Genomic DNA, 62,500 nt, shown 5'->3' with positions numbered 1-62,500 from the left:
TATGTGGGGGGGGGGGGTTGATATTAATGTATTGATCAGCTATTTGAAATATTTCCTGTCATACATCATGAAACCTTTCAAAACCTTACATTTACAAGATTACCTTTAAGGTATGGAGGAACTCAATATGCCAAATACACAACTTTAACTGCTGGGTCCATTTGTTTGGACTGTATGTGTTTGGAGGTGGGGGGGGGAGGGGGTTAACAATATGATGTTGATAGATATTGGATACATGTTTTTTGTGTATGATGCCGCGATGTACTTTATACATCAATATTGGGACCCCCTTCAGATTCTTGTACCGTGCATCTATAATAGTATAATGTACATACTTGGCCAGTCCAAAAACCAATATATATTTTTTTATAACAACATCTGGTATCCAGACTGCAAATATTAAAATGGCAACAGCAAAATTTTCCAAAAAAAATCATAAATCTTAATCATGTTATAGAAATACAAGAATGTTTGATTTTGCTTCATGGAAGTTTTCATTTTGCTTTTTCAAAATGCTTGCACCTTATGTGTTTACATGGTACTACGCTTCTTGCATTTTACATATTTTATGTAAATTTGTATACGTAGCTATACCCACAACCCTTTGCGGAAGTTAGAGTGTCCAAGATGTCTGTCGTGTGGTAGGAATCCGCCGAGCGCTTTATTATCTAGCGGAATTCGCCTAAAATTCAACTTCAAAACAACTGGAAAAGCCATTTTCTGGTACAACTTTAACCCCATCGACTTGTCGAGGTGGAAAAATGAGAGAAATCTTGATCAAAATAAACGTAAATACACCGGGAAGTTTTACCTTTATTGTGGCGGGTGGGTCGTCGTACGAAGCCAACATGTAGCGGTCCCCTCTGCTTGCCGGATCGCGAGCTCGGAGCTAAAAAATCACAGAAAATCGTTTTAACGAAAGATGGAAAATGGTTGACAGCTGGTAAAACATTCAAACGTATCAAAACAGTGGAAGATTAAGGTCAACAAAAGACACAACGCACTTTATTATGCATGTGACGTACCTTCATAAAGGTCTCTACGGCCCCCTTCGCTACGTCGAGTAATGTAGTCCCAACATAAGTCCGTTGATTCATCGACGCACTGGTATCGACGAGAAAAACTAAGATCGGCATGTTGTAGATAGAATGTTTAACTACCGATCTGTATAATTTTGTGAGGTTATGTGCGGTTTTAGGCCTGATTTCCAGGCCACAAATCCTTTCCCTTCTATTTAGGCAACTGAGCGCAAAGCTGCCGTTCACAGCAGCTAAGAAATCCGCACGCCAATAACTGCTCCATGTCACGTGATGCAATGCAGCCATTTGCACGCTTGGATACAGCGCCATCAACGTAAATTCATGAGTAGTGGATCATTGATCGGTGAAGCGGGATCACACGAGTACTGCAATTGCAATGTACATAGTGTCACTCGCCATCGCTTTCAGTTCTTCAAAAACAGCAACTACGTACGAGCAAATACTGTGCGTAAATACGGCGTAGTATTTCTCTATCCTTTGTTTTGATATAAGAATACAAACAACTTGCAGGTCAACACGAAGGGAGGCTTTGCATCAGCCGATCGACTGATCAGCTGATTGATTGATCACTGATCAACTAATTGAGTGATTAATTAATAATTGTTCGAGCGATTAAGATTGTTTGATATCATTCTACTGTTATCACTCTCTGTAATTGTTAAAGTTCAAATTTGTAAGTTGTTTTGTTTAAATTGATTGATTGATCGATTCATTGATTGGTTTATTTATTTAATGGTTGGTTGGTTGGTTGGTTGATTGATCGAAAGATTGATTGGTTGACTATTGATTAACTGGATTAGTTTGGACATTAATTAGTAGTTTGGACATTAATTAGTAGTTGATACGGCAAAATCAAAAGAGATGAGAGTGGGGGAGATGACGATGAGAGAAAGAGATGGGAGAGGGCGATGAGAGGGAGAGAGATGATGAGAGAGAGGGAGATGATGATGATGAGAGAGAAAGAGATGAGAGAGGGTGATGATGATGATGATGATGATGATGATGATGATGATGATGATGATGATGAGAAAGAGATGAGAGAGGGAGATGACGAGAGAGAAAGATGAGAGAGGGAGAGAGAGAGAGAGAGAGAGAGAGAGAGAGAGAGAGAGAGAGAGAGAGAGAGAGAGAGAGAGAGAGAGAGAGAGAGAGAGAGAGGGGGGTTATGAATGTGCTGCTCAAAAAACGAAGAAAACAACCTATACAGTTCCAGTTACGACCTGGAATTCGATCGATCGTGAGTGGGTGGGTGGGTGGATTGCATTGACATCGTCACGTTTTCTTTCCCACCAGACTTCTCGGAGATTAATTCGTTTAATTTCTAGACATTTCACCTTCACGCAGACCTTCACGTGTACATATTTCAAGTGAGATTCTCAATTGATTGGTTCTCATCATAGTTAACGGAAGCATGCGCAAATATTTTAAAATAATTTGGAATATTTTTTAAATGCCAAATGTGAAATAATCGCATGCATGACCGAATGTGTGTTACCTGGGGATTACTCGAAGACAATGCGCGAAAGGGAAATACCAAAGGCTAAGAAAAGAACAAATGTCCACTTGATGTTTTTTTCTCTCAAATATGGTATAAACTTAAGATATATATATATATATATATATACTATTACGCTCTGCCACTGCGGTATAGAGCACTGTCTTAGCAGATTGATACTCACCAAGTTATATATATATATATATATATATATATATATATATATATATATATATATATATATATATATATATATATATATAATGTGTGTGTGTGTGTGTGTGTGTGTGTGTGTGTGTGTGTGTGTGTGTGTATTCCTTGAGTCTGAGCCAAACAATAATAAGTATATGTACATCAGTATTTGCTCCAAGATGCGAGACGTGATTAAAGGTCGAATTTTACCGTAATGGCTACTATAAATATCAATGACGTAACTTCGAAATAAATCTAATTTGTTCAATTAATTGAATCTTTAATTTTGCAAGATATGTAGATTTTGGTATGTTACCTCTTTATTGTAAGGCCTAAAAAAATTATGTGATTCCGATTACGTTCGATTTTAGAATATTGGGTATATATATATATATATATATATATATATATATATATATATATATATATATATATATATATATATATAACTACTAGTAGTTATAGTTATATTAGTTATATAGTTATACCGCCCTACATGTATATACTGAGTATATATATATATATATATATATATATATATATATATATATATATATATACTGCGGTATAGAGCACTGTCTTAGCAGATTGATACTCACCGAGTTATATATATATATATATATATATATATATATATATATATATATATATATATATATATATTGCATATTTGAGTGTCTAGTTCAGGTAGTTATGTTTTCCGTTCGTTGTTTTATATGGTCTCTGTGTTATTGGTTTCTTCTCATCAGATGTACAGCCATTACAGATTGGAAGAACTCTAGTTTTTATATTGTCTTTTTAAGTTGATGTCATCACTGCACCACTTTCGCGATTTTATTATTTTTTTCTCGAATTCGAACATTGCTCTGTAAATCGACGCTACAATCTTAGAAATTTGATTGATTGATTGCTTGCTTGCTTGCTTGCTTGCTTGATTGATTGATTGATTGATTGATTGATTGATTGATTGATTGATTGATTGGTTGATTATTGATTGAATACGTAAAAAAGTGTAGGATCGGCGTGAAAAACTAGTTGGGGGTCGGGTAACCGGAACCAAACAATTTTTTTTGTTAGGCCTAATAAATTTAAAAACAAAACAAAAACATTATTAGTGTTCTTTGGTGTGTTAATAATGACCTTACTGAGTGGTTGCGAACAGTAGGGGAAAACTAAGTCCTTCGGAAACTACTAGTGTTGAAAGTTACTGTGAAAAATGAAGATAAAAAGATAAAAAAATCAAAAAAAAAATTGACCACATTTTCCTTCACAGAATTTGAAATGAATATTAAATTCAAAACATTTGAAAATTATGACCAAAATAAATATCCCGAAAAGAGACTGGTGGTACCAGTTTAACCTGGCTTGGTCCAATCGGTTGGGACCGGGGTGCCCCCATATATTTTGTAGTGTCACAATTCCCGATCTCAGTGGTACTGTCACTGCCTCGTTTTGATATGCATGAGGCGTAAAAAATTGACGAACCATATCAAGAAAACATGAACTGAACACAGCAAAAATAAATAAAACGGGCTGCGTACTACTGGAGCGTAGCTAGAGCTGATGACTCGATTCATTTATATCACTAGTCGCCGTTTTTAACCAAAATTTAGTAAACACTGTCATCGGATATAAACTATATCCACAGTCGCCTGTGGGATAATATTTTATTCAGGGATGGTCGTAATACACATATACACAAAAAAAATAAACTGCGTTAAAAATATTGAATTATAATAATACTACTAATAATTATAGTAAATACCTATATTTATAAATACACATATTTTTTGTAATACGATCATCATTGAATACAATATTTGTCTACAAGCGATTGTGTTCAAAAGCTCTCTAGTATATTAGCGAATACAGGTGTGAAAGATATATTACTAGTCATGTCATACGACTGTCCAACATGGTAAATTGGTAAATCGCCACCCACGAGCTTTTTAGGTTGTATGATTGATGCCGTGCCGTAGTTCAGAATATAACCGTGTCCTCCGTTTTACTTCGAAGTTCGTGTATGTCTAACATGACCTTCCCCACCACTTTTCATACGTGCGTTTTTTTCCAGCCATATTGGCACCTCAGTCAGAATGAAAATCACGCCCTCTTCCAGTATTCAAGTAGTTCAAGATTACAATCTGTGCTTCGCGGAAAAGTTTGTTGCCCTTGGACTCACATTGGTGAAGTAAAGTGTACCCAAACAAACCCACGAACCAATATGGCGGCGCGCAGTGAAAGGTAATGAAAGTGTTTGCTTTGTTTTGATCACAAATATTTGACAAATTTTAGAGGTCAGTCTGGTCATCTCTGTCGCAGTCTTGTGTATTTGAGACCTTTTTCTGCCCTGTGAGTGAAATGTGTACTTTGCCCCAGTGATGCAATGTCGCGCTTGTAAAGCGGCGCACGAACCTCCGTACTGCGTTAGTGCGTACGTCGCGGCATACGTCGAGTGGTATCAAGTGGTTCGTGACGTTCGTATGTTTTCTCTCAGAGGTTTTCTTCGCCGTGAAGTTTACAAGAATACTGTCCCTATATTGAAATTAAGTCAGATATTTCTCACTGCGCGCCCTATGTAAGCACACCATCTGCTATCGTAACGGACACGGGAACGCGCTTCTTCTCAACGAAAACTCGCACCAACGTACATAAAGTTTTCCCCATTACATTACATATAACGAGAGTCCTACGTGCATGGAGGTAACTAATAATATACGTTAAAACCATAGACCTTCCGGTGGAGGGTCTATGTTAAAACTAAGGACTTTTACTAAGGCATTTAGGGGTCGATATTTTATTTACTTAATGGTTTGTTGAAAGAAAACTTGTTTGATATAATTGAGTTTTGTACATATGCTATACAATTTACCACGACACATGGCATGAATGCCCTTGAGGTCATACTCAAAGAACAAAGGTCACTTTGTCCACAACTCAGTCGACTTTTTAGTCACCAATACATACATATTAACACAAAGCACTGTACCTTGATCCGTCTCATTACATGTATTCATTACATGTATGTATGTATAAACCTGAAACGATTTAACTAAAAATGAATTTAGAATCTTTGTAATGATAAATACCTATACATTAGCCTACAATCCAAATGTGTGGATATTTTGGCTCAATTCCGCTCCCTACAATGCCTAGCATTTGTCTATTGAAATTGGAAGACATGAAACACCAAAAATAGATTTAAAAAAAACAACAGATTCTGAGATTATGCAATACCTGCAATATGATAGAAGATGAAATACACTTCGTCACAATATGCAACAACTATAGCATTGAGAGACAACACATGTATACCAGACTAAGTGCAATCAGTGGTCTAGGCAATTTCAAAGAACTAGACAATGAAACAAAATTTATTACTTAGCACTTATTGCAGAAAATCCAATGAAGAAATGTAGTTTTCTTGACGGCTGCAATTCCCCATATTTGAGTATATGTATGTGCCGCCCTTTGGGGTGTGTTCTCTAGCCCTTTGGTCTAAAATGGGGTCTGCTTTTTTTTGAGCTGAAGAGTCTAAAACCGGGTCCACTTTGCATTATTTTCGATTTTGCTTGGTCTAATGTGGTCCATTGTCCTTTACCAAATCATAACTGCCATCAATTGCCCTGAAATGTTGCCTCCTAAGGAAAATGTATTTTTGTCTAAACTTTTAGCTTTTGAAAACCTGTAATGGTCTAAAATTGGGTATTGATTTTTGGTCAAAATGGGTCTTAAATGGGGCCAGGTGTTTCCTAGCACTGGCTACACACCCCTACCAGAACTGGCCACTGGTACCACCCCGGAGTAATACATGTACATCGCTACCGAAATGCCAAGCATGGTTGGGGAAAGGCCAGAGTCAAAATCCCCACACAACTAGATTCTAGGCTATATCTACAGCCAAAATTATAACTGTGTTCAGTTTCAATAATCAATCATGTCCGATTAGAGCTACATTCAACCAAGCAACATCAACAAAAACTTAACGATAAGTATCATATGCCCAAATATTAACAAAAACAGATACTTAGATAAATAACATCAGTTCAATTAGTGTAAGTGATAAACTACTGTAACAGTGGGTGAATGCAACCAGCTCTATACTATAAACTTGACCTTGGTTGTTTGGGTTTGACCTTGCTGTTTATAGTATCAATCTGTTTGCACCCACCCACTGTAGCTAAGTATCTGTTGATATTACTTGTTAATTGTGGATCTTATCAAACTGTTGAAACATGTTTGATAATTGAAACTGAACGCAATTATAATTTCTGCTGTAAAAGGAAAGGGGAAGTACATGTACATATATACCAATGAAAAATAGAGATATTTGTAAATAATGTTACCTTTTCAACTTGTGAAGTAAATAGTTGTACATTTTAGTGATGTAGGGTCATCATATCATTTGTTTCAGTCTTGCCATATTACAGATAACATTCAAATGACATTTCTTCATTATTTTCCAAATTGTTGAATCCGCTGACTTTTGCTTTCTGTATTTCAAGTCAGGGAAATCTTGAAATTTTTGAAAAAAAGAAAAAGGAGAACATTCTTTGATAAATACCTTAGTTTCTTTTCAGATTGTACAGAAATGAACTACATCTTTCACCAGGAAAAGTGTGGAAAAAAATTGAGGAACTTTCATTATTATGAAAATCAAACCCCATGGGTGTATATTTCAAATGAAAAATTATGGGATATATATCACCATGATAAATCACTCATCTGCAAATTTTTGATAATCTTTATAGAGCGTTCTTGATGCCTGGTAGCATTGATGTGTAGAGTTCGGATTCAAAGATCAAATGTCAAAGGTCAAGAGAGGGTCAGGCAATCATCATGTCCTCCACAACAGTTGTTACCATAGAGTATAGCAACTCCAAGACGTCATTTATCACTCTTCCAGCAAGTATCGCCTCAGAATACCAGAATCTGCAGGTAAGTCTCCTTTTTTAAGGAAATTTTGGAGAATGCCTCAAACTTAGAAAATGTGAACTTTTCTCTTGTATTTTAAATAGAGTATTTATTGTTTTCTATTTGTGTGGTACAACAAAATTGAAATCTCTGCTTACAATATTCAAAAATTGACACAAAAAGGAACGACAAGATTATGCTTTCAATGGATCATGAAATTTTGATCACTTGATGAAATGTTTGTGTAATTTATATATATTTTATAATTACTACATGTACTCAGTACTTGCACTTCACATATTGTAAGAAGTTGATGGAGTTTGTATCATTTTATATTCATGCACATTATCAGCGTCTGTATTTTGTTTTTGAAATTTGTTACACAAAAGCATATAATAATAATAATAATAATAATACATTCTTATCAGCACATTACGCAACAGCCTCGATGCACTTTACAGAACTAAAAAAAAAGAATAAGCATGACAGGTTAAACAGTAAAAATGTCCGACATAAAACAGAGAGACCTTAAAAACTGTTAAAACCTAATATGCAAGATGAAATGTAAACAAAGAAGGACCTTAACAACATATGAGATGTGAAAAACATTGAACTGCCTATTTAAAACTCAATGCTCTCTTAATTTTGGTAGTAACCTTGAAAAGTTTGAAAAAAAAATTCAATTCACAACTGCTGCTTAGTCTTTCAAGGGGATGCCATTCCAGGAAATAGAGATATCTTCATAAGTTATGAGTTTTGGAGAGCCATATCATGATTTTACATCACCAAAGGCACAAGATCAACTTGATGTTTCTCTGATATTGCAAGTACAGGTAATTGTATGTGATGTAAAATTCATGAAATGACTCTCCAGAACCCATAGTTCTGAAAATTTTTTTGGAGTGGTGTTCCCCTTTAATGTGTAAAATGTGATTTTGATTTGTAGAATGCAGCATTTGAACTGGTATGGGGTGATGATAATAAAGCCTATGTCAGTTGGTCAGGAGAAGTGACTCGCAAAGATCAGAATGATACGGTCATTGAGTTGAACGGACTGTATGCAAATAAGCTGGGCTTACAAAATGGAGAACAGGTAGGAGGAAATGATAGTTGATGTTACGGTGAAAAGGAAAAAAAATAGTTCAACTTTAAGTTAGCTTCGTTTTTTTGTGTTTCTTGTAAGATTGACTCTATAAAGTGGGGTTCAAATTTATAGAGTCTCGTGTAGTATGCTTTGAACATTAACGCTTTTCAATGTTTCATTTCAAATGTCAATAATATTCATGTGTAGTTCATTTTTCTGCTTCTTCAATTTTGATTGAAGTTTTAGAAACTTATGAAGTTCATATAGACCATTGACTGTGTTTTGTAGTGCCATACATGTACATGATCACCACATATAGTAAGAGATAGGAGAATACCAAAGTTTGGTGTATCACAAGAAATTTCTGTGTGTCAATGGTGCATCAAATTGGCCTTAGAGAGCGCACTGGTCACCACAAAGTAGGGGAACACCAAATGTGTCAATTTGCTTAGAGGGCTCATTGATACATGTGTAATCAAAAGTTCAAGCCTCAGTTTCACTCATGTTGGGTACTCAGGTGCAAAATCTGATACCTTGAATGTTTGCTGGATTAATATTCAGCAGTTATTGATCCCCATAACCTTTTTTTGTTGACATTCATGTAATCTCTATTTGAACTATGACCTGACCCAAGCTCTGACCACCATATTGAATTTGGCTTATTCCATGACTCCATTTTTGTGGGAAATCTTTGAAAATCTTGTAAATTTCTGATCAGGAACAAAAGTTTTGTTTGAGTTACTGGCTGGGTTTCTGTAGTGTGGAACCTCAAGGCATGAGTGTGGGAATTGGATGACTGCTGCAGTGCTGGCTTTAAGGATAAAAAAACGTTCTGTTTTCCTATTGATATCCAGGTCTTATTGAAACCAATATCTTCCATGCCGTCTTGTTCAAGAACTCATCTTGAGCCTGTAACAGTTGATGACTGGGAGATACTGGTAAGTATGCAGCACATAAAAACATATATCAATCTGATTAAATAGCCTTCCACTACATCGGATTTTAATCAGATTGAATGTAAAGACGCTTAAAGATTTGTCAGTATAAATGTTCTTATAGATGTGTAGGAAGTGATTTGTATAACACCCACACCAATAAATGTTTTAGTCTAAGCCACTTTCCTAGTGTGTATAATAGAATATTGATAATTACTACAAATTAATCATTCATTGGTGTATGCAGTAAAGAGATATCTAATGAATGAACAATGAGTATGAATAGTCTGAATAAGGTACACTGTGACAGGGCGCCCTCACACATCGGTCAATGATGATCCGGATTGCACAATTCCAAATATGGTAATCTAGATTGCACAATTCCATATATGGGCATTCAAATTAATATACAACTCCAAATATGGTCATATCTTTATAGGAAATACATGCTGGTTATGTGGAATCTCAGTTGCTCAGCCAACTACGCATTGTATGGACAGGACAGGTGTTCCCTCTCTGGATAAATAAAAGTCTGTGTATATTTATGAAAACAGGTACTGAATTTGATATTGTATGTATTCATATTTGCTGTGCCTTTTCATAAATTCAAATATTGACAAAGGCAATATCCCTCCATGAATAATATTGTGTGTATATTGTGAATAATACCAATAATGAAATTGTAGAACCATTCCGTAAGATGAAAATCTTCTCTGTATATTTTGGAATATACTGTGGCAGGTGGATTGAACGATGCCTTGGTCTAGAAATAACCTTGATGTAATTATTTGCTGTCCACAATCAAGACAATACATGTATGCTGTGTTTGTCAGTGCAGGAATTTCAAAATTTCTGTTCTTTTTTTATTGGCATGTATTTTTCATGAATGCTATGTGTAGCCCAGTTACTGTATACAACAATAGTGTGACCATATTGGCTCAGAGAAAGGAGGGGTTATAATGCTGAGATAAGTCACCGTTCATGCTTAATTTTAGGCTGTGTGATTCCATTTTAGCAAATCTCGATAATGATATGTGTACTGTTATTCTCATCCCCAGGATCTGTGGAACCAAGTATAGCGTGTTATGCCAGACTAGAACAATACACTGAAGTCATCGTAGCCCCGAAGTCGAGAACTACTAAACCTGATCCAAAACCAACAACCAACCAGCCACGAAAACTAGAAGACTCGAAGCGACGAAAAAGTAAAGCTGATCTTGAGAGTGTGGGAACGGCTGTCAAAAACAATGAATCACCAAAAATTGCTGGGATTAGAGAACACTGTGATGATCCTGCCCAACAGACAGAAGTGGCAAACAATGAAGGTTTGTTTGACAAGTATTTGAAAACTGAGTCACTTGAATGGTCGCTGTATCCGATGTGGTACGCTTCCAAAGTTTACAACTATGTCAGAGGTCATGATCAAGTTCAAGATGTTGATCCAAAACAAGACAAATCTGTGAGAGATAGCGAAGAAGAGTCTGACACCTATGATGACAATGGCGTCAATTTGAACGGTATTAATATGCTCCTCAGGGTACACCCTATGTGTGATAGTGTCGCTGTTACAGAATCACTCAGTAGATCTTCATCATATGCTCATCACATGACCCAGCAGGCCGTGTCACATGGTGGTCACATGCCAAGAGTTGCATCTCAATTGATTGAGCCTACTGCGACAGATCCGAAAGATAAATATTCGCATCTGATGCAGCCGACAACGGTTTACATAAAGCGACAGACTCTTATTGACAGTATAGAAGATATTGAAAAACAAAGCAGAGTGGAGTCCATGACAACCGCTGAATACTCAAGTTTTTTAGCCGTCTTGTCAAAAGCCCCATCACCTAAAGACAAGTTAGAAGAATATAGAAAGAAAATACTTGAGAATGAAGACAAAAACAAGAAGCGTCCTCAAGAAAAGAAAATCGAGAGCAAAAATAGAAAAGGAGAGAAAATAACAACTAAGGAGGAAAGGGCGCCCTCTTTCACAGTTAGAGTGGTAGTATGCAACGATGATGTCAATGCTCTGTCAACCAATCAGTATCCTACAATCTCCATGGCAACAGAATATTCAACAGGAAATGAAGTTCAACTTCAGGACTTGTTTCGTCGTCAATTAAATCTTGAAATTACGAGTAAAGTTCAGTTACAAGGTTTACAACATTTACCATCCCCAGTGACGGCTTTGACACTACATCCTGTCATAGCGTTGGTAAGTGTAAACGTCAACAACAACAACAAAAGTTATGGAAATAATCAAAATAGTATTCACTGTTTACCAGTGTGTGTACAAATCACTTCCTGTACGTACTATTACAAACCCTTTCACACATTTGTAGAAGAGGGAGGGAGACTCCAAACACCATCAATGTTAAATATGTGTATGACATTGCGTTTACCATATAACCAACTGTGGGTTGTTAATTCAAGTTTGTTAATAAGTGGAAGCAGTTTTCCAAGCTTGTTCAAACTTGATTATTTTATTTGGTAACAATAAATTGGTTTGAAGGTCAGTTTAGCCAAGTGATCGGTTTGTCAATGTTATTGACCCTGGTGTAAGAGTAGATTAGCGGGAAGACATTGGCGATACGTCTCCGGGTCGATACTTAGTTGACCCTTCTTTTAAGACGTTTACTGTCAGGTTTGCAAATTATTTAATTACCAACATGAACTTGGGCTGTATTGTCAAATTTCACATTATTTTTTTAAGTGGAAATTATTGCAAAGTTGTTTTATCAATTAAAAAAAAAAAAATACTCATTTTTTATTCAGTCAAAGACTTTTTCTCGAATAACTAATTTACAAAGTCTTGGGTTGTTTTGAATCTTCTTTCCACAGCCTGATGCTATCGGAAAGCCTCAAATCATAGGAGCATTTCATATCTGGCTGACCTGTGTATCTTGTATGATGTATCCATTACCTATCAACCAAGGTGCTCTTGTTCGCTTTCCTATCACCAAAGCTGAAGGTAATGTAAATCAGTAATTTTTTGCATACAAATCTATACCTTGTCTACATCGGGGATCAGTGATTCCGCTTCACTCTTCACTATCCACTTAGTGTCCACCCATTAGCCACACCCCTAGTGGCTGTTATCAGAATGTCTGTTTGTTAATAATAAATTTAACAGAGTGAAGAGGAATCACATATCCATGATATAGACAGGTTAACAAATATATGATGCTAGATAACGAAAATGTAAATAGATAAATGCGTGACTTCATGGAAGATCACATGTAATCTAGATTTAGCAAAGTTGTTTGTAGTTCTTTCACATCCATAACAGATTTGCTACTCAGCTTTCAAGGGCATATGCCCTGGCTTCATGTTGACAGCTGTAGTAAAACCAAGACAAGTTGCTGGGCTAATTTGCATATAGAAGGCACTAGGGTAAAGTCCATGCCACGTGCTGTTAGTGTTTGACATGCCCAGCAGTGCTACTTTTTTCATACCTCATTGCCCAATTTCATGAAGAGTGCACAGTTCATAATCTCCTCTCTATCTCCTTCTTTTTATCACAGATGTGTATGGTGAATTTCTGATCACTGTGCCTTCCACAACTGACAGTCCACAGACTGAATATTTTCTACTACATCCATTTATCGCAAGGAAGGTCACAGTGAAAGTAGCTGATAAACTTTCATCTCAGAACAAGCCACCCACAGTACCCAGCATTCCTTGCATCAATGTCTCTGTAATAGACCCTCCAGTCATTGGTCCAAGATTAAGAGATCTAGGGTAAGTGCAGATAATGCTGTGAACTTTGACCCAAGAACGCATGTAAGCCATGACAATTCCAATGTTCTGAAAGCTAAACTACCACCGCTACCACTATCACTATCTCTTTACTTTCCGTCTCTTCGTACCATGTACAGGGGTGTAGGTGAGATAGGACAGCAAGCACTAGACCATCTCAAAGTCAGTCTCAGTCTCCGTCCACTGGTTAGTTATCTCTGTAAATCTACAAATGGATTATTGAACGGTGCTTTGTTAATCCATGGACCTAAAGGTATTGGCAAATCTAACCTGGCTAAAGCACTGGCTAGAGAAGTCAGTGAATGGCCCTACCTCTGCTATACTACTGTGATTGGCTGTAAACAACTCAAAGGTAAGCTGATTGGTTATTTGATAACCCTGCTTCGCTATGATTGGTGGAGAAATAGAACAAATAGTATAGTTCAAGCTTTTCAATGTGATTAGTCAATAAATTGTCATTTGCATATTAACTTGAAATGTGCTGCTCCAATTGGCTGAATCAATAAATTAACATTGTATAAATTTATGTGTTGTAACAGTAACCAATGAAAAAATGCTGACAAGGAAGAAAGGCAGAAATCATTACCATTTGTGACTAAAATAAACCAAATTGAACTGTAGTGGATTTTTTGCAGCATTTATAGAAAAACTGTTACTAATTTTTCACTCTAAACTTTGTTCTATTTTTATTGCACATTATACATATTTGCTTCTTAGTTCTTCTTGTTCTGTTTAAGAAATTAAAAAAATAAAACTGAAAAATCCTGAATTGAGATTTTATTGAAAACTGTTACTCCTTTTAGAGTGGCCATATGGATGAAAATTTGGTATTTATTTTGGATTTTTATTTGATAAAACAGTTTCACTATGTTTTTCTACTTGAAAAATTAATGCAAAATAACATATACCAAATCCATGTTCATAACTCAATACATTGCAAAAAGATGCACAAAGTGTAAACAGTTTGTTATTGTACGTACAATAACAAACATTTTACACATTGTTTAATGTTTTGCCGTTTATTGAGATGTGAACATGGACTTGGTATATATTAATAAAAATCCAAAATAAATACCAAATTCTCATCCATATGGCCATTTTAATCCTCACTTACTGTTAGGTAAAAGAGTTGAAAATATTCGTAAAGTTTGGGAAGAAGCCTTCCAGGAAGCTTTCTGGAGACAACCGTCTGTGATCATATTGGATGATTTAGATCATGTGACCAGTGCACCATTAGGTCCTGAACAGGAAGTAGGTCCAGAAGCTGTGTACAACACTAGAGTTGCTCAAAGTAAGTCAACATGATTGGTCTGTATTTAATTTGTTCAAATGTGATTGGTCAGTATTTAATTTATTCAAATTATATGCATATGGAAATGACAAAGTAAGATCATATGATTGCATTTGGTCCTGAAAAGAAAATAGAACCAGATACTATAGGGCAGCATATGACACTGTTGCCTAGGTTACTTGAATCAGAATCCACATGAAACAAGCGAGATATATAAGAATATACATGAAAATAATGGCAAATGCAAAATTGTTATTTTAAATTACGAAAACATTGTTAGAATAATCAAAGCCCACATGTTTTTTTGACCCTGTCAAAACTAGAGTATAACGTAAACAGTGTTCTCCTCAGGAATTTACCCAAGCAGCATGGCTAATTTGCATATGAATTAAATGTGTTGGTATGCAAATGAGTATATTTTGTTTTCGTTCATTTCAAGCACGTTGTTTTACATGCTAAAAATGGCCCTGGCCGGGGAGAACACTGACGTGTAAGGCTTTATACTAGGTTCATTTTGATTGGTTAGAAAACAATGGAAAAATGACATCCATTGCCTGTATTGTTAATGGTCATGATAAGAAAATATAATTACCTACACTTTCCAATCAGTTGGATTCTTCTGAGGGCTTCAAAAACCCCTTATGATGAAACCTTTTGTTTCAACTTCTCCATGCCATGACTTTAAAAGTGAGTTTGGTGACCTTTGACCTGAGTAACATCTTTCAGTATTGTCTTTATAACTTATATTTTCCCACCTGTCTTAATTTACAGCTTTTAAAGATATTATCATGTCATCGCTGTCGTCCAATCACAAAATAGTTGTCATAGCAACCAGTAAATCACAGAAGACTATCCACTCATCGCTAGTGGCAACAAGAGGAACACACATCTTTCAGAGTATAATAGAGATGACACCCCCTGATCTAGTAAGTGATGTGATTGGTTGATGATTAAATCCAGTGTGTGATATGTGTATAGACGTTTAGTACTGAGTTTGCAACAACTTTAATCTAAGGTATTATGAATCTTTGGTTTCCAGGTAGACTTTGAGGTATGTTTTTCAGCCCATGGTCTGAAATAAAGTTGCATGTTTCAGGTGAAAGAGTCTAAAATATGGTCCACATGTGCCCTCTAAGCCAATTTGACATGCTAGTAACATGATGCAGACAATTTCTAGTGACGCACCAAAATTTGGTGTTCTCCTATCTCTTACTATGTGGTTACTCACAAGAAATGTCCGGTTTATCATTTTGACTCAATAACAAAATTTTACTATCATTAGAGGGTACACTGACTCCACAATACAATATTCTCAATATTTTGGTCTATAATGGGGTCTGATCCCCTGAAACACAATTTATAATCAACACTTCTTCGCCCCAATAAGGCTGGTGTCCTACAAGGCAAGTGTATAAACAGTTTTGCCTTTCCCCTGATGGTGCTTTGTGTTATTGATTGCGCATGATACTGTTCCAGACAAGCTTTCCTTAAATACATTGTCTACAGTGGTATAGTGCCAGACCAGAAAATGCACTAGTTTGAGTGATGCAGTACAAATTTATTCAAAAAATTGACTTTTGACCATGAAATACTACAGTATGAGTGGTGCAGTGCTAATTTATTAATCATTTATTTACAGACTGCTAGAAAGGAAATCTTGATGTCTGTCATCGAAGCAAAGACTGAGGTAGACCTGAGAAGTATTGATGTGATCAACATTAACAGTGTCGGGTCAAGAACAGAGGGTTATGTCGCCAGGGATATGGTCACATTGGTAGAGAGGGCAATACATTCTGCCAGCAGAAGAAAACTGGTGGAGAAACAAAGTGGTGAACTAGGGGAGCCAGAAGGTAATGTATTCTTGCATTTTTGTTGTAATACAGGTAGTCTACTTTCATGACCTTTTTGTGACCTTGAACTAGTATATCAGGAGTTATTTTTCAATAAATTTACATTGAATTGCAAGCATGGTGTTCATCTCCTGTGTTCGTAATTCTCGGTAAATGCAATATCATTTTACCTCATGCTAAAGTTTAAAATAGAACAAAAAGTCCTCTAATTCTCACATGCACCTATAATATGCATGTGAAGCACATGGAGCGGAAGTTATGGTGTCAACCAAGAAATCGAATGTTCGTTATGTTTATGATGTGCCTATGTAGTAAATCTATTTCAGGTACCGTACAGGAAATGTTCTTGCCCAGCAGTTCATTTAACGTGTTCCGGGCAACCGCTCAGTTCGAGCCCTGTCTCTACAATCTTGCCGTGTGCATTTTGAGGACTTCCAGTGTTTACACTATCTTGATTATTATCCACATATTACCAAGGCACTGCTATCATCCACTTGTATAATCTATCACATCAAACAGTAGATTTAGTTTTTGGTTACTTTTGTAAGCTGAAAGCTTTGTTTCCTTGATAGTAACGTTGAAGTATGCTTACAGTATTCCTCATCCTTGAATTGGACATTGGTCTGATGTATAACCCCCAAATTGTCAGTTTAGGTTTGGGGATGTGTCATCATCGTTGAAGATTTATTGCTTGTGAAAGAAGTTGTCTTCTCCTACACAATACAAGGGTTGTCAATGGCTGAGTGGTTAGCTCGTACACCTTTTACCTCTACAGCTTGGGTTTGATGAAAAATTAAGCAGTATGTAAGATGGGTGATGCTCAGTTTGACCTTGCCAAACAATGCAGGTTTTCCCAGGGTACACCAGTTTACTCCTGCTTCTCAACACTAGGGCTACTAAGTGCATCATGGGAATCACCGTTAATGTCTTTGTTACTGTATGCTTGTTAAATTATAGTACAGATCTTGGACTCTGTTTCATATAGAGTATGTGGTGACCCTTTAATATGCCTACCACGTAATCCAACTGCCAAGTTATGATGATATGGTTGTGCACCCCGGATTGTAACTCTATGAGTGGCTGTACAGTTTGATCTTTGTTTTCTGCCTTGTATTGGTTGTATTTTTAATGTTTGTAAAGTAGTACCTTCATTATCTTGCAATAAAGCTTTCAGCCCCTCACAGTCATATACATTATTCCCATCAAAATTCCTTGCACAGATTTCAAACGTGAATTCTCCATGCTTCAGTGGGTTAGGCATTGCTTTACGTATTTGCGTCACATGTGAACATGGTGGAAGGGCTGGAAAGTAGAGATCAGGCTTTTTATTTGAGAGTTTAAGCTCAGCAACAATGTCAAACCAGGAATCAAATGTCTCTTTCAACATACAATAATCAACTTCAATACTCCGAAACGAATTGACATAAAGTTCATGTCCAAATATTTGTTCGCAGTGTCCATCAATCAAATCACACTCTGCCATTACTTTGGCATTGTTTTCAAGAGAATAAACTGTTTCGAAATATCTCAGTGATTTGTGAATCCTGTAGACATTTTTGGATAATTCCGTCGCATCATTACATATGACTTTGCTTAATTTGTCATACTGGCATTTTAGTTTCTCAGTGAGTTCTCTCTGTATGTCCTCTTCGATTGTTAGCAATCCTATCATTTCTTGTTTGGTTTCATAATCATTTGTTAAAAGCATTAGAGTTTTCTTTGCAGAATATAAGCTGTTGTGTATCTTAATCAACTTTTGCTCTACTTTTGAGATAACTTCTTTTAATTCACGCTGCCAGGACTTTGCTGCATATTCTATGCCAGATGATTTATGTTGTTTGTGTTCGATACATGCGCAAACAGCACAGATAGCTTTCCTACAATACCAACAGAACATGCTCAGATGATCATTTCTGTGTGCGTCACAATAAATCTTATCACCATCTCTAGAATCTATTATCTTCAGGATAGATTGCACCAGATCTTCAGCTTCCTCTTCTTGACACTTCCAAACACTAACATCTTCAATATACTGTCTTTCTAGCTCACTGTCCATGGCGCTTGTTTTCAGTTTATCTATGTCATCTTGTTTGGCACCAAGTCGTTCCAGTGCATCAGCAATGTCTTTCCAGTAGCCATGGAAATGGAACTCACTGACAGAAGTGGTTTCACCGTGACAAAGTTTATTACGATAAAACTTAATGCGTGCAATGTCAGCTTCTTTACTTCTATCAGATATTGGTGGCAAGTTGTCCCATCCAGTCTTTGGTTTCTGTAGATTACAGATATTTCTCAGTAGAACAGTGAGTAAGCTGATGTCAAAGTTCATGGAATTGACTGGTATTCCAGGCATTGGATACAGCATATTCCACTGTTTTTGGTTGATGACTTTAGGTTTCAGTTTGCTTAGACTCATTTTGTTGTTATACTGAGTAAGTACATTTGTCAGAGTACTTGGTGGATGAATTCCATCTAAGACTTCTCTTAAAGCTTTGGTACCACCATCAATCAGAAGTCTACATAACCTGGCATAGTTGGTATTTTCTGGTGTTGTCGTAAGTTCCCCAGACAGGTCAAAGTTGGCTGCCATCTTATTTGTAATTACATCAATACAGTCGATTGTATAAAACCAGTCTGTTGAATTGAACAAAAAAAATTTTTTTTAAAAATAATTTCAGATTCATTCCCCATTGTCGTGGATCATTTATCAGTAAAAATCCTTCAAAAGTCAAAAGAATTTATTGTACAATCTTTTACTCGCAGCTCTCTCTGTTTTGTGTGTTTGCTTGGGGCTTCCTTAGTTTATAGCTTCCTGTATCAGCTATATTTGTTAACATTTTAATCATAAACATTACAGTCGAATAATATGTACCAAAAGTATGATTACAGTACCTGTGGAAAAAATGATAGTTAGCCATTTTGCATGAGAATATGCAAACAACTATAGAACTCGAAATACTGGCCTTATACGTTTAACTCTTGGGCAAGTACTTTTAAAAATGACCTGTCCACTGGGGAAGTAGAATTTCACAGGGTTATCGACTTTAAAACCCCTGATTGCTCTAATATTAATAAAAGTATAAAAAAAATTGCACCAGCAGAATTTTTTTAAGTAATCTTTTTGATAAGAAACAAATCGGAAAAAAGATTGTATGCTTAATTTCAAAGCAAAATAGATATACTTTCTTGGTGGGCAAGCACTTTCAGACTCGGACATGAACTTTTTATTTTCTATTTGCCCAGGTGGCAAATGTATATTTTGCATTATTTTGACCCCAGATTACTAAATGAAATATGTGCTTTAAATTAAGAATACTTGTCAATGTCAAGTAATCCCCAACTTGTTATACCCATTCAGAGGAATCAATATCTTTGGTGTAGTTATAATAGGTGCATATATTTTACTTACTTTTCAAGCAAATATTCTGCATATCTTTCAAGAAAGTCTGTTTAAAATTCTTATAAGTTAGCATGTCTTCCAATAAAAAATCATAGATATCTGAACTGATGAAAATGGGTATGTATATGTAGAAACAGTGGCAGTCCTGTTATAGTTGTTGTGAAAGGTGTCAACAACAGTTGTATTGAATACTACAGGTAAAACAGTTGAGGTATTTTACATGTAGTGTTTACTTTATCATTTGATTGGAAACCTAAATAAAGTGTGTCTGACGTGTCCTAAAATGCTATTCCGTCTGCCAAAGTTTCATGTACCCAAATAAATACACCTACAGCATTTGCACTGAATACAGAAACTGGATAGAAACAACATTATCATCTTTATAGAACATGAAACAATGCTGCAAGAATAAAGCCGGCTCACCTGTAAATTGTTTACCAGATGATAAATACAGCCTATAATAGTTGAACTAGAGTTAGTGAAGAAGTGACTCAAGAATGAGACGCCACAACGTTTTGTTGTCAGTTAGTCAGAGTTGCTATGGATCATTTTCAGTCCGTTTATAACTTTCTTTGGAAAGCCCCTACTGGCTATTTTTAGAAGTATTAACTCACCCAACCCTTAAGATAGGAGTGAAGGCATTAACATATTTAATCCATAGACACCCTGAAATCAACTGTTTTATACCTTCATTACAATGGTATTGTTCTGATAATGTTGTTTAGTTGTTTTGTCACATGTTATGGTGTCACTCACAATAGAGGTTGCAATGGTAATGTGAAGAGGTGTCATGGCCAAAAATAGATTGACCTTAGATGTGAGGTCACCGCAACTGGAATCTATGAATTCCTTGACTCATTTGCATAACAATAGTGATCACTTTCACAATAGAATGTGCTTACACACAAAATGTATGTGAGTGAATTGCACTGTGGACATTACTTAGTACAAAGACACCGTTTCACAATTTTAAAAACAGATTGACCCAATTGATTTAGGTGCTCATTTTGGTAACTTATTTTCATTTAAAAAACCTAAATTAAACACCCTGCCATTGTCGATTAATTGTACTTTAAACATGCACTATCTGTAACTTGATTATCATAGTTTTTGATCAGATAACCAACAATATAATCACTGAAAATTATTAAAATATCAATAATTAGATATTGTACATGTAAATTTGGGGGTTTGTTGCATCCAACTGTAGTACAGCAATATGTTGAATTGTGATCACATTGGGGGTGCTGATTTTAGGGTGCAGACCCAAAAATCAATTTGATTGGATTTATTGTACCATATTATGTGTACAATGACACAATGTATGTTTACCCACTGGTGGTTCAATACTGTACAGGGTGTGCAATATTATGAGTACGTCATTATTTGTAACAAATCAGCTAGAAAACATTGCAGCTACTACATACTTATTCAGAATTTACCTGTGAAAGTGATTACTGTTTGAAACTGATTAAAGATTTGAAGAAAATGTTGTCACTAATTGATTGTGCTAATAAATATCAGATTAATGCCAGAATATATACATTTTTCTATATTCACAGGACAACATCATGATTGGTACATATGCCAGAATAAATTGTAACTATTGATGGCTTCATTGTACGCCAATATGTACACTGCTGCACCACCATATATATATTAAAAATGTACCTTTTTTATCCACTTCAGGATTTAATTTCCCTAGAAATCAGTATTTCATATGACAACGTTTTCTTCTTTTTCTATAGGAAAGAGATCTGAACCCCCCTCCCCCTTCCTTGGTGCTAAAAATAAACAGCAAAAACAACAACAACAACAACAATGACGACGACAATGATGATGACTACAACAACAACAACAACAACAACAACATCAATAACAATAACTCAAAAACCATGAATCTACGTACATGTGGTCATGAGCTAAATTCTATAGCAGATCTCATTCAGGCTAATTTGTTGAATTGTTAAATTCAACATGGCCATTGGACTTGACGTGTATCCAGACCATACTTCTGCCATTTACTTTGTACACTTACCTCAAATCTGAGTTCTTACATAAGACTACTCCTTCCAGCACTCCTCCTAATATATCCTATTCTGTGTTCTACCACTAGAGGGCAGTGAAATCCTACTGACTGATACAGACTTTGAAGTGGCATTAGATGACTACACACCACTGTCATTGTTGAATGTACCCCTTCACAGTGCTGGTACACTGGGATGGCAAGATGTAGGTGGACTGACGGATGTCAAAACAGCATTGACAGAAACTCTACAACTACCAGCCAAGGTAAGGTGACAGTTGACCTGTCATTTGCAGTAATTTAGTTTCAGTATGTCATAACTTTGTTATCTTTTACATTCACCACAATTCAAAAGGAGTGAAGTTCATATTCGCAGTCTTGAACTTCATTTTTATTTTTTGGTAGAATGTATACTGTACAGTTAGTTAAGTAAAAGTGCATGGCCAAGTCAAAGAAATACTGGATCAGTTTGGTCAAGTGAAACATAAAATTAAAATGGCTGCTCTTATCAACATTGCCCTCAAACTTCAGATACTAAATACATTGTCTGTCAAATACTTTGTTGAAAGGGTTGATTAACTGTTTCAATACACAGTTTTAATTGTATGATTGATGTAACAAACATCTCAATTCTGTCTTAGTAATCTTGTCCTGTCCCCTGTATTATATTATGATATTTATGTCTGTTTTGATAATTTTGTCATCTTGCAGTACCCAGGGTTGTTTGCCAATTGTCCTCTACGACTACGATCTGGTCTTCTTCTCTATGGTGCACCAGGGACTGGTAAAACACTACTGGCTGGTGTGGTGGCCAAAGAATGTGGACTCCACTTCATTAGTATTAAGGTATAGTATACAGGTTGAAGACCCAATGAACAGAGCTCTTGAGGGGGAGGGGAGGAAGGGGAGGGGGAGAGGTAGGTGGGGAGAGTATAAAATCAGTTCTGTGTTTGTATACATCCATTCATCCATGTTGCAGTTTGCCCGTGTTCAACCATATCTACATAACATACATGGGCTGATATCTTTCAAACCTGGCACAAAGGTGATATACTATAGTGGGCATGTGAAAGTCACCTACAATTGCAACCTCATTGAATTTGACCCAAAAAAATTAGCATATTTGGCATGAAAATTCACAATTATTTTATATTCATGTGTACAAGGAACAATTGCACTCTCCTTGAATACAGGTATGCAATAATGTTTCCAGTATTACACTGTACTGTACTGCACTGCAAATACCAATAGTATGTATGCATACCAATTCAAGTAATCAATGGTACAGCTGTAATGATGCATAATTTTTTTGTCTTTTTGTCTAATTTGCTATTTTTGTTATTTTTGTGTATTTTGTAGGGTCCTGAATTACTCAGTAAGTACATTGGTGCCAGTGAACAAGCTGTAAGAGATATGTTCACCAGGGCACAGAGTGCTAAACCTTGTATTCTCTTCTTTGATGAATTTGATTCACTTGCTCCAAGGTAAGTCACTTTGGCTTGATATAGCTAAAATGAGGTAGGCTTGGTGTTTCACTCATGTGACATGGCATTTAATACACACACCCTCAGACAACTTCTAATGCAAAAGAAACGATATTATTACATAGGTGCCGTACACAGTGGGGATGTAGAAATACAGGTAGTGAAGTTGAAATGTTGATTATCAGTTAGAAAATATTGCAGCCATTAAACCTGTTTTTCAGTCTGCACTGTGAAAGAATAGCAATGCTGATCACTGTTCAATGTGATTGGGTAAAGGATCCTGCTGAGTTTGTTGTGTCTCTGTTATTGTTAGTCTAGGGTCAAAATATGTCGTATCTTTGTATCAAAAATGTAATGTCCCATGAGTAAAACACCAAGCCTACATCATTTTAGCTATAATTCATATTTCACCAATGTAGTCAGCAAAATTGTCTTCTCACAAACAAAGAATGAATGTCCTTCAGGAAAGAAAGGGCTGATTCATGGTGCTTCCAAAACGCTGTTTCCTTGCTCTGGAATCATATTCTATCAGTTGTTGTGAACTCAGAGGGCTTGTCATACAAGTCGACATCAATGAACTGTTCTTTGGACAAGTCTACTTCATTGAACTGTGAACGTCATCAGTTGATGAAGGCCAATTAATTTGGCCAAAATATAAGAGGAAAAGTCAATGCTCTGAGTTCAGAAGTACTAAATAGAATTCAATGTGTCACTTACATGTATATCACAGAAATAATTTTGTGTTGATTTTTGTTACAACTGTACTACAAGTAAGGATGATAGAAATACACTTTTCAATCTCAGCTTCAGTAAATTTCATATTCCTCATTTTATAGGCGTGGCCATGATAGTACAGGAGTGACTGACAGAGTGGTCAATCAGTTACTGACACAGTTGGATGGAGTAGAGTCACTTGATGGTAAGTGCAAGACTGTCCTCACAGGCAAAGTAGAGAAGATTGTCTTCACAGGCTGAGTAGAGAGAAAGGCTGCCCTCACCAACATAGTAAATATGGCAATGGTGTCAATATAATTGAAACAAGTTGCTCAGAAATGACAATGTGTATATAAAACTTCAGACAGCATGAATTTCAAATTTTGTGTTTTATCAGTCATTAACAGTTATAAAAACAATTTATAATCTTGTGACTACTTTTGCAACTCAGCAGGCTTTTTCAATAAATGTTGTGTTCTTTAAACTCTATAGGTGTTTATGTGTTAGCAGCAACAAGTCGACCTGATCTTATTGACCCTGCTCTCCTTAGGCCAGGCAGGTTGGATAAATGTCTATATTGCCCTCTACCAAATAAGGTAATTAGTATACATATAATTGACAATATTACCTCCATTAACAGAGGTCACGGTTACCTTTTTTTTGTCATGCGTCCTCGATGACACATAGCTGCCAAAATTGATGTTACCTTCCCTTTATGATGTGTCCATCCTTGGTTTGCATGCAAATTATTTCAGATGTATGCTAAGGGATTTAGACGACAGTTACAATGCAGAACTGTTAATAACTCTTTCATTTTACAACGTAATGATAACCGTACATTTGCTAACTGAAAGCCTCATTTGTCCTCTGTATATGACGTGTCCCCCACTGACACATACATCCAAAAATTTGCGTTCTCAGTGTCAAATAAGACGTCAAATATGCACAAATAATGATGTGACCTTTAAAGTTTTCTGTATTTCTTTCAGGTAGTTTTAGCCTGTTTATAGATAAGGATTGTCTTAAGCAATGTTGATCTACTTGATAAAACTGTGCAGCAGGAGAACAGCTAATAATATGAGACACCATTTTTTTTAGACACTACTCTGCTTCCAGCAAAAAGGTCACCTTTTTGCTGGAAGCAGAGTAGTGTCTAAACATACACACAGCTCGACTTTAGTATATATAAACATGTCAAACTATGATGTAACAACTTCTCTTCTACCAAAACTTTCTAACCGACAGATGTCAAAATATCTCACAAAAAATATATATTTATCATTACAGGATGACAGACTAGAAATTCTTGAGGCCTTGGCCAGAAACATGGAGTTGGATGATGATGTAGAGCTCCCTCTATTGGCAGAGCAGTGTGAGGGGTATACAGGTGCTGATTTCAAAGCATTGCTGTATAACGCACAGCTGGAAGCTATCCATAATTTGATTGGTCATGGGAATGGCGGTGATCACGAAACTGAAATAGACCTGGAAATGATAGAAATAAATCGTAAGATTGAAGCCAACGATTGGCAGTTGACATTTGTAGAGGGCCAAAGCCCAGAGAGCGAAAACGGAGTCGAGCGGGCGGCCGAAGAACGACAGCAGTTTCTAAAACAGATGCGAGAATCCATGGCGACGGATGTACCAGGTAGTAAAGTTGTGAAAAATGGAGCTGGGCAGTTCATTACGATACATGTCGATGACCAGGGAAATGTGACAGTGAACGGAAAGCAAGGGGATGGAATAGCTGGCGGAGATGAATCAGATGGAAAACAAGAATTGATGGAATTTGGGGATCATCAGAGAATTGTCTACATGCCAACAATACGAGACGGTGTTATTGATGAGACGCATGATGTACCAAACAAAGTCATCGAAGAAGTTAACATCATTAGAGAAAATTATTATCAACAACAAAACAGATTTCTTGAGGTAAGAAATCAAACACTGAAATTTAAAAGAGAGCAAATGTGAGTGACTTTAGCTTTAAGCTGCATTTTTGTTTGTACTTACGAGACCCAGACTAGTCATCTCAACCAGTCCTGTATCATGTGGCCTGGCTAATATAGAGTTATGGAAATTGGCAAATCTAGCTTAGAAGAGGTCTGTTCTACCCTAGCTCCCAACTTTGTGTACTTGTGATAATGTCGCCAGTCTAGCTGCTAGACCCCTCAGGTTATTCTACTTACTCTAAAAGTGACCAAAGGTCACCACTGAGGGCGCAAGCCAAAAGAGCTGCACCCAGCCCAGACAGAGCTACTCATTACCTGTGAGCTGTACATTCAGCAAACCCCAAAGCACAGATCCAATGTCTTACTATAAGAATATAATGTCATATCCCAGTGGAGAACATGTCTCTTCTGAGCCAGAGTGGTTGATTTCCATAGCTCTATTTAATTTCTGTACAATGGTAGAAATTATTTTTCTATATTTTCCTGAGTATAAGAATTGCAGCAAAGATGAAATCAACCTCACTTTAACTTCCCTCTATTGTATTGTCAATCTTTTTTTTCTTTTTTTCTTCTTTTTCTTTTTATAGATTTGTTGATATTTTCAGGGTGCACATCAAATTTATCATTTATGTTGTAGGATGGTATTACAGGTACCAGGAATTGTATCACTCATGGTACCCCATCAAATTAATGTGTCGCTTTCCAGATATTTTTTTTCCAGTAAAAATATATGTATGTTGTAGATATGTTCATATAAAGTCATGTTTTTTGTTTTGTTTTGTTTTGTTTTCAGATCGACCATGATAAGGAGAATATAAATAACAAACCAACAATCAAAATTACACAGGACTATCTAATGAAAGCAATGGCAGCCTTGAGGCCATCAGTATCTCCAAGAGAACAACTCAAATATCAAAAAATGTAGGTTTTTCATTTTTGGGTTACAGATTGTGGTTTAAAATTTCCTTGTTGGTATTTACTAAGTATGAGTTTGGAGTTTGTTATAATTAACATAGCATGTGTCTCAGTCATACAAATCTTACTTTTTCTGTTACTTGGTTTAAGAACAGTCAAGCCCATTCTCAGTTCAAATCAAGCAAAACAAAATCAGTGTTCTCAGCGGCCATACTTTCATAAGCATGAGTGAAAGTGCAGCCAAAATACCTCCAAGTACAAATACCTCCCTCCCCACCCCCAAACCCACCCCACCCCCACCCCACCTCACTCTGGTACTCACTTGTCATGGAGCTCTGTTATCATTGTATTTGTTTATCCACAACAGCATATTTCTTTAAATATACCTCAAAGTGATCACTTCATTTCATGTACAAAAAATGCTCATTTGCATTACAGGTATGCAATAATGTTTTTGGTATTGCATTGCAGCATGTAAAGTACAAATACCACTAGTATACATGCATGCCAGTACAAGAAGTCCAGTGTTTTTGTTCAGGGTGGTAAGCAGGTAAAATACACTTGAGATGCCCTGTCATTTTACCAGGGTTCCCCACCAAAAATATTGCCATATTGCCCCCTTTCTGTTACCAGGGTTACCCAACCTTAGCAAAAACACTGAAACCACTGCTACATTATATTAATCATCAAGTTTCTATTTTCATCTTTCTTTATTTTCAGTTATGAGAACTTTGTCAAATCCAGGGGAGGAGATTTTGGACAATCACAACCCAGTGGAGAAAAGAGAGCAACTCTTGCCTAACAAACAGCTATGGGTCATGTGATCTTTCCAATTAGAAGATTGGCATTAGAATTGATCACTGTTTAGTGACACTTTCATTTGATGTTGTTATGATGGATGCTAAAAGGTCCTGATGTATGACAGAAACATACATAATTAATGAAATCAAAATCAACTACTGGTACTTGAAGATAGTCAACAATTGATGACATTTTCAGGAAGTAAATCCAGCTAAAATCAGACCAGGAGTGCTTATGGTGTATACCAGTAGTTGAACATATTGTAGTGAGAGTTTATTCAAGTTGATAAACAAAAATTGTGTGCAACAAATAATCAGTTCCTTTAAAATTTTATTTTCAATAATGAAATACTGAAAAACCTTGTAAATGTTGAATTTAATGAGTTATTGTATAGTATGGCATGGCTCAGTGTTTTTATTGCATCGTACAACAAGGCTCTAAAGGGGCAAACATCTCACATTTTGTATGAGGTGAAATAAAACTAGTTTGTCAACAGTACTTGTAAGTTCACAAATTTGAAATTATTAGAAACCGTCCCCATTAACTGGAATATGTAAGATTAGCACTAGTAATGTCGGGTTGGCACTAGTAATATTGGGTAGCACTAACAATTCCTTGTTATAACTGATAGATTAGCAGTAATGATGGTAGGTTAGCACTAATAATGCCAATTTAGCACTGGCAATGTTTTGTTAGCATTAGTCATTATATTTTTTTTTATAAAATTAGTCATGTTGAAACAAAACCAGCATGAGATTTGAATCATTTTATACTTTTATACTTTCACGAATAATCAAATTTACATGACACTCCAATGACAATGGTGCAATATTTTGTAAAGATTTTAAGATTTATTATATTAGAATTACATAAAATTAAAACTAGACACATACAAATTCCTATGGAGCAGCTTTTCTCAAATCCTTAGAGATTCTGCCAATCCTGAATTAAAATTATAACGACTTTTGCATTCTGGTACTATAGAATTTCACCAGACAGTTTTATAGTCTGCAAGATAAGCTGTGATGGGGCGCCCTCACACATCGGTCATGATCCAGGTCTTTAGTATTCATTTATGCAAATAATATATTAGCATATGTAAACGTTATGATAATGAGCATATACAAATATGGTGAATTATCATTGCTGAATGTAATTATTTCTAGACCTCTGATTGTGCACTGTCTACATATAACCATGGCTGTCTAAGGGTTACCAACAGTCTTCGAATCAGTTCTTGGTTTATGTTCTTTATGAAAAACATCACCAATTTTGATTTGACATAATTATATGTACACATTAATCTTGAGTTCACATCATATGTAAATTTTATGGTAATTGTTTGACAGTTGGTTACTTCATTTTGTATGCTTCACTACCATATATGGTAAATAAATTATCATAATTCTATGCATGCCACCTTGTTTGTATGAATCATTTTTGAGGCCATGGTTATTTTTATGATTTTCAAATGTGGAATTTTGAAGAAATGAAAGCTGCAGAAGTTTGGCCATGTATCAATCCGTAGTTTTTTGTCCAATAATGTTACCAAAGTTTTGGAAAATGAAAATAAAAGTGAATTATAAAATATCTGTTAAAGTCACAAAAGTGTCATTTTTGTTTTGCAGCTTTTCGTTTCTTTTTACGTTTCTGTCTCTTCTCATTAGGTATGTTTTTCATTTGTTTGACTTTTAGTTGTTGGTATTCAGTTCGATGTTTTTTCTCCTTCTTTTGTTTCTTTTTCTTTTTTGTCACTTCTTTTAGCCGTGGTCTTTTAGACGGTGGTTCCTCAATTTCTTCTTTATTTGTATCGTCTGCAACTTTCTGCAATGCAGCATTGTTAAAACTGGTTTTATCCAGTTCAGTCTGACTCAAACCAGTTGTGTCCGGTTCAGACTGGTTTTTGCTTGTATCAGTCTCAGTAGCAACACCATCCTGTGTTTTTGACAAGGTTTCTTTTGAGGAGGGGTCATTCTCTTGTGATTGTCTTTGTTTTAGTAAATCAGTCTTGACAAGTTCAATTTTACGTTGTAGTACGTCCTTGTGTTGTAACCATGGTAGTTCCAATGGTGGTGCTTTTGAAACAACAAATTTCACGAGTTCATCGAATACATCATCTTCTCCACTACCAGTCTAAAAAAGTGAAAGATCATCTTAAAATATCTTCACTGCAACATGCCACATCACAGTACATCATATTACATCCCATCGTATATATATCACATTATATCACATCATATCACACTGCATCACATCACAATACATATCACATCACACTACATCGCATTTCATCACACCACAACACAACACACCCTCATATCGTATCATACCACACATCACATCATATCACATTGCAGCACACCACATCACACCACACTACACTACACTATCACATCACACTCCATAATGATATGACATTCCATACCACACTATGCTCTAGAAACCATTCCCTATAATCAGTAAAACTTAAACCCCTATCCTCACCTTGAATCCAATAGCTAGTAATGACATTAACCCAAGTATGGGTGCCAACGTCTTACTGAGTGCTGATACACATAATGCCGGTGTTTCTCTTGATACACATAACGGTATAAGGTGAGTTGTCAGTAGGGCTGGTTTTGCTGATTTACAAACTATTACTAGTCGTAGCTGGCTTCTCTCCAGGGCCTTGGTTACTTCATTGATGCCAAAACATAGCTGAGATCTTTTCAAGTGTAAAAAACATAAACAAATAGATATCAATGATGGTTGAATGGTTAAAATGGTTAGCTCAGAATTTGTAAGTTGTTGGTTCAATCTTCACCACAGCCATTTATTCCTGAATGATTAAAGTTCTTACACAAGATATGAATGGCAATAGGGAACTTGCAATCCAGACTGAGCATGCTCAGACGCAAAGGACTATGGGATTATCTGTGGTTATTGTAATACCTAATCTGGAGCTACTGATAAAATAAACCTCCCACAATGGTCAGGGTGATTATGATTGATTATTTGTGGTTAAAAACTATGTATCAACATTGTTTGCAATACTAATTGGTTAGTATTTATTATCACATTTCCCATGATGCAACATTCAACATGGTGGGTTTGCAAATTTCCTATTGTGCCTCAATCAATCCAGCTGTATAACTGGGGACCTGATAGAATTTAGGTTGCAACATAAATGATTTGTCGTAAACTACATCCTCTTTTACAGCACCGTCCAAGACTGCCCATTTCGTTATTTCGCAGTGTCGATGAAGAAATAACAGCTCTGGTTTGTGTGAAAGTGTAAATGCTTTAATCCTATGTGCTTACCAAGGTTACAATGGGGTTGTGGAAGATTTGAATGGACATTGTGTCCTAGTCGACCCAGCTGTTAGTTTGTTATGTCATTCATTGAAGTAAATAAATCCTCAAGACATAATTAGTCACTATTTATAACAGACTTCTCCTGGATATAAAATATTCACTAGCTATTGTGTTTGAAAAGATGGTTCACTCACTCTTCCCATTGGCAGGTATTTTTATCCTCATTCTTCCAGCCAGACTTTGTGACATTGTCACTCACTGTAGCAGTAAAGCTGCTAGAGGGCGCACTTCATGCACCTTTAGAAAGAAGTCATGAGTCTGGCAGGAGGACTACCTAACTGGATAACTGAGAATGTGGTAGGATAGAAACTGACATGTATTCACTTATGGGACATGATTCGTAAACAACTTGGTAAGGCCAAAAAAATATATATATCTGGTTCTGGTCAGTGCGTGTCCCCTGAATATCTCAGCGCCGATCCTTTTTTTCCCGATAACTATTGCTTTCCCGTTCCTTATTTATTCATGATATCAGGAGAACAAGCAGCTGAAATCTACCCTACATGCCAAGACTGCTTAAATACAAAGCCTAAACTGCTTTGAAGAAAAAGGAAGTTTTTCAAGAGATAAATATGATAGAACAGAGTATGTAAAGTGTCAAAAAAATGTGTATTTACTTATTTGCCAAAAAAAAAAAAAAAAAAAAAAATTAGGAAAAAAAACCATTTGTGTCGTCACACCACTTTAGAAAGTTAGCCTGACCAGAACCAGATATTTTTTTTTTTTGGCCTAAACAAAATTAACCAACGGTTTGTGCATGGTGACGTTTCAAGGAAGAAGCTGATGCAGGTGCAGACTACATGTGATATAGAAATTACAAAATACTGTAATGTTTACAAATCATTTCCTGCATGTACTATAACAAACATATCACACATTTTCATACATGTTTTTGCAATTATTGAGTTACAAACACAGACTTACTCTAACTCTATGTAGTGATACTTGCATCATAACATACCTAATTTTGAACTTCTTATCATTCTTGTCTCCATCTTTGTCATCTTTTGCAGCTTCTTCCAATTTTCTCTTCTCAGTTTTCTTTCTATTGATGGATCTTTCTTTTTTCAATAGTGATTCCAATGGCTGGAACACTCTGTAGGATCAAATAGATACCGGTATCACAATAATTACATTATCAATGTTTCTACATTTTCCTGTAACAAATTTAATCTTTTCTTTTCACCTTTTTAACATATCTCAAATAAATAGTTTAGTTCCAAATTTGCAAAACAAATTTTGGGTATTCATCATTTGTCATACTTGAAAAAAAAAATTCAATATTGTTATGACTGACATTTCTTTCTGAATTAAATGATGGTGAAAATGGGAGTGACTTACGGACAAAAGGTTAAACTTTTTTTCAGAAGTTTATCAGCAAGGAATATTTAGTATCTGATTGTTTGGGTATAATCCTGTGCTGGTAGAAAGGATTTTGTGCCAGTCTCAGAAAGAAAGAGAGATAGATGGATGGGATGGATGGATGGATGGATGGATGGATGGATGGATGGATGGATGGATGGATGGATGGAGAGAGAGAGAGAGAGAGAGCGAGAGATAGATAGATAGATAGATAGATAGATAGATAGATAGATAGATAGATAGATAGATAGATACGTAGGTAGGTAGGTAGGTAGGTAGGTAGGTAGGTAGATAGATTGATAGATAGATAGATAGATAGATAGATAGATAGATAGATAGATAGATAGATACATAGGTAGGTAGGTAGGTAGATAGATTGATAGATAGATAGATAGATAGATAGATAGATAGATAGATACAGAGATAGAGATAGATAGATAGATAGATAGTTAGATACAGAGATAGCTAGATAGATGTGTGGATATAGATAGATAGACAGACAGACAGACAGACAGACAGACAGACAGACAGACAGACAGACAGACAGACAGACAGACAGACTAAATGAATAAACAGGACACTTTCTTTGCCAAATTTGCAGAGGACAAAATAACTTGTGTTTGCTGTAAGTGTAAATGTGACATTTACCTAAAATTGAGACAGATATGGGAATAGTCTGATCCTGACATGATCCAATATACTTATAACAATCTTATGGTCAATATTACCTTGTGATTTCTTGCAATATCAACAATGTGTCACCTTCCCGTAGTCTTGGCCTAAAAACAGAAAATAATGGAAATAAATAAGTCATACATTGTATGCAAATCAGTGATAGGTGATACATTTTTTTTTGTTAATTTTTGCATTACTTTCTTTGTTTTGGTTTACATGAGAGTCTATCTCATTAAATCTATATGTCTGTCTGTCTATCTCTCCATCCATTCATCCATCCATCCATCCACCCACCCACCCACCCATCCACCCATCCATCCGTCCTATATGTGTACCTACCAATTCATTTAATTTGTCCATCAGTCAGTCTGTATCACAGTCACTTGTGAGTTAATATTCCATTCCAGGATGGTGATATATTCTAGTCTAGGATGACCATAATACAAAATAATGACGTTATTAGGTATTTAGATAATTTACAATATTCAAAAAATAACAACATCATTATTTTTCTATTATGATCATCCTGGAATAGAATATTAGTTCACAAGTGACTGTGGTCTGTCTATCTGTCAGTATATCTACCTTCCCACTGCATGAAGCATCCGGTATATCAGCACAAGAGAGTTTTGTAAATATACAACAGCCTGAAAAGTCGTTTATAATTACAAAATACAAACATAATGGCATCAAAAGGACTCAAACATGGAAACTGTCCATTTTATCGATACTGCCATTAATGTTAGACCTAGCCAAACTCTCATTGAGTCTCAACAAATCCAATATCAATAATTATCATCATTATAATGTGGCTAAACAATTCGACGAGACACTGAAATGTACTACCATTGTACCAATACCATACCACGGAGGTTTGAGGTACCATATCATACCAATGCAATCGCAAATCGTCAGACAGGACATTCGCGAGTTGTTTGTACATACCATGCGATGTTATAGGGAGATTCTATTGAATTCTTCACTGTAAAATAATCTCTCTTCTTTTCACCACTCATCCCATTCACATGTGCATTAATTTCTTGACAAAAGCGAGTGCCTTAGCTTTTCTAGTAGTTCAGCTCGATACATGTGTATTGATGACCCTTGACCTCAGTCACCTGACTTTAAAAATCTTTCCCGCGTTTTCAAGTCAAAGGTTAACGAGAGTCGTCGTTGTTCAATGTTGTTGATATTGTGGTTTGTGCTTGGGTTTGAATCCATCGACTTCTGTAACGTAAGTCGCCCTTCAGACTGAGACAACATCAGGTCAACATGCCTAAAGTCAGCAAGAAAAAGCGTAAAGCGTCAGAAACAGAGCAAAAGCAGTGGGTTTTAATCGCACAAGGTGAGAAATGCATGATGAGTGAAAAAAAAAATATCTGGAAACTGGAATCTACATCTTCCTCTAGCTGTTTAATGTTGGTCATTCTTCTTTAGGAGGGTAATACTGTATCCTATGTTGTCATTCTTTGAATAGAGCTGCCAGTCGTGGTAAACAGATTGCTACTGTTGTCTGCCATATTTCATGATACATGAAATGTACATACATGTATATACAATATACAATATGCAACAAAATAGTTCACGGCATCTCAAATCATTGCAAGATATACTGTACTTCAAGATGATAAAATGTTTACTTGTAGTAGTAATTTGTATGTGGGTTTACAATTATAATAACAAAGGCTGTCATGTTGAACTAAAATAGCATAAAATATACTGTGCATTATATCTAATTAGTAAGGATAAAAAAATTATCATCTGCCAATATTTTGACAGAAAATGAACTGACAGAAGTGAAAGAAGATGAACAGGAACCCAATTTTGTGAAATTAAGACATCCTAAAACAGGTAAGTATTCAATAAATGTCACTATGAAGTCTGTAATAATCAGAAGGGGGCAGAGTCTTCATATTGTGGGAAACTTAGAATGGTATAACAGCAGCAAAGACAGGCAATTTTTGTGTATGATTATAAAACTTGTTGTAGTTGCAACTTAAGCGATTTTCATTTTTTCATCAAGAAACCAAAGATATACTTGTAAAAATGGTTCAGTTAGAACTTACCGGTACTTATAGAGACATTACCTGTTGATTCGCAAATTGACAGAAAAAATATACATAGAATAACCGTGATGTATCATACATTGTACATGTACAGTCTCCACATGTGTCTAATATAAAAAAAACCAAATGCATGTATGATTGATCTGGTGCCCTTAAAGTGATAACCTGCCCAAAGTCATTATTGTGATAATAAGTCCATGACTTCATTTGCCTAATATATATTATGGGATAGCAAAATTTCTTGGTATGAGCAGTCAGCAGTGTGTGTGATAAAAATGTCATGTTGCTCCATCCTCTCCAATGACCGATGTGTGAGGGCACCATACCTTACAGACTATCACCAATGATATCATAACTTTTGTAATACATGTAAGAATAAAACTAAAAATGCAGAATTGCTGAAAGTCATTCAGATAGAGAATGTTGGCATTGTATATGTCGCCTGCCAACCATCGTTTTCATGAAATCACCAGTATTTCCTTTTTCTCGTTTGTAGACCAAGGTGCTATGTTTATGTTTACTGCCAATGATTGTAAAGTTTTTGAAGTTTTAAGATTTGAAGACAATTACAGATCCTGGTTTATCCAAGAGACAGTGCAACAAGGTATGGTAATAGGTATGACAGCTGTGATGTGGTATGACATTTCACCTCAGTGTTCACCCCACTACAGAGAAAGCAAGGTGCAAACACTGTCCTTGTCACCCAGGCAGCACCATGCTTGGCAGGTTTCTACCGTGCTTCAAAAGTGTTCTACCCTCCTTTAGCTTTGACAAAATCATAATAATACTTTCACATGAAGAGAAATGGCTGATCCCCAATGTACATGTGTGTATGTGTTAAATTAAGCGTCAGACTTTGTTCCAGTGTTGGAGACATGCATATTATATGCTGATCACTATGTAAACCAATATGCAAATTACCATGTTATTTATATGTAAAATAATATGCAAATTAGCCACAATCCTTGCAAACTATCCTGGAGAGAACACTGGTTATGGTATGAGAGGTGTGATATGTCACCTGTCACCAATCTAGCATTCTGATAGGTCAAGAGATATGTAGATATTCCATATTTTTTTACCAAATCTGCATTCTTGCATTTCTCGGGTTGGAGTGTTGGTTATGATCCACTGACAAGAACACATTTGTTGTAGCCTGCATGTGTTTTATTGACTGTACGTGTAGTTGGCTGACATGTAGACACTACAATATTCATTACAAACATACACAATTCTGAGCATGTGATCATTGGTGATACAACTTGACAATAATCCGGGATGCAACATTTTAACATACCAGAATAATTTAATTATGATTTTATGTAAGCCTTTTCACCCGCGTAAAAAGCTTATCAACTCAGCTTGTGTACAGCAAAGTTTTCATCTCAATTTTCTGCAAGGTTGACACACTAACTGGACTTATAACGTTTTCAGTTTTAGCCTTTTTTTAAATTTTCATTTCCAGATGGCAGCATTTACATGACAACACCGATGGATCCATTGTTTCTGATTCTTCCTTATCTCATCAAAGCTGACCAGGTAATGTCAATAGTGTACTAAAGTTATTAATGTCACACTGTGCATTGATTCGACAACAGACTCAGTTTGTGCTGAATTCTTTATATTTAGGAATGTTATGTAAAAACAATGAAATAAAAGGGGCCATTACTTAACTGATTGTTCTGTGCTGCTCACATTTTCAAAATATCAATTAGTCCTTGTGAAGATTCTGGTTCACTTTCATAATGCTCAAACAAATTACCATAGAATGGTCCTGTAGTTGAGGTAGTCTTTTCATTAAATCATATTTGGAAGTGTTCATTTGCAAATTCTATTTACAACATTACTCATCTTTTTTTTTTTTACACATTTATAATTTTTTGCAATTCTCTGAGTTGAAAACACAGATGTGTGACTTTCTTATAGTTTTTTTTTTGTAAAATCTGAAATAAATAAATTAAAAAAGATTTTGTTTTTTCATCAGAGTGGAATGTTTATGACATTAGATCAGATTGTGATAGATGAAGATTACCCACAATGCACCAAAATACTTGGTTGTCGTGGTATTTCAGACTTACATCACATTGCAGATTGTAAAGGTAGGTAATGATGTCTGGTTTTACGTGTTTTCTTGGCAGATAAAGGGGGTATTCAGGTACCATTGCCTGCAATGTGTGAGTGAAAGTGTGGCATACAGGCACTTGGAATATTTTCATGAATGCCTGCACTATATTGTCTGCAGCAGACAATTTTGTAAGCACAAGTGCAAATACCTTGCTCACACAGGTACCCTTGCATCATTGGGTTCTGTTACCATTACATATTTTTATTCAAAAAATACAACTTCTGTGAAAATATAGGTGTGTGTGCTAATGCAGATTCATGTGCATACAATGGTCATGCACCCAATAGCACACTAGTGTAATGTATTTGATATAATATTGCACTGCTAGTAAAAATACCATGGTATGTGCATGCACTGATATAAGTCATCTTTGGTACATATGTAGTGCAATGATAGCAAATCAACTGTCAATACAGACACAAAACAATACTGTAATTGCAAGATGTTGAAATAAGTGGGTACACTCACAGCAGGGTGCCATTGCTGACAGCAAATCTTTCTCAAGTGGCCACACCTTTCAACTTCGTTCAGTGTTCACACTATCTTGGTGCTTATACCTGCAAAACCAAGGGATTGCTATCACCCACTTGTGTGATATACCGCATACACCAGCAAAAGTTTCAATTAAATTGTGTCGATCTTCATTTGCTGATAGCTTGTTTTCCATGATAATAACAATACACAATATTGTAGCTAAAATGATGTAGGCTTGGTGTTTCACTCAGGGACATTACATTTTTGACACAGAGCTAGACATATTTCGACTCTAGACTAACAATAACAGAGACACAATAAACTTTTGCCCAATCACATTGAACACTGATAAGCATGGCTATTCTTTCACACTGCAGTAAAAACAGACTTCTAATGAAAACATTACACAGATGGTTTTAATGGCTGCAATTGTTTAGTTTCTAACTGATAATCAACATTTCAACTTGACTACTTCTACATTCCCACTGTGCACAGCAAGTATGTAATTGTTTCTTTTGCATTAGAAGTTGTCTGAGGGTGTGTATTATATGTCATGTTACATGAGTGAAACTCTAAGTCTACATCATTTTAGCTGTATTTTCACTTTAGATGATAAAGTTGTCATTTTATCAGATATACCCTAAAAGTTTCATTTCTTGTTTTTTTTCAATGTCTCTCTTTATACCCAATACTCGTAGGTAGTGGAGAAATGAAGGCATACAGGTACAACAAACAGACGACACTAGAATGGCTGAAAGGGAAAGTAGAAAGAACGTCACTTGTACTTAAAGAAAAAAACATACACGCTGGTAGTGGTGCCAAAGTTGAAACATTTGTCAGAAGTAGGAAAGATGAAACATCAAAAGGTGATTTTGTAATTTTAGAACAATTTGTTTTTGTTCAAATTTCATTTTCATAAACTAGGCAACTGCTTTTTGTTACCCTCAAACTCTCTACAGGGTCAAAGATGACAAAATTTTACATTCATTTAAAGTGTATGAGTACACCAAACGAAACACAGCATAAAGACCCATGTTTATAAGGTCAAAGGTGACTGTTGCATGACGTACTCAGCTCATGTACATGTGCAGAATGCTAGACTAGTTTTTACAAGAAAAGACGACGCTAAGAATACAAAAAACTACACATATTTATGGATGTTTTTTAGTGGGAAATACATGAGTGTAACAGAAGTCTGGCGAGATAGAGTTGGTGAAACAATGACGGCCATGTTGGATATGGATGGCCATTTTGGATATTGACTGCAATTGCAATTTTTGATATGGGCGGCCATTTTGGATATGCCTCAGAGAACAGTTTCCATTTATGATTTTATATGAAATGTAGAGTCCAGAGAACACGACAACATGTTTCACTAAAAATCATTGAACTGTTTGTTGTCTTTCAGATGATTATCTCCAATATGCTCATGGCTTAGTATCAGATTATCTTTGTACAGAATTAAGTGAAGAACTTTACTCATTTTTAGGGTAAGTTACAAAAAATCTTTTCTCTTCACAAGATCGTTTTGATAGCTTGTTTCTTAGCAACAGGATGTGCATAATGATAATCTTTTGCTAGCAGTGTTCTTGTGAATGGTAGTATAAGTAAGTATGTAAAATCTGCCTAAGTTCTCTTCGTATGTTACAAGGGTTACCCACCAAATTCACGGAACAAAGTATAGATAATGTTTTTATTAGCCTTGGTGGATGGGGCTTATGTGTTGGGTTCTGTCCGTCCGTCCATCCACCCTCATATGTCTGGCATGCACCAGGTGATTTCAACCAAACCTGGCACAAAGGTGAAATACAATGTGATACGTATGTACATCACTTTGTTTTGCAACTGTATCAAATATGGCCGAATGGCAGTCATGTTTGTTAAACTTCACAGTATGCATCATATCTTTGGAGGTGTAATATGCAGTGACACCATTCAAATGCCTACATCATCCATATTCTCAACTTACTTGGGTAAATTCCATTCTGGCTACATTGTACAACTTTACTGCTATAGCTCTGTCCCACTTTTGCTATGGACTGTGTGGGCTACTATGTCCAGTGATTCTCCCCATAAACCCAAGGTTCATGAACAGATACATGTAATTCATCATTCTTCCTCCTACTTATTTTTTCAACAGAATCAAAGACAATTTTGAAGAATCAAAAACTAAAACAGAAGGACCTCCAGCAAAGGTAATGGTCAGGAAGTTACAGAGCTAAGACAGTGTTTTATTCAAAAAAAAACCCTCCTAACACATTTGACATAAACATTTCTGTTATACATAACTGCTGAAAAGTAAAAAAACTAATTTATTCTATATTAGGTGATAGCAAAACATCAAAAATAATGATTTTATCCGTACACTACACTATGCCACGCCACACAACACTACACTACACCACACTACACTACACTACACCATGCCACACCACACACACACACTACACTACACAAAACTGTACAACACTACACTGCACCACACTACACTACACAACACTAGACACATGCTATAATAAACTACATGTAGTTAGGAGAGAAACAGTCACACTTACTAAAATATTTACTGTACATTGCGCTGATTAATATTTGTGTGTGTGTGTGTGTATAGGATTGAGAAAGGGAGAAATTTAACAGAAAATATAGACTATATATATTTATCATATGGATACATAAATATACATGTACACATGAATGCACCCATAAACACTGTTACACACTCATTCACGCATGACCATATGAGCTGTCAGCCATGCTGTAAATCGCCAAGTATGTAATATACATTGATTGTCATTGGCCGAGTGGTTAAACCACTTGCCTCTTACCACTGTAGCCGGGTTTGAACCCATTCAGGGTTTGGTTAAATTTACCATGCTGTTAGTAAGAAGAGTGTCATTCAGTTTGACTCTACAGAACAACACAGGTTTTACCAGGTACTTCGGTTTCCTCCTGCGTTAACACTGAACCCATGATGGATGGCCCTAACTGGACTTCTTGGGAGACAAGTGTTCATATACTTAGAGAACTATCCAGTACAAATAAAGATTATTATTTATTATTATTACTATTATTTAATATTATGTACATGTATTAACATTTCATTATTTCTTTGATAATTTTCTCAGAAAGCCAAACTTACAAATGGATCCGAACCAGATGAAGACTACACTAAGTTTAATAGTAAAGAAACAAACAAACAGACTGAAAAGGTAGGTACTTGTATTAAATATAGGAGATTTATGGTGAAATTGTAATTTGGTCCAGCTACATACCACTGTATTTTCATGTAGTTTCATGGATCATATGTTCTGCAAGAGTTCCTAAATATCAAATAACAGATATGAATGAGGGAAGCATGACAAAATTTTGTTTCCATTACTATGTGCTTTATATCTATCTTTGGGTATTTATTTTGGAGTTTTAATTTATAAAACAAATTTGTCATGGCTTCCTACTTGAAAAATCAATTATGAAACAATATATGCCAAGTCCTTGTTTGTAATGCAATAAATTGCAAAAGATTAGTAAATGTACACATATATGACTATAACTGATAAGCATTTGATAAGCATTCCATGAATATTAATGGTTAATTTACATAACTAATGGTTTTTGGTAATAAGGTATATCTTAAAAATGCATGCTTCAAATTGAATATAATTTGGTACATACTTCAAACGAAACAAATGGCACATGTCTTGAAAGTTTGTTGATGTAGCTTTCAGTTTTAATGAGACATTTGCATAATTAATGATTTTCACTAATTAGGCTATATGTGAAGAGTGTAAGCTTCAAGTGCTATATAATTTGGTACATCCATTCATGATACTACTGAGGGTGCACATGTCTCATAAAGCTTACTGATATAATGCTTAGTTTTAAGGAGTCATTTGCATAATTAATGATTTCACTGATATAATGCTTAGTTTTAAGGAGGTATTTGCATAATTAATGATTTTCAGTAATTAGGTTACTAGTATATCGTGAGAATGCATATTTCAACTTCAACACAATTTGGTACATACGTCAAACACAACTAATCGTATATGTTCTGTTGCATTCCAACAATTGATTGTTGCTGTGTGTAAGAATGAAAATCTAAAGACTCCACCCTTATGAAAGGCATTCAGTTTAAATCTGGTTCCATTCCCATTTTAAGTGTAAAAAAGTGTTCATGGATGTAGGGAACAATGTTGCTAAGCTGGTGACTTGGCTTGAACCCTATCATGTGGTTGCTATGGACTTTAATAGGGGCTCAAGTGTGAGTGATTGTATCTCGTGTGACCTGCCGCTGGTTATTTGACAAAATACAATGGGAATGGGACCCAAAGTCCAGTTTAACAGTTTTACTACTTATGCCATGCCACCTCAGTTTATGTAAGAACTATTTCCTTTGTTTACACACAGTCTACAGGTAAACAGACAGCTGCACAGAAGGCACTCAAGAAAGTTGACAAGACAGGAATGAAGAGTATTTCTAGTTTCTTTGCACCAAAGTCCAAAACAAAGAAATAGTCAAATGATGTGTCAACGTACATGTAGAGGGTAGTAGAGTTCTTGTCACACACTCACAGAGCTCATATGAAACTGCCATTTTAGAGAGTATTGCAGATTTTTTATCTCCTAATGTTGGACTATGGTATTATGAATATACAGGAAAGAAATCTGTCACTGTATTTTTGAAATTAGTTGCATTTTCAGGACTGTATTTGAGAAAAGTTTGGTTGATACACCTTGGAAGTGTTGAGACACTGACCAGGGATCGAAAATTAACCCTTTAACTACCAACATTTGGGTTAAGTTACACCTGTTAGAACACTGCTAAAGTGTTTGTGTCGCTTACCTTCGCCATAACTATTTTGCATAAATTGCCAAACTAGGGAGTCCTATATGTTTATGTATAGTCACTGATATACATTTGAGTGCAGAAATCATGACAAAGACTCCATAGCTTATTAAAGGGGAACACCACTCCAGGAAATAAAGTTGTGTCACATTGAGATTGAGAAGCCCCAATAAAATAAATTGATATTTGTTTTCACTTAGATAATTAAATAAACAGAAATTTATTTAATTTATTGTGAAATAAAGGCATTTTCATAAACTAAGGTTCAGTAAAGAAAGCCTTATATTTTTTTTTTTGAGACATATACCATAATTGTGTTAGGCCATAAAAAAGAAAAGAATTGTTGCTGGTCAATTGTCTAAAGTGGTGCAATTTTTTTTATTTTTTTTTTAATTGTCAAACCTGTCACTCAAATCACTATTTATGGCAGTTACGTTTCTTTCTATTTAGAACTTTAGAGCAATTATGTATGTGAGGCAGATGTCATTTGCTTGTTCATGACTGGCTCTGCAGTTGTCTTCACTGAAGCAGCTATTAGTGTAAGGGTTATTTTTGTGTTCTCCCCCCAGATCAGCAGACTGCATGGGTTGAACAAACACACACAAAAAAGAACAAAGTGGGGGGGTGGGTGGTATTTAAGTGATGCGCACGCTGACCAGAAACAATTCTTTCTCTTTTTTTGCCTTATGTATTGATATTCAAAACTGCCCTTATGGAATTGACTGAACACATTTTGTTAAACCATATACATTCAAAACTGCCTACAAAAAAAGCATTATGAAATGAAAATGAAGAATTGGAAAATGTATGCTTTTTTTGGTCAAAATATGTTTAAATTTGAAAGTGTGTGCTGTGTGTTTATATGAACAATTCAACTTTGATGAATAAAGTGACTCCAAGTGGATTTATTCATATCAAGTATTTTTGTAAATTTGTATTTCAATATTTTAATGTCTGTTTGGTATCATGGGAAAATGTGATCGGATTGAAGATGTGTTGGGGGGTGTAATGATGAAACTATGAGCACTGTGATAAATTATTAAAGGCTCAGTTCTGACACGGATTAAACTTTAGGTGTGAAAACATTTGTCAGGTAGAGCTGTATCAAGAAAAAGTTGGTCCAGAATATAACTGAATGAAGTTATAGGGGAACACTACTCCAGGAAATAGAGACAGTTTCATCAACTATGAGTTCTGGAGAGTCGTTTGTATGACTTGAGTGGCCTGAAGACCAACATGTGGTCATTATATGTTGGCCAATTGTGCTGGTCACCTTCCTTTCTTACATGTGAACCTCGTACCAGCCTTCAGAGTATTGTACAGAAGATACGCATTAAATTAGCTAGCGATGTGATAAACCATTACAGGTAAAATGATGTAGGCTTGGTGTTTCACTCAGTCAACATGACATTTAATACACACCCTCAGACATCTTCTAATGCAAAAGAAATAATTACATGGGTACCATGCACAGTGGGGATGTAGAAGTAGTCAAGTTGATAATGTTGATTATCAGTTAGAAAATAAACATTAAAATCATCAAGTCCGGATCCATGAGTAATGTTTTCAGTAGAAGCCTGGTTTAACTGCAGTGTGAAAGAATAGCAATGCTTCTCAGTGTTCAATGTGATTGGACAAAGTATCCTGCTGTGTTTATTGTGTCTCTGTTATTGTTAGTCTAGAGTCGAAATATGTCTATCTTTGTGTAAAAAACGTAATGTCCTATGAGAGAAACACAAAGCCTACACCATTTAGCCGTACTATACACAGAGACCAGACATACCCTGTGTCTTTGTTTACTATACCACTATACGTCAATGTACATAGAAGTCACATGACAGGGTTACTCAGAGTCCTAAGGTACAGATGAGATACATAGAAGACATGCATACATTTGGGTAGTCTGGATCATAACATTCGATGAAGGCTAGTAGTAGTACTAGACTAATACTTAGCCCTTCAAAGTTACACTGGATAAATGACTGACTAATTGTAGTTGAAACTGGTGTCAATAATTCGGTGCGTTTGTACTCAATATTTAATGGATAGTGGGAAAGGCTTATATTTCAATCTCATAAGCTATTTTCACTTATAATTGATTTTATAATAATTTTAACATTAGTAAGTCATTACACTCACTACCGGTATTTAGAGTTACTAATGGCATTCACACAGTACTGATGACGTTCACAGTTATTGATGACATTCAGTTATTGATGACATTCACAGTTATTGATGACATTCAGTTATTGATGACATTCACAATTATTGATGACATTCACAGTTATTGACGTTCACACAGTTATTGATGACATTCACAGTTATTGATGACATTTGATGACATTCACATTTATTGATGACATTCACAGTTATTGATGGCATTCACACAGTTATTGATGACGTTCACTTGCAATTACTGACGATATTCATACATTTATTGATGATCAAGTTCACAGTTGGAAAGAACTTGGTTCTGAAGTGATCAAAAAAGGAAGCAAACAAGTAGAAAAGGGGGGGGTCATGTGATTTGCATTCAACCGACAGGTTGCATGTCACTTTCACTCTCCTGTAAATACTGAAATTTTCCACTAAATTTGACAAATTTCCACACAATTTTGATGTTGAACGTTGCTTGGCAATGAGGATGAGCCTTGAGACATGGAGTCGCATTGGTTGTTTTGTTCAAGCCCCCCCCCCCCCCCCCCACCTAAAAAAAGAAAAAAAAGAAGATAATGCATATTAAACAAACATATACACCAGCACTCATTTACTCATTCTGTATCACATCTGTCTTGTAACTAGAGTGGTTATATCACTCCGCGACGGGAAAATAAAGTCCTTAACACAAGTTTGTCATAAAAATCAAGACATTTTATTTGAACTAAGTAATAGGAAAGTACCCCTTAACCTAAAATGATGTCAACTGACATCAGTGTATATATGGTATGTAGAATAATCAATGTGTTGATCAAATATAAGTAGTGATGCATGTACAAAGGACGCAGTATCACAGGTCATAGGTCATTCCCTTAATCTGCATAATGTCAAAGGTTAACATTCTCACAATACGCTAAGACTTGTATACGAGTGCCAAAGTTGAAGGCAATACAGTCCCTGAAAATAAGTTTGAATAAATTTCCGCAACAAGGAGATAATTATAAGCACATTACTGGACTATTACTTGTAAAGAGAACAATATACTGTGAATAGTTAGAATACTAGTATACTCAACATTTATCTGATCAGGTTATATAGACACTCTATTGTTTACTTTGCTAGTCAGTACACACACCAAATGTTATGGGTTGAAATTCTAAACCTTTCAATATTTTCGTATAACCCAGAAATGCGACCTTTGAGATCCATTTGAAATTCTCTAGTAATCATTACATGTTTCTCATAAAAACTTCAACATACTAGGTAACACGCACAATAAAATTCACAAATATAAAAATAAGGAAAGTTAAATGACAGAGGTGTAAGGGGTGAGATCAATAGTTCAATATTGGATTAAAAAAACCTAAATTCTTTTACTTTGGGGTGGGAGTGGGAGATTGGGCCATTTCAATTCTCACTACAAAATCGATTTTACTTGTAATGGATTTGTTTTGTATCCCTGAAAAAAATATCAAATTGAGAAATGGAAGAATTTTAGCTATAGTAAATGCATGGCCCTAAAATAAAGTACAGTGTCAACAAAAGAACAAGTTTTTCTTAACTTGGTTTTACTGTCTGAGGCCGAATTTAGTTTTTTTTATCCTATATTGAATTATTTATTGTGCCCCTAACTTGTCATTGGTATAATGTATTCTCAAATGAATCTTAAAAGATAGATCATAAGCAAACTTATATATATGCCAATGGCAATACAATCTAAAAGATAACATAATTATCAAATGCTATGTAGGTAAGCTGAGTAACTAGTGAAATAGTAACACTGGATTGAGTATCAAGAAGCTAGTCTAGTGCTATCCTTCATCAAATCTCAATATCTCTATTTACGGCTAGCTCACTGAGGTCCTGAGATGAAATTTCAAATTCAATCTATTGTTATGAGGCATAAATCAGTCTCATCTGTGGACAGTTCATGTTTGGATGCGTTGCTATGCGACCATTGTTACTATTTGCAGAGACACATCACATGTGCTCTTTCAGTTTTTAACTCGAGCTGTGTTTCCCTCAAATTTCAAGTGTTTGTGAAATATCAAACAATCTGTAATGTCCAGTTTATAGTAACGATTTGTCTGGAGAGTATATATCCATGGCCAATTAATGATAGTATTGTATCATTTGTCTTGTGTCTATGTACATAACTCCTGGCATTGATAGCAGGATTATGTATTCAATAATTATGACAGAGCAGTGTGTTTAAGTGTTATTATGTTCATAAATTTAACATACTCCTTTAGTTAAAGATAACAGGTGTATACACTTATCAATATCATATTGCTAAAATATTTACATCAATAAATTCATTACATTTACAAATATATACAAACTTATGTAAACAAGTACATTGTACACATTACTATGTGTATCAAAAGTTACTAATGCCATTTACAAAGTTACTGATGATGTTGGCACAGTTACTGATGACATTTACATTTACCGATGACATTTACAGTCACTGGTGATATTTACACAGTCACTGGTGACGTTCACACAGTTACTGATGACGTTTACACAGTTACTGGTGACATTTACAGTTGCTGGTGACTTTCACACAGTTACTGATTATGTTTACACAGTTACTGGTGACTTTCACACAGTTACTGATTATGTTTACACAGTTACTGGTGACTTTCACACAGTTACCGATGACGTTTACACAGTTACTGATTACATTTACACAGTTACTGGTGACATTTACAGTCACTGGTGATGTTTACAGTCACTGGTGATGTTTACACAGTCACTGGTGACGTTTACACAGTCACTTCCGACATTTACACAGTTACTGGTGACTTTCACATAGTTACTGATGATGCTGACACAGTTACTGGTGACATTCACACTCTTTACTGAATAGGTACAACGTCTAAAATGATTTCATACAGACGAGACCAAAGAAAGACTGTGCAGGCAAGGTTCACTATGGAAATGACAACAACATCTACTTTGGTTGATTTCAAATATTTCTAGTTTTTGAGCTCATAAAGTAGTTTGACAGTGGATTACTGTGATGTTATTGTTCAACTGACTATTTGGTGATATTTTACGGAACAAAATATTCAGTTGTCAAAATTTCCCTTCACTGAGCAAATACTTTGACACAGTGACCATCATAATCAGCAACTATCACTTTCCCAAATGGCTCGTCATCAGTAACACAGATTCCAATGGGATATTTCAATCCATCTTTCTCACTATCAATACGACAGATGAAATTACCCTTAGAATCAAACTTCAACACTCGTTTGTTACCTTCATCACACACATACACATTATCGTGTTTGTCTGTATCTACACCACGGGGATAACTCAGCTGACTATCTTTATTTCCCTGATTTCCAAATGTGAATAAGAAATTACCATCGGCATCATAGACCTGCATTCGATTATTACCATAATCACTTACAATGACATTGCCTCTACTATTAATGCAAACATCTTCAGGGCTGGAAAGATTTCCCTTTCCACTACCGGGACTACCAAAACATTTCAATTTCTCACCATCCTGATTGTGTATTCGTATACAATGTGATTCATCATCAACAACATACACATTGTTGTTGATTGGACTGATGGCAATGCCTCTTGGACGATTGATTTCACCTTTGAAACTTTTCATAAATTTCCAATTTACATCAAATACTAATACCTGCTTTCCATTCGTGTCTGTGACATATCTCATTTTACCATCACGTGACATTGCTGCATAACATGGATAGAATTTATTTGTGTAACCTGTATTTGTAATCATCTTTCCACATTGATCTGGCAATGTAAATAACTGCAATCTTTCATTTCCCCACTTACATACTAATAAATCACCTTTGTCTGTCAAAGCTAAACCCCGTGGATCACTCACTTCTCCCTCCCCTGTACCCTTCTTACCTATTGTACAAACCAACCCTTTCTGGGGTATTACTTTAGTTGTGACTGGAGAACCATGTACAGGTTTTCCACACACTGATACTGACAGTTCATGTTCACCTTCTACCTTTACACGACTACTCACTGAGAATGTTTCATTGTTATTGTCAGTTACGTTCATGCTCTTCAGCTTTCCTCCTGGAACTGTTATCGTTGCATTAATGTCTTTGACTGACACCTTGGTTCCACCTTGTCCACCTTTGACTGTAAGTGTACCACGCATGTCTTCTCCTATTCTGTAGTGTGTAGCAACACTTTGAAGCTTGACCTCAGATAAGGTCACTGACCCTAACGATTTCGTCGCACAGAAATCATCATTTGGTTTGAAAACCATGAAATCGTTGGCAGCTGGTGTACATTTCGTCTGAAGATCTAGCAGTTGTTGTGTCTGTACAGTCACTCCTTTCTTTGTTGCCATCAGTTGTGCGGGATTACCGTACTCAGTGAGATTTTCTGCGAATTCTCGTACACTCGACATGTCGTTTTGTGAACCACCCAGCTCTTTCAGTTGTGCTTGTAAGGTCGTCTTTCTGGCTTCGTATTCGTCGTTTAGTTCTTTTAACATCTGTTCACCATTACTTTGTATTGTACGGGTGATTTCCTGAATTGTCTTTGTCATGTGTTCTTTCACTTTCATTTGCTCTGTATTAAAACTGACATCCAAGGCATCTGACATTTGTTGTATGGTAGTCGTACTATCAGTTGCTTCTTTCTCTTTTTCTTTCAGTTTATTCACCATCATAGTTACTTCTTTCTTGTATTCATCTGCCGCGTCTTTCAGATATTTGTGTTTATGTTCGGGAACTCTGTGATCAACCACTGTACAGTCAGTACAAATCGGAACCTCACACGTTTCACAGAAAAACTTGACCTGGTTTTCTGGGTGTTTGTCGCAGTAGACATCAGATTGTACCATGGTTGGGTCTTTAGACTTTACACTGTGATATTCATCCAGCGATATGAGGCGATGTGTACGTGTGGCTGGCAAACGTCCATGGGTACGTGCACAGTTGTCACACAGCTTCATGGAACATTCGATACACCACATAAAACGATCGCTGTTTTCAGTCAGGCAGCCGTCACAGCCCTTCGATTCGGTAGAACCACTGTCTCGCTGGGCGAACTCTTCGACCAAGTTGTTGACAAAAAAGTTACTTTGTAGGCTTGCCACACCCCCATCTGGTAGCCGGTGACTTCTCCGACAAACCGGGCATTCTAGTATACCTGCCGTCTTCACCCATTTACTCAGACAATGTTGACAAAATGTGTGAATACACGGTAGAATTTTAGCATTATTGTATCGCTCAGAACATATTGAACACAACAGAAACTTCTCACTGATTTTCTCAAAAAACCTGTTGTCTGCTTCTGACGCCATTCTTGCCAATTCAGTGATACTGCATGCCCGGACTACCTGGTAGGAACTGGATCATGTCGTTGGTAAAGGTCACCTGAGGTAACACGTGTCAAAGTTTAGTCTATTGTTAGAAATGGTTTTGTAGTACAGACGAGAAACATGGACAAGAAAGCATATTTTTACAAGAGCGCCCTCAACGTTTAATCGTTATCGTATGATAACCATAACTGCCATAGCCTATACCTTGAAATGTGTAATACAATGAAGTTCACCTTCTTGATCGTTAAAGGTGGTCTCCCCACAGTTATCCTGAAAAGAGGTCACTAAGTTAACAATTAAATTAGACTCGTGTTGTTACATGTATTCACACTGAGTTTTTTCCTCTGGCATCATTTACTTTATTGTCCAGTCCCTGCACGCATCAAAGTGTAACGTAAACTGTAATTTTAAACTGACCATGGGAAATTTGAAAAGTATGAATGGAATCCAACAAACAACCTTTTGGTGTAAAGCTGTAAAAGTTCTGTTTCCAGTGGTCGAGATATGGCACCATATTGTTACCAGAAAGAGATACGTGTAAATAGGGAACTTGCAATCCAGACTGAGCATGCTCAGATGCAAAGGACTATGGGATTATCTGAGGTTATCGTAATACCTAATCAGGAGCTACAGATAAAATAAACCTCCCACAATGGTCAGGGCAACTATGAATTCATCATTTGTGGTTAAAAACAATGTAACATTATTGTTTACAATACTATTTGATTAGTATTTATTATCAAATTTCCCATGATGCAACATTCAACATGGCGGGTTTGCAAGTTCCCTATTGCCCCATTTCTTTAAAACGTTAACGTTGTTACTTTTAACTCAGTTGAGAGAGCTTCATGCATTATCAGAGTTGTCTTATCACACATTACAATTGCAAAACAAAGTTTCCTGCAAAAAGTGATGTTGACATTTTCGTATACCATTATAGACAAGAACGTTTGTATTCCGCACTGGAATGTGGCACGCCCACAACGTCGAATCTTTCTGGCTTGTACCATCTATCATTACAGGATCTATATTGAAATGTTGTCCTGGTCCAAATTTCTAATTTCTCCTTACAAATTGCGTCAAACATTGAATCAAAATTAAAGTGCACAAAATTGATAATTGGAATATTATTTTATGAATAGCACATCTTAACGTAAAATATATTTATATAGTCGAACGCTATATGTGGAAAGGAGTAAGTTCAAGCAAAAACTGAAAACAGATATCTCCCGCCATAATTACTGACTGTCGTTCATTCACCGCGACACTTTTGAAAAGAAGTACATGTAGTACGCCAATACAAACTAAGACTCCAGGCACGAATTCCATTCATGTTGTTTGCTTAATAGTCTGGAAAATTGTTATTTCGTTTTTAAAATTTACTAGAAAGGCAAATTATATGAGTTGTGAAAATAAAAGACATTATCAACAACAACATGCCGTCTATTAACATCATTTGCAATATCCTGTGCTAAGATATTCTCAATTTCCGTCCTTTTAAAAAGATTTGGCGCGCTTACAAAGATCTAACTCATAATCAAACACGCTATATTAAGTATGAATATACTGTTCACAAATTCTCACTTAAGCACTTCCTTGTTTTGAACGTCTATTTCCTGTGTTTTGTCCGAATTGTGTCAAAAGAATTTTTTCAGACGATTTCATTTATCAAGATTGCCGATGGTAGATTTGCGATCATATTCGTTTGGTATATTTTCAGAACTAAAATAACTCTTTTAGTTCTGAAAATATATCATACATACGAACGTGATCTCAAATCTACTGTTTGAATTCGAGAAAAGAGCTCACAAGCACACATATACTTGAAATAGTGTTTTTTTTCAACCATCGTCGTAAAAACAGCTGTCCACTTTACGGCAACTGACGTACTCTTTGCCGTTAAATAGCATATTTCCAAATACAAGGTTTTAGAGCTGTCTAGCACTCATCGATTTATATACAATGCGCAATGCGAGATCATTATGCGTAAATACCAGAATAATACATAATGATATTTAGTGACGTAATTAACATAAATGAATACCAAATTAGCATCGCATGTAGCATCACCGAGACTTAATTTACTAAATGCTAAGGTTTTGGGTGACAGTAAAGTAAACATTCGAAGTTTTTTTGAACAAAAGTTGAAATTATGACAATCATTATAGTCGACAGACATATCCTCACAAAAACACATGGGCACAGGCACAGGCACAGGCACACGCACACACAGACACACACACACACACACACACACACACACATACACACACACACACACACACACACGCACGCACATTTTGAAACATGCAAACACCCAGTGAACGTCTTTTTAATCTTAATTTATTCAATGCCATATAAATATACCCATTTACGGTTTACAACAACAACAACAACAACAACAACAACAACAACAACAACAACGATTTGAATAGCAAAATATTGAGAGCTATAGAACTTCATAGATTCCTACATGAAATACATAATTCGTCACAGTGGCAAAAATATTGTCACAATCGACACTCGGCACACCAGCTATTTCTGTTTAACAGACATTCCGAATCCAGAACATGCAACCTCTGGTCATGTTATGCAGACTATATCAATGTAGTGCACTTCTGGGGAAAAATGTATCTTCAAATTTTTGCTGTTACTTCGCATAAGAAAACTCAAAACCCATTATCAATTTAAAACTAGGGAAAAATACGGGTCATAGAAATTTCTAAATAGAAGTCAAATTTTGTCCCATTGTAGAGTCCAATATGGCCGCAAAATATAGTATTAACCTTTATGGGAAAATAAAAGATTATCAAATTGTTTGAAATACAGATGGTGAAATTCAAAATCTTTTTGTTCACTTTAAAATACCAGGTGCACGTTTTGATATGGCAAAGGTCTGGGGAGATTTGAAGGTCTTGATTTCCAGGGACATTGAAAATTAGTCTTCGTGTCGTGAAACATGGCTCAGCCTTTCCTTCTCAAGTAAGAAGCTAAATTTATCGGACATGATGTTCGAAATGTCCTTTACAATGAAATAACTATGTACGGGTTTTTTTCACTTCCGATCGCTAATTCTATACCATAGAGTCTGTGCTGGTGTGACATCCTTTTTCTTCTGAGTTTCGATAACGTAAATGTTACATTTCTATCAAAAAAGTAACAAAAAAATACATGTTTGAAAACTTCTACATCATGTTTAGAATCATACATGAATAAAAAATGTCATAATCAATAAAAAAAAATGTTCAATATATCATCTATTCGTTTTCTCCGACTCTCAAACACTGTTCACAATTGCATTAGACTTTCACATGACATTTTGTCATTCTTCCATATTTATCAACAGCTTACAAAATATAAAAGTATATACATTTATATGATATTCCCTTCGAAATCAGTCACCTAATTTGCAAAACCTCTTCGCAATCGGTATAAATCATTTTAGCGCCAAAATTACTCTCACAAATTCTTAGTCTTTCCTAAATGTTGTCCCGCATCTCAGTTTATTTTAATTTGGGTTTGAAGAAACACATACTGAATAATGATTTGGTGCCAAAAGATAACTAAAAATATGACCACAAAACACAAACACAGACACGGACACTAACACTGACACAGACACACAGACAAAGACACGCGCACAACCCACAGCAAATAGTAAAAATTATTCTATACACCCGCCGAGATACTTTTACTGATATCTGGGAGTGAAGGTATTAAGAAAATTTATCAATAAGTAAATTGAAAATGCATATATGATATGCATATATCATCATTATAAATTTTGATGATCATTAATATTCTTTTGAGAATTCAAACATAACCTGTCAAGAGCACAGTCAAATTACACACAAGGCAACCAATTTCCAATTCTACTAATAGTATTCAGAAAAAAATCATAATTTCTATGTTTCTAAAAAGTGTCAACTTGGTATTTCGATGATTTTCTCGACTAAGTATCAAAGCAGACGATAACTTTCGTTTACAGCCGTTATTGGATGAGCATGCAGTTTCGACGTGATGAGATATCACGCTCAGTGAGAATAGCTTCGAGGTTTTATGTCAAGATAAAGAAATAAACAAAACTGAGATGTAGCTCTCACTCTAAAAATAGTGTAATTCTGTGGTATTTGGGGTTACTGTGAAGTTGGATATTTGAAAACCAATTAGACGTTATTCTCCCCAATATTTTTCTTTGTTTATCAGTCAAGGAAAATACTTGTTTACTTTAAAATGCATGCTCATCCTGTAAAGACTGTAATATATTGTATTCATTCAGTGACTTGGCTGTGGAGTTGTCATTCACGATTGGCCCACCATAAACGAACTTCATAGCTTGTCTAGTTCAAATGAGATCAGTCGATCTGTTTTGGTTAACATGGTCCCAACACCAAATCATCGACAGTTTGTCGTTAACTGCAGAACAGTTTTGTTTTCGTGCACTTCCAGTTGTCTAAAGGCCAGGGTTTCAATCCCACGTTTTGCTAGTTGTGTTATCTTATCAATGGAGCGATAAAAATCACACAGAGCACAGAGTTAAGATGTCTAAATCAGAGTTCTGATCAATCTCCTGCAATAAATCACTGTTGATTAACAAACCAGAGTCCAACATCTAATTCTGCAAAGAAAAGTAATGTCATCCACGATGTATAGTTTTACTAGGTGCCTGCTTTTCTGTCGACCTCCTTGGTTGCTTTCCACGGACTTTTCGCGTCTGCCCTGGCTGCGTAATTTGGGGTTGAGATTTCCGCCTCATGGCAAGGATTTTTGGATATTGTGGATCTCTGGCAACATTTGGGTGAATGATTCTCCCAGACTTTGTTTTGTAGATAGCAACACGTCTCCCTCTGCCCTGCTTTTCAATGCTCCATCTACTCTCCTTGACATCATCATTGCCCTCGGCTGCCCTAGGAGTGCTTGTTGCCCTCTCTGTTTCTGAAACCCTTGCACCACTATCACCAGATGATTTTTTGTCTTTGCTAGCCTTTCTTTGAACCGTTTGTGTAGCGTCAACAGCTCGTTCAGTTTCAGGAGAAACCTTTGGAGAAGTAACTTCAGTATTCACGTGAACTCTTTTAGCTTCTCTGGATTGTTTTCTAGTCGAATTGGCTGACGGTTTCCTTGGTGTTGACGTCGGGCCTGTTGGTGCCAATGCTTGTGTCGCCGATTTGTTTGGGACATGTTCAACAGCAGTAAATGGTAATTCTGAACGATATCCAGCACTCCTTGGTGACCCCTTGTTGAAAGAGTTTCTCCTACTTCTTGAAGACAGTTTTGCAGATGTTGATCGTCTTGCAGTCTTCTTCTTCTCTGTCTTCTGGTACAGCACATCTTTGTCTCTATTCTGAAAAACATCGGTCAGGAACTCTGAGCTCGTTTTTCTTGGGGTTTCTGAATCTGATGTGGGAGATGACGTGGCAGTGTCTGGGACGACGATATTTTCCTGGCTCTGTCGTCTTAAAAGCCGTTCTGTGTTGTCAAAGGTCTTCAAAGGGGGCATGTCATCGTCTCTCTCATTCATTGATGATGAGAATGATCCACTAGCTACTGCCTGCAGAGGTTGTTTATCTTTCTCCTTTTTAGACACCCTTAACATCAACTCAGTCTGTTTTGCTTGCTCAACAATATCTGACGCAATATTATTTGACTTTAAATCTTTCCTACTACTACCACTTCCTGACCTAACATGTGGTGAAATATTTGGCAGATGAATAGGTTCTTCTTTTGCGGCTGGTACTGGAGAACTTCTGGGAGATTTTACTGGCGAGTTACATCTGGACAACCTTTCGGGTTTGTTTAACATCTCGATAGTTTCATCTACAGTTGTGTGCGTTTCAAAGGTGGAACGTGTCGCAGGCCTTGGGCTTAGCCAGTCTTCAGTGGTCTGATGGTCATCTTGGAGAACAGTATCAGAAAAAGAGCGATGAAAAGAATTCAACTTAGTCTCAAAACTCGTTGTGCCAGTTGGGGTATTTTGTTTTAAGGAAGGGCGATCACGATTTTGATTAGGAGTTCCTTCCCGTGACATGAACAATCTTTCACCATTTTCTTTTGGTTCTTGTTTGCTTTGAAAGTCTGCAATGCTGTTTCCTTCTGGATTATCTGCAACTGGAGACAGAGCAGCCAGGCGATACGAGACTCCATCATCTGCTGGGATATCCTTTATGTCGATATTATCATTTTTACATTGCAGCATTTTGCGTCGACTGTCTTCACTGAATTGTCGCAGTCGAAGTAGTGGCAAGTTGACTCTTGTTCCCCTTGGTAGTCCACCATATTTAATTCCTTCTTGTTGTTTGGATGAAGGCCTTTCCATACTTGGAGACAGTGGTGCTGCTTTAGGAGCAACAGTGGACGATGAAGCCAGGCTGTTAATAGTGGTTGTGTTACATTCATTCAGGAGAATCTCATGACAATCCTTATGCATAAGCTTCACAGCAACCAACAACGGTGTATTGCCATGGTAATTTGCCTGTTTAATGTCAATCATACCTTTCATTTCAGGTGACGTCACTAAGAGATTAACAGCTGATGTATTGCCATGTTTGACGGCATGGATTAATGCAGTGTTACCACTTTCATCTTGAATATTTGGATCTAATTGTTCACATTGGACAAGCTGTCTGATGACGTCATCTTTATCTTCTTCCATACAGGCTATCATTAAGGCAGTACGACCGTGATTATCCTTTATATTCACGTCAGCACCATAAGACAGTAATAATTCCACAAGTTGCTGACGTATATTATCTCTGTCTGAATAACATGCCCTCATCAGCGGCGTTCGCTGAAATGAATCACGGAAGTTGATGTTGACTTCACCACGTTCCAGTATCATTTGTATGTTGTCAATTTTACCACGTTTTATCGAATCCATGAGCTCTTTTTCGTCTTTGTTTAAGTTCACAAGTTGCACACCCTTCTTGCCTTTAGCTTTACCACGGAGTTGTTTTCTTCTCTCTTGCGAATCTAATGAGGACTCCGAAGGCTCCTCCGATGTATCTCTATGGATACTGTCCAGAAACTCATCTATGTCATCCATATTTCCGTGTCGTTGGGGGTCGCTATGGAAACAACGAAAGAAGCAGTTACTAAGGTAGCAAATGGATCAAAGGGGTGTCTAATTATACATTTAATTGGAAATTATTTGTCAAGCCTTTTGCTCTTTCGGAATATTTCAACCAACATGGGAGAACAACATGTCAATAGTTACTTGAATTGACGAAAATGTCACAAGCCGTGCTTGAGTCACAGCGTGCCTTTCAAATGTTAAGATATTAGAATTGATGTAACTGAGAACATTTCAATCAATAACACAATCGATACCAATAGGAGTTTCCATTGTACAAAAATGACTATATATGAAAAGAACACATCACCGTAACATTGATAAAAAACCAACGAATCTGTAAACTACAGAAAGCAATAATGAAATATTATACATATTACATATCGATAGACTATACAATGCAATAATACATACATCTTATCATCATGTGGATACATAGCTCGAGTATATATATACCTACATAGATTATGAACATATGTATAATTATATATGTACAGTTTCGTAGGGTATTATACATGTACATACAAACATACTAATAAACAAACTTACATACATACATACATACATACATACATACATACATACATACATACATACATACATACATACATACATGCATGCATGCATGCATGCATACATACATACATACATACATACATACATACATACATACATACATACATACATACATACATACATACATACACACATACATTAGCATACATACATACATACATACATACATACATACATACATACATACATACATACATGCATGCATGCATGCATGCATGCATGCATGCATGCATACATACATACATACATACATACATACATACATACATACATACATACACACACACATACATTATCATACATACATACATACATACATACATACATACATACATACATACATACACACATACATTATCATACATACATACATACATACATACATACATACATACATACATACATACATACATACACATACATTATCATACATACATACATACATACATACATACATACATACATACATACATACATACATACATACAAGCATTTTCTCCTGCTTTATATTACAAATTATTACAATAAATTCATTACTTGCGTACACCCGGACATTTCTCATGCAAGAGTTTAACTGCCACTTATATCATTAGTGATTGATATTTCCATAGCATTATTATGAAGTGAAATACTCAGCTGATAAGCTCTGGGATTCTCATTTCAATGCCTTAAAAATGATGATGAAAATGGGGAACAATTTTTTGCTTGAATCATTGAAACGAGCACACGTCGTGGGAAAAATGCGTGCTACGATTTGAATTTTACTGTGGTTCACCATGGAAGTACCGCCCACTATTTTATTTTCGATGTAACTATATACGCACGCACACACACACACACACACACACACACACACACACACACACACATACACACATACACACACACACACACACACACAGGCTGACTTTTTTGTAATGTATCTTTGAAAACTATTTTAATTGATGAAATAGAGTTAGAACTAGAATTCTGTACACACACACGTACACAGAAAGACAGACAGACAGACAGCCAGCCAGATAGACAGACATGCGCGCGCGTAAACAGATGGACAAACAAATAACAAAAAAGTACACATCGACGTCGACGGAATAGAGAAAACGAACTCCGAATTAAATATTCAATCTCTTTTTTTTTCATTTGATTTTCACTTGTAATCTGTAACGTGGCTTAAATTATCAATTTTTTTTTTGTATTATTGAAAAATACAAAAAATGTGATAATTTAAGCCACGTTACAGATTACAAGTTGAGTGAAATAAATCGGCTGAGTTTTCTATCCTAAGAAGACCTTTTCAGATCACCGTCCCATGTTCATGAAACATTAAAACATTCATATAGTTTCAAAAATGTGAATTTTTCAGCCTGTTTACGTCGCTGATCTGTGATGCGATATCTCGCGTCTAATCTCTATCATAGTTACAGATCAGCGATGTAGACACGCTATGATCATGCAGATGCATGTATACTTATAACAACAGTGTTATATACAAGAGTATGAGTTTGATAAAACCTGAAGAAACAACGACAGGTTACAAGTACTCGTAGAAGTTTGCAGATTCTGAAGTGAAAGATTTGATGAAATAGAATATTTTATCCTCGTTATAGATCTTTATAGATATTTGAAGAATATGACGTCTGGTGACTACCAGCATAAAATTTCCCAGTAAACAGAAATATTGTTCACAAATGTGTCAATTTGTCACCAGTGAAAGTTTTACCCGAAGAAGTAGAGCAACTTTGATCTGCCTTCTTTTAACGGAAGATATGTAAATATCATTATTGCATGTGACGGAATATGAATTATATGGCGGATCGGAACTTGCAAAGGGTCATCGATATATTGCCGGTGCAGCAAAATGTAGAAACATCGATTATTACGCATTTATTTGCACTTTGAGATATAATCAATCCATGCCTTCTAATGTCTTCTGTAAATTTCTTGATTTCGTGTATTTCAACATTCGGACAAATCTTGCTGATTAGACTGAAATCACGAGAACAATCTGTATCATTAATTGAATCAGTTAGTAGGAAATTAGCATATTAGGAAACCAGATGGCTGATTTTGTCGTAAACAAGTATACTACATCTTTAGGGAACAATATAAACAGTCACCGAAATGCATAGTCCTGTCTAAGAGAAATCTGAGTATACTGCTGGAGTCATGTATGGAACCCTTTCCCTGAGTGTGTACTCTAGTTACAATTTTGTCGTACCATGGATGCATGTGATAGGGGAGATGGGCGTACAAAACTCTGTATTTAAAAAAAATATATTATTAAATAAGACCAGTTCAAGTTTAACTTGCGACCCGTTATGTGTGTTTGTTTCTTTCCCATTTTCTCTCCATTCCTTGTGGTCCCCTATCCCATCCTAACTTCATTAAAACTCGACGTCCATGAGCCAGCTGAACAAAGGCTCTTTAATAGGCCAAAACAAAAGAATTGTTTCTGGTCAGCGCGCATCACTTAAAATACCCTCGCATCGGTCTTTTTCTAGCCCAGGCAGTTTGCAGATCCGTAGGGATACACAAAAAATAACCCCCCCCCTACTTCAATGAAGACAAGTGCAGAACCAAACAGACCTAGCAAATCCAAATGACATCTGCCCCACATATACACATTTGCTCTAAAGTACTAAATAAAAAGAACAGTAACTGCCATAGATAGTAGATTTCTTCTTTCTTTTTTTTACAAATCCGCCATCGTCGCACCATTTTAGACAAACTGTCATGACCAGAGATTTTATTTTGGTCACACTGTCTTCATAGACCTTCACGGTGTAACATTAATGCAAATGTTTCAATAAGAACACCTCTCCGTACATGTAGTGGTGTAGCACACTCAGTGTCCAGGATTGATTGTATGTACTCTAAGCTAGGGCTCAAAACACGTCTGAGGCAAGGGTTACTCTGGCCGGATGTGTGACATTATCCGCTGTCTATGCATATACAAAACCAACAAGTCTTATGACGTCTTTCAAGTTCACGACTGGGTCAAGCCTTCCTGTATATGATAGTCTTTTAAAGTTAAAGACAAATTAAAGATTTCCTGAACTATATCCTCTCATGGAGGTAACAAAGCTGTTCAATCTGCCACAAACTTGAATGGAAACTATGATATGATGTTTTGTACTCATGTGTACGTTGGCGGGAAAATGAATTTGACGATGAGATCCAGCCATGTGTCTAGCCACATCTGCACGGCATAGGAACGAATATTGTGCAAGATTGTAATTGTCACGGTAACAGCACGTTTGTGTTGGTCTGTGTCTGACACGCTATTGTCATTACTAGTCAGAATGGTCCACTTAACCAGCGATATTTCAAAAACATATTTCTATTTCTATTCATTTTCAGTTTCAGTTTTTAATTGATCTGGACAAGTCTATACCCTGGTGTAGAGGACATTATTCTCACCAATAAGCAATTTGTCTGAATGGAACACAGTACAAATGAGCTACGTTATTCTTGACTATGTGCATCGTGTTTTGTACTACAAAACATCAAAAGATGTATGTATGTATGTATGTACGTACGTACGTACGTACGTTCGTACGTACGTACGTATGTATGTATGTATGTATGTATGTATGTATGTATGTACGTACGTACGTACGTACGTATGTATGTATGTATGTATGTATGTATGTATGTATGTATGTATGTATGTATGTATGTATGTATGTATGTATGTACAGACATGGAGATTGACAAATTGATCAACATATCACCATATATTTGCAATCATTGATTCATATGAGTGCTGGACAACAGAAATCAAAGGTAAACAAGTGGTGAATTATTGATACTTACTTATAAACCATTTAAATTATTCATATATAATAGGCACCGTGTCCAGCTTTGGTCGTTCTTTGTCTACCAATCAATCTCTGAATGACAAGTTGTCTACAAGAGGAACACAAAAACCAGTTTAGGCATGATATGTGGAAACTTTGACTCAAAGATCTGCCATTTATACAACGTCTCTGAATAAATATGATTTTGTTCCCATTAAGACTTCAAAAGCTATATGAAATTTGAATCCGTGTGTGAATTTAGCACGACTTGAAGACACACGCGTAGTACTCGATCTGTACGTGGCTCGGTAAAGGAAAAGAAATCGATTTTGAGTATTCGCTTTCGTTTGCTCATAGAGTAATATTTATTCTATTCTGCTCATGCATTGAATTACAATTCCATTCACCGTTGGTGAATTATGTATCAACATATTTGGAGGACGTAACTCCATAAAAAACTATCTCATTCGCCTGAATAGACTTTGGAAGGGTTAAACGCAACAACCTTGCTTTAATTGTAATTGTAGGCGAGAAATCTTTCGTTGTAGAAAAGGTATGTGAAAATGCTATCATAATTCATATATATATATATATATATGGATATGAGTTAATTTCACCATGCATATTTTAAGTTGCGTGCAACACTAGTTGAATGAGAGCAAACATGTCTTTAGCGTGATCAAAATTTTTACTTTGAAAATAAACCTTTCTCGGTTCGCGACCTCCATTTCTAACAGTAGATTAGTATTTTGAGGACTAAAGAGAAATTTGAAGTTTTCTCTCGATTTTTTCATTAAAATTATGAAATC

General features: G+C 36.0%; 5 protein-coding genes across 6 annotated transcripts in view; 2 read left to right on the top strand and 3 right to left on the bottom strand.

The window, feature by feature from the left end:
* Positions 1-1,220, bottom strand: part of LOC144441924 (integrator complex subunit 6-A-like) — a 27,152-nt gene extending 25,932 nt beyond the window's left edge. The window contains exons 1-2 of the mRNA XM_078131189.1: positions 1,026-1,220; positions 812-889 (exon numbers count right to left, since the gene is read on the bottom strand). Of these exons, the coding sequence (XP_077987315.1) occupies positions 812-889; positions 1,026-1,136 (189 nt within the window). The 5' untranslated portion in view covers positions 1,137-1,220. The remainder of the gene's footprint in view (positions 1-811; positions 890-1,025) is intronic.
* Positions 1,221-7,486: 6,266 nt separating this feature from the next.
* On the top strand, positions 7,487-28,115 carry LOC144442451 (peroxisomal ATPase PEX1-like). The gene is made up of 19 exons (XM_078131807.1): positions 7,487-7,665; positions 8,588-8,734; positions 9,580-9,663; positions 10,100-10,214; positions 10,719-11,875; positions 12,502-12,631; positions 13,185-13,401; positions 13,539-13,771; positions 14,540-14,710; positions 15,482-15,636; positions 16,350-16,565; positions 22,079-22,252; positions 22,698-22,832; positions 23,346-23,470; positions 24,307-24,389; positions 24,677-24,780; positions 25,472-26,116; positions 26,930-27,057; positions 27,772-28,115. Exons 1-19 carry the CDS (start codon positions 7,567-7,569, stop codon positions 27,851-27,853), a joined length of 4,200 nt encoding a protein of 1,399 aa, XP_077987933.1. The 5' UTR covers positions 7,487-7,566; the 3' UTR covers positions 27,854-28,115.
* Positions 28,116-29,463: 1,348 nt separating this feature from the next.
* Positions 29,464-34,259, bottom strand: LOC144442769 (ribonuclease P protein subunit p38-like). Its single transcript, XM_078132142.1, has 5 exons — positions 34,189-34,259; positions 33,297-33,347; positions 32,168-32,302; positions 30,337-30,556; positions 29,464-29,985 (listed from the first exon to the last, which is right to left on the bottom strand). The coding sequence occupies exons 1-5, from the start codon at positions 34,257-34,259 to the stop codon at positions 29,464-29,466; spliced, it is 999 nt and encodes a 332-aa protein (XP_077988268.1).
* A 167-nt stretch (positions 34,260-34,426) lies between these two features.
* On the top strand, positions 34,427-43,150 carry LOC144442512 (ribonuclease H2 subunit B-like). 2 transcript variants are annotated; one of them, XM_078131876.1, is made up of 10 exons: positions 34,427-34,588; positions 35,023-35,094; positions 35,806-35,913; positions 36,775-36,848; positions 37,294-37,408; positions 38,607-38,774; positions 39,317-39,398; positions 40,049-40,103; positions 41,034-41,117; positions 42,316-43,150. In XM_078131876.1, exons 1-10 carry the CDS (start codon positions 34,516-34,518, stop codon positions 42,421-42,423), a joined length of 939 nt encoding a protein of 312 aa, XP_077988002.1. In that variant the 5' UTR covers positions 34,427-34,515; the 3' UTR covers positions 42,424-43,150. The 2 variants fall into 2 exon arrangements, with proteins under 2 accessions (XP_077988002.1, XP_077988001.1); XM_078131875.1 differs by having other exon boundaries at positions 37,294-37,412; positions 38,611-38,774.
* A 4,855-nt stretch (positions 43,151-48,005) lies between these two features.
* Positions 48,006-50,228, bottom strand: LOC144442768 (tripartite motif-containing protein 2-like). Its single transcript, XM_078132141.1, has one exon. The coding sequence runs from the start codon at positions 50,226-50,228 to the stop codon at positions 48,006-48,008; it is 2,223 nt and encodes a 740-aa protein (XP_077988267.1).
* Between the last annotated feature and the right edge of the window lie 12,272 nt (positions 50,229-62,500).

This window comes from Glandiceps talaboti, chromosome 11, assembly GCF_964340395.1.
Source record: "Glandiceps talaboti chromosome 11, keGlaTala1.1, whole genome shotgun sequence".
NCBI lineage: Eukaryota > Metazoa > Hemichordata > Enteropneusta > Spengelidae > Glandiceps > Glandiceps talaboti.
This window is presented reverse-complemented; position numbering and strand designations above follow the sequence as displayed.

What these genes read in the sequence shown, in the direction of transcription:
- LOC144442512 (XM_078131876.1), top strand. Translation starts at nt 34,516, where the DNA reads ATGCCTAAAGTCAGCAAGAAAAAGCGTAAAGCGTCAGAAACAGAGCAA. An exon ending in GAACTTTACTCATTTTTAGG is followed by an intron (nt 39,399 to 40,048) that starts GTAAGTTACAAA and finishes TTTTTTCAACAG; the next exon opens with AATCAAAGACAATTTTGAAG. An exon ending in CAGAAGGACCTCCAGCAAAG is followed by an intron (nt 40,104 to 41,033) that starts GTAATGGTCAGG and finishes TAATTTTCTCAG; the next exon opens with AAAGCCAAACTTACAAATGG.
- LOC144442768 (XM_078132141.1), bottom strand. Translation starts at nt 50,228, where the DNA reads ATGGCGTCAGAAGCAGACAACAGGTTTTTTGAGAAAATCAGTGAGAAG.
- LOC144442769 (XM_078132142.1), bottom strand. Translation starts at nt 34,259, where the DNA reads ATGAGTGGTGAAAAGAAGAGAGATTATTTTACAGTGAAGAATTCAATA. An exon ending in TCTCCCTATAACATCGCATG is followed by an intron (nt 33,348 to 34,188) that starts GTATGTACAAAC and finishes TTCTGTTTTTAG; the next exon opens with GCCAAGACTACGGGAAGGTG. An exon ending in TACTAGCTATTGGATTCAAG is followed by an intron (nt 29,986 to 30,336) that starts GTGAGGATAGGG and finishes TCACTTTTTTAG; the next exon opens with ACTGGTAGTGGAGAAGATGA.
- LOC144442451 (XM_078131807.1), top strand. Translation starts at nt 7,567, where the DNA reads ATGTCCTCCACAACAGTTGTTACCATAGAGTATAGCAACTCCAAGACG. An exon ending in CAGAATACCAGAATCTGCAG is followed by an intron (nt 7,666 to 8,587) that starts GTAAGTCTCCTT and finishes TTTGATTTGTAG; the next exon opens with AATGCAGCATTTGAACTGGT. An exon ending in CAACTCAAATATCAAAAAAT is followed by an intron (nt 27,058 to 27,771) that starts GTAGGTTTTTCA and finishes CTTTATTTTCAG; the next exon opens with TTATGAGAACTTTGTCAAAT.